Source organism: Perissodus microlepis, chromosome 3, assembly GCF_051167445.1.
Source record: "Perissodus microlepis isolate ML-2025 ecotype Zambia chromosome 3, ASM5116744v1, whole genome shotgun sequence".
NCBI classification, from domain to species: Eukaryota; Metazoa; Chordata; class Actinopteri; order Cichliformes; family Cichlidae; genus Perissodus; species Perissodus microlepis.
Window position 1 is genome coordinate 6,160,811 of NC_140463.1, and position 60,948 is coordinate 6,221,758.

Here is a 60,948-nt window from a genome sequence, read left to right on the forward strand (position 1 = left end):
TAAAACCCCAGTCTACACCCCACTGATTACTTCATTACCAGGCTTCTGCAGAACTTCAAGACATCTTGAGGCGGTTATTTACCTTTAAATCAGCTGTGTTGTATCGAGGACACATCTAAAACCTGCAGGACACCGGCCCTCTAGGCCTAGAGTTCGACACCGGTGGTTTAAAACATAAAGACGAACAAATATCCAGGTTTTAGGTTTAGAAAAGAACCGGTTCTGTTCCCTGTGAAATAACATAACTTAACTGGAATGAATTTAAAACCTTTGCGGAATCCCACAAAACACACCTTCATTTCTTTTGCTTTAATGTCCCATGCGGACATCCGTAGGATATGAGCGCCCCACGTGACCGCTTACAGCAAACCTCAGCAGAGTAGCGACAGCGGGAAAAGAGTTGCGCGTGCGCAGACATGGCTGCCGTCCTATGAAGCAGACCGAGCTCACACACAAAGTAAAGTATCGCTCCTGTTCCTGTTGATCAAACACGAATAAAACAGCGTCGCTGTCGCTTCTATCGACCCGCAGCAGCTGAAGCAGCCATGTGTTCAGCTGAGTCTCTGAGAGAGTTCATACAGGAGAGGCTGACTGCTGTTTGTCAACAAATCTTCTGCGAGGTTCAGAAAACCATCGTCCAGTATGAGGAGGAGATCGAGCGTCAGCGCAGACTGCTGGATATCAGCCGGAGACCCGACACACACTCACACGGCTCAGGTACGGACATGTGTGCTGAGCTCAGGTTCCTCTCTGTTGATGAAAACATGAAAGCTCGTCAGCGTCTCCGGGATTTCTCTGACGTTAGCTGGGAGCAGAAAGCTGTTACCTTGGTGATTAATTTAATTTCAGAGTCTAATTTGTGTAAAATATCAGACACTGGGCATCAGCTAAAGACTGCAGTCAGTTGTGTCTAACTGAAACAATCAGTGCAGTTTGAATTCATCTGTGAGATTATTGTTTAGCAGGAGTAAAACCCTGAAAAGAAATAAAAGCCTTGATGCTGATAAAGCAGCGAGTTTAAGGCCAGCATGTAGTTCAGGTTTTTAAGTCTTGAGCTGCCCCTGATTTCCTCATATGTTGCTAAACATAAATAAAATATGTGACCTGAGGGAGGTACCTATTTCAATAGGATGGAGCTGCAGCGTATATGCAGCTGTAAGTATATAGTCAGTTCCCCCAACTGGGCAAAACACTATAAAAAGGAAAATCATCATTGCTGTCTCCACCCAAGCTCACCACCACGGTGCATGCAAAAGCGGCAAGAAAAAGATGAGTTTCCGTGCAGCGCCTTCGCTGTCTGCAACGATATATTAAAAAAATAAAAGTAAACCACTCTCAACTACAATCAGTACACACATTGGTGCTACTGATATAATGAAGAAAAACAACAAACAAATAAACAAAACAACATCGACAGCCACAGCTGTCACAATAATCTTCAGCTCTTTGCTGTCGAGTTAAACCAGTCTAAAACAAATTAAAACAAACACTGGTGTTTCGGGACCTCAGCCTGCAGCCAAAAATCCACCCAGGCAAAGGAAAGCTGCAGCTTGGCAATCTGTAAATGAAAACAGGACATCACTTACACTGAACAGTTTACCACAGCAGGAATATCCCTGTTCACAAGTTAGGGTCACACCCTAATAAGTATCGGCAAGTGGTGGCGGAGTCCACTACACATTTCTCTGCAGGAATAAAACAGTGTTTCCTTCTACAAGAGTAAAAATGACTTTAAGCCTCTGCCAAACTACAGAAACTCAAGTGGGACATGTTCTGTTGCCTAAAAGGGGAAAACCACCAACAAAGGTCAGGTCTCACCTGTCACATATAAAAAGAAGAATTTGAAGCAGCTATTCCAGAGAGTTTAGACGTTCAGTCATTTTTTTTCTTTATGCTTTTGTGGAATCAGATTAAGAATAATTAAAGAGACTAAAACACCAAATAATTTTTAATGATTTCATTATTACTATATTGTAATTTATATTTTTGATGGCACAGCAGGGTAAAATGCCTGTGAAACAAAATTGATAAATTCAGTCTACAGTGTTGTTAAAGTCTTTACCCCCCTTCCTGATTTCAGAGACTGCGTCTTCTTTTGGCGTTTACTGGGCGGCTGGCATCCTTGCAGATGCATTGCTGCATCTTCTATTTCAGTCCATTATTACACTCTTAAATCTTACTTCTCATTCCTTCGTCTTTCAGGATCTTGCAAAGCTTGAAACGACCCGTTAACGACCTATTAAATTAGTCATAGACGATTTTGATAGTCGACGTAATCGTGACTAGTCTCCTGGTGGCAGCCCTATTAGAAAGCAAAAATGAGTGAATGTGGCATGTTATTTGTTTTTATTAAGGAGTTTTTTCATGATCTTTTTCTCTATTTCTCTCTTCAGAATTCCAACAGCTTCATGTTTGTGGGAAAGAGGAGCCTCTGACAGAACAGCAGGTCTTTAACCAGGAGATGATCTCCAGTGTGGACCAGGAGGATCCAGAGCCTCCACAGATGAAAGAGAGACAGGAGGAGGAACCCTGCAGCAGTCAGGATGGAGAGCAGCTGGGAGTGAAGCAGGAGGCTGACAGCGTCAGAACTGATGATGAGTGGCTCAAACTGCTGGCGACCATCTGGAAACCCGAGATAAAGCTGCACAGAATAGGTCTGTAAAACTGGGATGATTCACAGGAAGAAATAAAGGTCAGAACTTTAATAAGCAGCAAGAATGAAAATTTGACACTGAACCTACATTGTCTAAGTCTAAGAAGATGATTAAGTCTGAAAACCAATCACGCTGCTTCAGTAACAGAGTTGATTGAGATATTAATTGTTCTTAAAAATCGTTGAAAGCACAGAGATATATTTCTTGGGAACAGAGATGGGAACAGGTAATCGTTTTGTAAGTCTCAAATCTTTATCCTCAACTCTGAAGTGAAGTCCCAAGTCTGAAACTGTTGCAAATGTTGCAAATATATGTTAGATTTAAATAACAGACCATGTGTTCTTTTAAAGATCTGTATTATTATTAGAGATTAGAGACGTTCAAGCCGAACAGCACTTCGATTCTGCTGCAGGACAATGATCCAAAACACACCAGCAAGTCCACCTTGAGAAAAATAAGATGCTGTGGCGTGACCATAAAAAGCTGGTTTGTCGAAAACCCTCTAATGTGGCTGAGTTATAACAATTCTACAAAGAAGGGTGTGCCACAGTTCCTTCACAGCTGTAACTGACTCATTGCCATTTAAATGCTTGACTGCAGTTGTTGCTGTTAAGGGTGGCCCAACCAGTTATTATGTTTAGGGGGCAATCACTTTTTCACACAGGGCTGTGAAGGTTTTGATTTTTCACCTTAAAAAGGCAGTTCATACTAAAAACCCAACCAGTCTGGTTGAATTGCAAGAATTCTGCAAAGATCAGTGGGTCAGATTCTCTCTATGTAGAGACCTGTTAATCAGTCAGATCAGAATATATTTTCTCAGGTGTTTGTTGTTTTATATAAAAACAAAAAAAAAATGTTTTCATTTTTCTCTTCAGACCTTCAACAACTAAATGTCTGTGAGGAAGAGGTGGAGAAGGAGGAGCCACTCACAAACCAGGAAAACTATAACGAGTTGTGGAGCTCCAGTGTGGACCAGGAGGACTCAGACCCTCCACAGATTAATGAGGAACAGGAGGATCTCTGCAGCAGTCAGAAGGGAGAGCAGCTGGGAGTGAGGCAGGAGGCTGATACCTTCACGGTGACTCCTGCTTATGAGGAAAGTGACCACAGTGAAGCAGAACCAAACAGTGAGCAAATCTCTCACAGCTCTGCTGAAGCAGAGAGCCGAGATCAGGAAGAAAGTCAGCATGTGGACTCAGGGTCACCTGAAAATGCAGAGGTGAAGAAGATCAGACGTCGCAAAAAGAAAAGTGACAGTAATAAAGTCGAAAATCCTGCTCTGTCAGAAAGTCAGGGTCAAAGTGGGGCAAGAAAAAAGACTGAACAATGTGACATCTGTGGGAAAAGTTTTCAGTTTAAATCACGCCTGATTGCACACGTGAGACGTCACACAGGTGAGAAACCATATTCTTGTAGCACCTGTGGAAAGGCATTTCTGTTTAAATCCCAACTGAATATACATATGAGACGTCACACAGGTGAGAAACCATATTCTTGTAGCACCTGTGATAAAACGTTTGTCCTTAGATCCCTGCTAAATGCTCACGTAAGAGTTCACACAGGTGAGAAGGCATTTTTGTGTAGCGCCTGTGGGAAAGTATTCGCTTCCAACTCACAATTGACCGCTCACACACGAGTTCACACAGGTGAGAAACCATATTCTTGTAGCACCTGTGGTAAAACCTTTAACTGTACAACCTACCTGAACAAACATGTCAGAGTTCACACAGGTGAGAAACCTTATCCTTGTAGCACCTGTGGGAAACAATTTAGTCAATGGATACACATGAATCGTCACATGAGGCGTCACACAGGTGAGAAGCCATATAGCTGCAGCACTTGTGGGAAAAGATTCCCTTACCAATCAGGATTGAAAGTTCACATGAATACACACAGGTGACACGGTTATGTGAAGGCTGCAGAATCTGTGGGAAAAGATTTTGTTAATGAGACACGTGATAATTTATGTTGCCTAAAAGTGTTATATTTAGAAAATGTGGGACAGAGTCATAGCAGTGTGTTGGTGGTAGAGCTCACACTGACCAGGAGTCAAATCACTGCAACACCTGAGTGAAAAGATGACCAATATTCAAATTAGCATTTTCTGTCCAGAGTATTAAAAACTCTCAGCATTCTTTATAAAGTTCATTACATTATTCTTATAATTGTATCAGAGAAACCCTGATGTTACATTTAATGATGGTTAAAATTCAGTGTGCTCCTTTTCTTTGAGATCATTGTTTTGATCTGTTCTGATCATCGTTCTTTGAGATCACAGTACTGTTGTTTATTAATGCATGTTAAATTTGAAATAGAGATTCCATTCATTACATTTTTTTGAAGTAATCAGTAACAAACAAAAGCAGCATAAGAGAGTGTTCTGTCTTTTTTCAGTTTTTCTTTGTTTTTGTTTTCTTATAGAAAAGTACATTTTTAAATTTAGAGAACATGCACCAGAAAAGTCATTCAATTTGTGTTTGTTCGTTTATTTGTGTGTTGTAACAATGCTTTTTGACAATAAATCATTGCAAAGTCTATTTATTTCTCTTTAAATGGAAGCACATTCATAAGGAAAATTTTATTCATGGGTTGAGCAGCAGAGTTGAGGATGTAGATTGCATCCACGACAAACAGCTTATTCTGCTATTGTGTCATAATTTTTAGCTTCCAGAAGACCAGGTGCTGACATCAGGTGCCTGATCGGCTCCTGACTAGCAGAATCTGTTATAGCAGTTAGACAGATCTAGCAACTTCAACCTGTTATTCCACAAAACCAAGTTTCAGCATTATTTGCAGTGAGACAAAGTACTTTTTGTGCTTAGTTGATTTATTTCAGCAAGAAATATAAATTAATCAATTTGTACAGATACAGCAAAATCACTGAACCTCACCGATTACCGGCTGATGGGCCACCGTAATGATATCCACGTCTATGACATGGAAGATGCAAGAATGACTGATGATGACGCTAAGAAAATACAGCAGTAATGTCTTGTGTATTCAGCAGGGGGAGCAGTGTTGACATTCATTTACAGGCTTGCAACATTATTTATTTATAATTGTTACATGTGTTCAGGAATCTCATTCTGACAGAATCATAACGTTCAGACTATTGAAACCTCACAACAACAGTCCCCTCGTAGCACTTTACATTGTAAGGCAAAGACCCTAAAATAAAACAGAGAAAGACCTTAATAATCAGATGAGCTGTTATGAAGAAGTGCTTTTGCAACAGTGGGAAGGAAAAACTCCCTTTTAACAGGAAGAAACATCGAGCAGAACCAGGCTCGGGGTGAGGCGGACATCCTCAATCATATCAGGATAAACACACTCCGTAGAAGAGAGCCAGAGATGAATAATAATAACTAATGATTAAATGCATAGAGATTCATAAACACATAGTGGGTAAATAGCACTCAGTGCATCATGGGAATCCCCCAGCAGCCTGCGCCTATTGAGGCATAACTAAAGGAGGGTTCAGGGTCAGGAGCAGTTATGTACAGCTACTTTTAATACTACTGATATTTATTTAGACTCTTTCTCTCTGATTCATCTTTCTGAGTTAACTTCAATAATTACTTCCTCCAAATCATCAATGTGTCTTTTAAGTCCCAAGGCTGCTTAAAGAAGTCCTAACATTAATGAATGATTCAGTTCTGCATATGATGAATCTGTCTCTGTTACTGGACTCACATGTCCTCAGCCAGAATCTCTGAACAGGTCTGCAGAACCAGCATCCCTACAGTTCACAGCACAGTGTGTGCCCTGCAGTGAGTTCGTATGTTTGAGTGTTTGGAACATCCTTTGTCCAGTCCCCAAACCTTTGATTCAGAAAACTGATCAGAGGTTCGCACAAACTTTATTCAACCCCCCCCATTGTGCTCCAGTCAAATTTGATTGATTTAAAGGTTTTATCTCTGAAATAACTCTCTTGATAACTGTTTTTGTCATGTAATTGGATTGCACTGTCAGGCCTCAACCCTGACCTGAACAACTTGAGTGTTTCACTTGAAGGCTAAGCTTCTGCTTGTCTAGCTCTTAGGGTCACTGAGGCACACAACTGACCACATAAAGCTGGAACTCTCTTAGGGGAAAAACTGAAAAATGAAACAACAAAAAGATAAAAATTAATTTTTGCTCATCAGATTATAACAGCTAAAAACATGAAATTTGCATTAATTGGATGACCTATATCAAATATATTCGAACCCAACAATAACACCTCTCACTGTTGCCAATATTAACAAAACTAAGAAGAGTAGGCCAACTTATGAAAAAGGCAATGTGGCAAAATGTTGTAATAAAACTATTACAACAACTAACATCTGAGTAGAAAAGGTTTTTTAACTGTAAAAAAAACATCCATCCATCCATTCACTTCCGCTTATCCTTTTCAGGGTCGCGGGGGGCGCTGGAGCCTATCCCAGCTGTCATAGGGCGAGAGGCGGGGTACACCCTGGACAGGTCGCCAGTCTGTCGCAGGGCCAACACACAGGGACAGACAACCATTCGCTCTCACATTCACTCGCACATTCACACCTAGTGACAATTTGGATTATCCAATTAACCTATCACCACAAGCTGCATGTCTTTGGACAGTGGGAGGAAGCCGGAGTACCCGGAGGGAACCCACGCAAACACGGGGAGAACATGCAAACTCCACACAGAAAGACCCCGGCCTGATGTTAGAATTGAACTCAGGACCTTCTTGCTGTGCAGCAACAGTGCTAACCACCGTGCTGCGTAAAAAAAACCAAACATATTTAACAAATTATTTTCATAACTTTTCTTAATGCACGCTCAATCACCCAGGTAAGTAAAAACCCAAAAGTCTTGATCAAAGACCACTGATCAATAGTTTTTGATTGATGGCTGTGACAATTTGAATATTAATGATCACAAAGCTGAGGTTACAATGGTAGGAAAAATGACTTGTTGCCATAGTTATCCCTACAATTTTATGAGATTCATAACGTGTTTCAAAATTAATCCTTTCTTGAATATTTCACAGCCCAAAATACAAGTTACATCTTAGTGATGGAGAGCCGCTCCTGGTCAGCGGCTCAGTCGTACTGCAGGACATACCACACAGACCTGACCAGTATAAGAAGCAAAGAGGAGAAATCCAACATCATGCTCACTTTGAATGGATCAGGGGTTAAATATCTGTAGATTGGCCTCTACAGGGATCCCTGGGCCTTCTGGTCTGACAACACAACCTCAACATTCACTAACTGGATCCCTGCTGGGCCAAATAATCTGAATTCAGTTGAATACTGTGGAACAATGAATTTAATGTCAGGGAAATTGAATGATGGCAACTGTGGTGTCAGAGTCTGTTTCTTCTGTTTCACAGGTGAGGTCCAGAATGCAAACACTGTAAGATCCTGTCATCATGTAAAACACTAATGTTTGTGTTTTTATATGCGATTCATTTTTAGCAGTGACAAAGCAAACAGTGGTGAAAATGAAGCTTCAGTCAGAGGCAGACATGCACAGCACAGAGATCCAGCAGCAGGTTTCACAGCAGGTCAGCAGTTCAGTCACCAACACAAACTTGACACAAGTTCAAACTATGCTTCATGTTTTTCATCATCTGCACATTTTGTCCAGCTGTCAGGCCTCATGCTGTCAGAAGGACTGACAGACTTCAGGATTCGTTGGAGGAAAGTCCAGAGTTACCGTGACGACCAGTTAAAGAAGCAGGATGTGGACGGTGGCTGCAAAACTGAAGTCTGACTTCATGTGTGAAGTTAATAACATGCTGTGCTGAGCTGCCTCATCCTTTAAATCTTTCAATATTTCAGAGTGTAAAGTTTCACCAACAGCTCATTTGTTCAGCTGCAGTTGTAGTTTGGTAGAAATTCTTTAATCAGAGGTCCACTCACTAGTTTTCCTGATAGGCTCTAGTCTCTTGTTTTGATTTGCAGCGTCTCTATCAACACTTTAGACACTGTTCTTCTGTGGACGTCACTGCACAGGCTTTGTCTGTGTGCAGTTTATTAGGATACATAGTTCTGTTTCATTGTGACAGCAACCTCTGCTGACTTACACAAATGATGGAGAAGAAAGTGAGGAGACTCAGAGATCTGCTTGAGGAGGTCAGGGTGGACAAGAAAACATTGTACTGTTTATGTCCTGTTTCTACTTCTACTGTTTAATAACTGTAACAGCCATGAATTCAGTTCAATTCATTTCAATTCAATTTTACTTATATAGCACCAAAATAAGTCACCTCAAGGTGCTTTATATTATAAGGTAGACCCTACAATAATAAATTCAGAGAAAAAAACCCCAACAATCATATGACCCCCTATGAGCAAGCACTTTGGCGACAGTGGGAAGGAAAAACTCCCTTTTAAGAGGAAGAAACCTCCGGCAGAACCAGGCTCAGGTAGGGGCGGGGCCATCTGCTGCGACCGGTTGGGGTGTGAGAAGGAAAACAGGATAAAGACATGCTGTGGAAGAGAGACAGAGATTAAACAACTGATTGAACAATTAGCAGCTATCAATGAGACCATAACAGTCCCAAACCTTACCTGATATAAATGTGGATCATCGTTTTCAATGGAGTGCAGCTGCAAAGCATGCTGGATGTCCTCGTATCTGACACTTTAATTTGACTGTCACTTTGGAGGCACAGACAAAGTCACAGTCACTCTAGTAAGAACTGCAGGTGGTGGGTAAAGTTTGTGCTGGTGTTGCCATAGTTACTGTTGTGGTCTTAGTTTTGACTTGTATTTTCGCCTGTGTTGACATGTTTGTCTACTTTTGTTTTTGTAGCTTTCAGCTTTCTTCATGATATATTTGAAAGGGTTTTAATGTGTTCTGTGGTTTCATTCATGTTTTTGTGTCTTACAAATAATACACAGCTATTTGGGTTGAAAACGATAAATCCATGTAGACAGGTATAGAAAAAGTAAATACAAAATGAGAGAGATAAATTAAAATAGTAAGTAAACAGAACGGTCGAACCATTATTTATTGCCTTTTATAGATTAATTTCTTATTTAATAATATAATTTGACTTCAACAAATTTATATTTTGCCAATATTGACATCTTTGTTTGTTTCATTAGCTTAGCTAGAGTGAACCCATGAAAATAATTTAATTTTATTCATTTGAACTTAATTTGTGGTGTAGGTAACTTGATTGTACTTTTCTGTTAATAAATGAATGAGTCATTTGTGTGTTTTGACACTGAGTGATAAATCAGGTGAAATTGCTACAGATCCATGAAAGTAAAGCTAGTTTGACACTGAAGCTTTTTTGTTTCTTTAGTTTTGTATCCGTCTGTGTAAGTTTGAGGTCCATGTCAAAATCACAGGCATTCAAATGTAAAGGGCCTTAAGTTATATGTTAGTTATGAGAATATTCATCAGTGTTGCACTTATGCTTTATAGTAGAGTTTTGTTTAATACAGGGGTGTCCAAACTTTTTGCAAAGAGGGCCAAATTTTATAAAGTGAAGATGCCTGGGGGCCAATGGTTCCTTTTGACTTTTTTTTCCATAACAAAGTTACATGAAAATATAATGAAGAACAATTTTAATAGTCACAATTACCTTTATTTTTAAAATAGAAATGTACCTAAATAAAAGACACTCAGGCAAGCATTTACAACTCTAAAGACACAATTCCGCCTTTCATTTATATCTGGAGAGTCAGACAACATTGAAACAAACTGTATAGAATACCCTAAATTTCCATGAGTCCATGAGCCCTTGACTTTTACAAGACCTTTCAGGAAGCCAAAGTTTTTCACATCTACTGGAAGATTGCACAACTGGAAGTTCACTTGCCGCAAGAAATAAACACATTTGTAAATTTACACAATATGTACACAACACACTCAACTATGAATTAAGAGCATAACATCAACAGTTAAAACCAAATCTTAAGAGTTTAACAAAATACGTTTCCTTTTGTGGATTGCATTAGTATGCTTTATGCTTTTTACTGTTCAGGAACACATGACTAATGCAGGGATGTCACTCCTGGAGGCCTGCTCTTCATTTGATTCAACTGTGCTAAACCAGAAAGAACTAAAACATGCACACTCTGCAGGAGGGGGAGATACAGGAGAGGTGGAGGAAGATCTCAGCCTGGGCGTCTATTGTCTTGTGTAGTCTGGAAGATGAGTGGATGACGGGGTGGGTGCAGTTTTCTCTGTGGTGGGGTCAGGTGGGCTGTCCCGGGCTCTGTGGGGCCGGGCGGCGCTGCTGTTCTGGGCCCCGGTCCGGATGGGCCTGGGCCCCCTTTCCCTGGCGGGCTGCCTACTGGGGTCAGCGGGGGAGCTGGCCCCAGGAAGGGGTGACTTGTCCCTCCCTTCCTTCCCTCCCCATCTCCAGCTGCCTCCCTCTTCCCACTCCACCACAATCACCCACACATACAAGGCCTTGGGGTAAAGGTGTGTCACCAGGGTGCAGGGGAGGCATCCCCCCCTCTGTCCCCTTCTGGCTTCTTGTGCCTCAATTTTATCTCACAACTTAGACATTCACATTACTCACACTCTCATAACACATACATACAGGATCTTGGGGGTGGGCACGCTACACGGACTCCAAAAGACCATCAGGGTGTACACCTCACCCTTGGCGTCGTTGCCTACCTATCAATTTTAAATACACGTAGACATTGAGGGCTATCAGGAGGGGCTATGCGCTTACCTGCTGCTCTCTGGCAGGTAGCTCCATGCCCTCCTGGGTTTTAAATGCACCTTAGAACACACATGCATCAACACTACATATGAGCGGGTGGAGGGAGTAAGTAAGTAAGTAAGTAAGTAAGTAAGTTTATTTATTAAGCGCTTTTCATAGACAGGTAGTCACAAAGCGCTGCACACAGAGATTAAAATAAACAGTACGATAAATAGCAAAATGCACAATATACACAATATAGAGTTTAAATGTAAATTAAAAATATAAAAATGTAAAAAGCACTGGTCAACAGAAAGCTTGTTTAAACAGTAAAGTTTTTAACTGTTTTTTAAAGGATTCCACAGAGTCAACCAAACGTAGTTGTAGAGGTAGACTGTTCCACAGCCTTGGTGCCACAGACTGAAAGGCTCTGTCCCCTTTCGTCTTCAGACGTGTTCTGGGAGCAACCAACAAACTCTGAGTCTGTGAGCGGAGACAGCGAGCAGTAGTGTATTTTGTGAGAAGCTTGGATAAATAATCTGGAGCTTGGCCATTTAGTGCTCTGTACGTTAAAACAATAATTTTAAAACGAATTCTAAAATCTATTGGGAGCCAATGTAAAGAACATAAAATAGGAGTGATGTGAGCTCGCTTGCTAGAGCGAGTTAGTAGTCTGGCTGCTGCGTTTTGTATAGCTTGGAGGCGAGAAAGAGATGATTTATCCAAGCTGGTAAACAGGGAATTACAATAATCTAAACGCGATGACACAAATGCATGGACAATTTTTTCCAGTTCAGCTAAGGAGACCATATGTTGCAATTTAGAAATATTCCTTAAATGAAAGAAACAGGAACGAGACAGAGATTTTACGTGTGAGTCAAGGCCCAGAGAAGAGTCAAGTATTACTCCAAGATTTCGAATATTTGGCTTAGCAGAAGAACAGAAAGGGACAAGAACCTGACTGATTTTAGAATATAGATCAGGAGGAGCTATGATCATGGTCTCTGTCTTGTTCATGTTTAAAACAAGGTAATTGTTAGAAAGCCAGTCAGAAACCTGAGTTAAGCACTGGACTAGGGTGGACAGCCTATCCAGCTGATGAGGCTTAAAGGACATATACAGCTGAATGTCATCGGCATAGAAATGATAACACAGGTCACTAAAAGACTGAATAATGCCAGCTAGAGGAAGCATATAAAAAGAAAATAATAATGGACCCAATACTGAACCCTGTGGAACCCCGCAGGTTAGGGCAGCAGTGTTAGAGGAGAACCTATCAGTCCTAACAGAAAAAGTCCTGTCTGATAAGTAGGAAGAAAACCAGTCTAAGGCAGTTCCAGATACACCAGCCAGAACCTTCAGCCTGTTTGGAGGTTTGGAGTCTTCTCACACCCCCGTTCTCTGCAACCTGCTGGAGCGGGGGGCCGGGAGGAGGAGTTGGCCGTCCGACTGGGGTTTGGATTCTGGATTCCCTGCTGCTGCGGAGTCGGGGCGGTCTGCTTCTCCCCACCACAGGGAAAAAGGGTAACACCACCTGGGTCTGGGTGCAGTTTCCCCCTCCAGGGGCAAAGGTACCTAGACCCGGTTCTTAGAGTACGCTTGGGGAGTGTGATTGTGTGTACAGTGTCTCTCTATGTCTGTCTCCACGTTGGTTGAGTGTTGAGTAATTGCATATGAGAGCATGAGGGTGGGAATGGATGTTTGTATCTGTGTGTGCCTGTATGTCTGTGTCCACATGTCAGGTTGGGTATCAGACGCCACCTCTCTGGGGACATCTCAGGCCCTCCAAGGTTTGGAGGCCTATCTTCCCCCACCACTTCCCCTGCCGGTGGCCGACGCCCTCAGACATCGGTGCGTTGGTGGTTCTTTGTGTCCGGGGATGGGCGTCCAGGTACACACCGGCTCACTCCTTGGTGGCTGCTTATCGGGGCCTGGAGCCTGGGGCTCGCTCGGGCCACTTCGGGGGTGGGGTGCCCTCGGCCTCTCGGTGTGGGGCTCGGTCACTCTGGCGCAGCTGGCTGCCGGCGGAGCTCACGGGCACGTCACTGCAACCCCCCCTGGCTTCTGCTCCGCGGCTGCTGAGTGACCCCTCATCTGGGACTCTCCTCAGCTCTTTCTGGGACAGTGGCGCGGCTGCCTCTCTGTTGGTCTTCCTTGGTCTCTTGTGTTCTGGGGGCCTCTGGATGTCTGGAGTTTTGATCTCCTCCATAACTGCTTCATGCCCTGGAGAACGGGGCAGTGGCTCCCCCACACCCTCTAGCAGATCATTACATGAAGGAACCTTTTAAAATCAAGCGCGTCCATGCTCACAGGTGTACACACGGGTGCTCACACACACAAACTACACCCTTTTTGGCTCCTACCTCAAAGCACACTGTGCGCTGTCGATATTACGTGCTGCACAATAATGTTTAATATTTAGTATTTACTGTTATATTCCCATAGATCATCGTGATGTTGTTCATTGTATTGCTCCCGTTTTCTTCTGCTTGTTTTCTTTTTTCTTTCTCAACAGGTGATCCAGGTGATTGATATATGTATTTTTTTGTCTCCTTATTTAGTTGGTTTTTGGTTTTTTTGCCCTTTATCCCCATCCCTCTTCTCCGCTGTTTTTCCCCCCTCTTCCTTTCTCCCTTTTCTTTTCCTCATTCAAGTCTGTCCCGTATCTAGCAAGTGAAAATAAAAATAAATAAATAATATAAACAATAAAAGATGAATCAAATAGACCATTACGGCAAGGCTGGGATGGTCAATTTGGTAAAGTAAATCCGTTGGGCATCTTTCTTTGCCTTTAGACAATAATTCTGATGGCAAAAGAACCAAACGGGACAGGCAGAAAAAAAAAGAAAAGAAAAAAGAAAAAGAAGAACTAAAACATGCATAGCAGCTCTCCAGTACAGAATTTGGACATCCCTGGACTAATGAGAGGGGTGATACTGAGATCTAGATTTTAGTAAAGCAATTAGGTCTGGTTTGAGGGCAGTGGTTGAGATGCGTAAAATATCACGCAAGTGGGAGTCACTCATCCTTGATCTCAATCGGTTCTTGTTTAAGTTCATGACAGAGAATGTTTGCTCACACAAATATGTGGAACCAAATAAGCTCAGCATTTTCTTAGCAAGAGATCGCACATCAGTAAACCTGTCTTTGTCTAGCTGCCGATAAAAGTCAACAAGAGAACACTGCCGGTGTTTTCCGCGGCACTCATCGTCACACTGCAGCTCAATGAGCTCCAGCTGAAGCTGCGGAGGAGCATCATCAGGGTCCACGGAGAAGGGAGATGAGAAAAGCAGCATGTCTTTTTCAATAGCTGCAAAGTCCTGAAAGCGTTTATTAAATTCTCCAGAAAGAGACGCGATAGCTGTTGCGTACCTCTTCATTTGGACATTAATGTCCTCTGGGAAACTGTCAATAACCTCTTTCAAAGCTGGGAAGTGTGCGGTACAGGGCTCTGTTAGGGACAAGTGTCTTTGGAAAAGTTGCAGTTTGGTTCCAAAGGCCTTGATGTGAGCGTATAGTTGGCTCACCACTGCGTCTTTTCCTTGAAGATTAACATTCAGCGCATTCAGATGCTTCGTAATGTCAACCAAAAAAGCCAGATTTGCCAGCCATACAGGATCAGACAGTTCTTCCATTGGTTGTCCCTTCTCATCTAAAAACTGTCTGATTTCCTCTCTGAGATAGAAAAATCGCTGTAGTGCAGACCCCCGACTTAGCCACCTCACATCATTGTAATAAATTACATCACCATATTCAGCCTGGATGTCATGTAGAAACTGCTGAAACTGTCAGTGGTACAGAGCTTTAGAGCGAATACCGTTGATTGTCTTTGCTACTGGTTTCATAACATCATCAAATTTGAGATGTTTGGCACAGAGAGCCTGTTGATGAATGATACAGTGAAGTTTAACACCGTTACCTGCTTCTTCGCTGACTTTATTGCAGATCAGTGTGGACAATCCGCTTCGCTCACCAGCCATGGCAGGTGCACCATCAGTAATGATCGCAGAAACTTTACTCCATGGTAGCTTCATATCATCAACAGCTTGATGACAGAAATGAACAGAAATGAATAAATCCATTCCTCTGGTTTGACCCTTAAGGCTTTTGAGATCCAGCAGCTCCTCTGTCACGTTCATCTTGTCGTCGACTCCTCGTAAATAAATCAGCAGTTGCGCGGTGTCAGATGCATCGGTGCTTTCATCGCAGGCTAATGAGAAATAATCAAAATCCACTCCTCTGTCCCCCAGCTGTCTGTGAATGTCTGACGATATATCCTCAACTCTTCGTGCCACAGTGCTGCGTGCCAAGCAAGCATTCAGAAATTCTTGCTTCTTCTCGGGGCAAATGTTCTCCACCATTTTCATGACACAGTCTTTGACAAACGTACCTTCAGTGAAAGGTTTGCCATGTTTAGCTATTAACATAGCCACTTCGTAGCTGGCTTTCGTGATATTTTCATGTGTCTCACAGGCCCGCGTGAAAAATAGCTGTTGCGAAGCCAGAGCAGCTTGGAGTTGCTTCACTTTTTCAGCGCGCTCACTCCCTGTTAGCTTGTTATATGTTGCAGCATGTTTAGTCTTGTAGTGTCTCCTAATGTTAAAATCCTTAAACAAGTCTCTTTACAAATCAGGCAAACACAATTGCCTCGAATTTCAGTAAAAAAAAATACTGCAATTCCCACCGCTCCTGAAAGCGGCGGCCCTCACCATCAACCTTTCTCTTTTTTTGTACAGTCGCCATGGCAGAAATGAGCAGAGAAGGGCAGGCTCGCAGCACAGGTGCAAGTAGCAGAAAAAATGTGCAGCCACCATGTGGTGAAAAAAGGAATTACACCTCTAAAGCCAGGATTTATTTATTCAGACTTAGAAAGTGAGCCATAAATTATACATAATTAGACTGAAGCTGTGGGCCACATGAAATCTGAAATTATGAAATCCGGACTTTGGACATGCCTGGTTTAATAGATCACTTTTCACCAATGGTAGTAAAAGTTCCAATCTCAGCGTCCCTGCTCAGACATGAATTATGTATTTACAGCCAGGAAAAAAACCTGGGTGTAATTAGCTAACCTATACTACATGTTTTAGATAACACCGTGTGTCAACACACTTCAATCAAATGATTAGTTCATTACCAGGCTTCTGAAAAACTCCATGACATCTTGAGGCGGTTATTTACCTTTAAATCAGCTGTGTTGTATCAAGGACACATCTAAAACCTGCAGGACACCGGCCCTCAAAGTCTAGAGTTCGACACCGGTGGATTAAAACATAAATATGAACAACCATTCACACCTATGGGCAATTTAGAATGACCAATTAACCTAACACCAGGTTTTAGGTTTAGAAAAGAACCGGTTCTGTTCCCTGTGAAATAACATAACGAAACTGGAATTATTTTCAAACGTTTGCGGAATCCCACAAAACACACCTTCATTTCTTTTGCTTTAATGTCCCATGCGGACATCCGTAGGGTATGAGCGCCCCACGTGACCGCTTACAGCAAACCTCAGCAGAGTAGCGACGGCGGGAGAAGAGTTGCGCGTGCGCAGACGTGGCTGCCGTCCTATGAAGCAGACCGAGCTCACACACAAAGTAAAGTATCGCTCCTGTTCCTGTCGATCAAACACCAATAACACAGCGTCGCTGTCGCTTGTATCGACCCGCAGCAGCTGAAGCAGCCATGTGTTCAGCTGAGTCTCTGAGAGAGTTCATACAGGAGAGGCTGACTGCTGTTTGTCAACAAATCTTCTGCGAGGTTCAGAAAACCATCGTCCAGTATGAGGAGGAGATCGAGCGTCAGCGCAGACTGCTGGATATCAGCCGGAGACCCGACACACACTCACACGGCTCAGGTACGGACATGTGTGCTGAGCTCAGGTTCCTCTCTGTTGATGAAAACATGAAAGCTCGTCAGCGTCTCCGGGATTTCTCTGACGTTAGATGGGAGCAGAAAGCTGTTACCTTGGTGATTAATTTAATTTCAGAGTCTAATTTGTGTAAAATATCAGACACTGGGCATCAGCTAAAGACTGCAGTCAGTTGTGTCTAACTGAAACAATCAGTGCAGTTTGAATTCATCTGTGAGATTATTGTTTAGCAGGAGTAAAACCCTGAAAAGAAATAAAAGCCTTGATGCTGATAAAGCAGCGAGTTTAAGGCCAGCATGTAGTTCAGGTTTTTAAGTCTTGAGCTGCCCCTGATTTCCTCATATGTTGCTAAACATAAATAAAATATGTGACCTGAGGGAGGTACCTATTTCAATAGGATGGAGCTGCAGCGTATATGCAGCTGTAAGTATATAGTCAGTTCCCCCAACTGGGCAAAACACTATAAAAAGGAAAATCATCATTGCTGTCTCCACCCAAGCTCACCACCACGGTGCATGCAAAAGCGGCAAGAAAAAGATGAGTTTCCGTGCAGCGCCTTCGCTGTCTGCAACGATATATTAAAAAAATAAAAGTAAACCACTCTCAACTACAATCAGTACACACATTGGTGCTACTGATATAATGAAGAAAAACAACAAACAAATAAACAAAACAACATCAACAGCCACAGCTGTCACAATAATCTTCAGCTCTTTGCTGTCGAGTTAAACCAGTCTAAAACAAATTAAAACAAACACTGGTGTTTCGGGACCTCAGCCTGCAGCCAAAAATCCACCCAGGCAAAGCAAAGCTGCAGCTTGGCAATCTGTAAATGAAAACACAGTTTACCACAGCAGGAATATCCCTGTTCACAAGTTAGGGTCACACCCTAATAAGTATCAGCAAGTGGTGGCGGAGTCCACTACACATTTCTCCGCAGGAATAAAACAGTGTTTCCTTCTACAAGAGTAAAAATGACTTTAAGCCTCTGCCAAACTACAGAAACTCAAGTGGGACATGTTCTGTTGCCTAAAAGGGGAAAACCACCAACAAAGGTCAGGTCTCACCTGTCACATATAAAAAGAAGAATTTGAAGCAGCTATTCCAGAGAGTTTAGACGTTCAGTCATTTTTTTTCTTTATGCTTTTGTGGAATCAGATTAAGAATAATTAAAGAGACTATTTCTCTATTTCAGTCCATTATTACACTCTTAAATCTTACTTCTCATTCCTTCGTCTTTCAGGATCTTGCAAAGCTTGAAACGACCCGTTAACGACCTATTAAATTAGTCATAGACGATTTTGATAATCGACGTAATCGTGACTAGTCTACTGGTGGCAGCCCTATTAGTTAGAAAGCAAAAATGAGTGAATGTGGCATGTTATTTGTTTTTATTAAGGAGTTTTTTCATGATCTTTTTCTCTATTTCTCTCTTCAGAATTCCAACAGCTTCATGTTTGTGGGAAAGAGGAGCCTCTGACAGAACAGCAGGTCTTTAACCAGGAGATGATCTCCAGTGTGGACCAGGAGGATCCAGAGCCTCCACAGATGAAAGAGAGACAGGAGGAGGAACCCTGCAGCAGTCAGGATGGAGAGCAGCTGGGAGTGAAGCAGGAGGCTGACAGCGTCAGAACTGATGATGAGTGGCTCAAACTGCTGGCGACCACCTGGAAACCCGAGATAAAGCTGCACAGAATAGGTCTGTAAAACTGGGATGATTCACAGGAAGAAATAAAGGTCAGGACTTTAATAAGCAGCAAGAATGAAAATTTGACACTGAACCTACATTGTCTAAGTCTAAGAAGATGATTAAGTCTGAAAACCAATCACGCTGCTTCAGTAACAGAGTTGATTGAGATATTAATTGTTCTTAAAAATCGTTGAAAGCACAGAGATATATTTCTTGGGAACAGAGATGGGAACAGGTAATCGTTTTGTAAGTCTCAAATCTTTATCCTCAACTCTGAAGTGAAGTTCCAAGTCTGAAACTGTTGCAAATATTGCAAATATATGTTAGATTCAAATAACAGACCATGTGTTCTTTTAAAGATCTGTATTATTATTAGAGATTAGAGACGTTCAAGCCGAACAGCACTTCGATTCTGCTGCAGGACAATGATCCAAAACACACCAGCAAGTCCACCTTAAGAAAAATAAGATGCTGTGGCGTGACCATAAAAAGCTGGTTTGCCGAAAACCCTCTAATGTGGCTGAGTTATAACAATTCTGCAAAGAAGGGTGTGCCACAGTTCCTTCACAGCTGTAACTGACTCATTGCCATTTAAATACTTGACTGCAGTTGTTGCTGTTAAGGGTGGCCCTACCAGTTATTATGTTTAGGGGGCAATCACTTTTTCACACAGGGCTGTGAAGGTTTTGATTTTTCACCTTAAAAAGGCAGTTCATACTAAAAACCCAACCAGTCTGGTTGAATTGCAAGAATTCTGCAAAGATCAGTGGGTCAGATTCTCACCATGTAGAGACCTGTTAATCAGTCAGATCAGAATATATTTTCTCAGGTGTTTGTTGTTTTATATATAAAAAATTTTTTTCATTTCTCTTCAGACCTTCAACAACTAAATGTCTGTGAGGAAGAGGTGGAGAAGGAGGAGCCACTCACAAACCAGCCAATCTATAGCGAGGAGAGGAGCTCCAGTGTGGACCAGGAGGACCCAGACCCTCCACAGATTAATGAGGAACAGGAGGATCTCTGCAGCAGTCAGAAGGGAGAGCAGCTGGGAGTGAAGCAGGAGGCTGATACCTTCACGGTGACTCCTGCTTATGAGGAAAGTGACCACAGTGAAGCAGAACCAAACAGTGAGCAAATCTCTCACAGCTCTGCTGAAGCAGAGAGCCGAGATCAGGAAGAAAGTCAGCATGTGGACTCAGGGTCACCTGAAAATGCAGAGGTGAAGACAATCATACGTCGCAAAAAGAAAAGTGACAGTAATAAAGTAGAAAATCCTGCTCTGTCAGAGAGTCAGGGTCAAAGTGGCGCAAGAAAAAAGACTGAACAATGTGACATCTGTGGGAAAAGTTTTCAGTTTAAATCACGCCTGATTGCACACTTGAGATGTCACACAGGTGAGAAACCGTATTCATGTAGCACCTGTGGAAAGGCATTTCTGGTTAAATCCAAACTGAATATACATATGAGACGTCACACAGGTGAGAAACCATATTCTTGTAGCACCTGTGGTAAAACCTTTAACTGTTCAACGTACCTGAACAAACATGTAAGAGTTCACACAGGTGAGAAACCATATTCTTGTAGCACCTGTGGTAAAACGTTTCTCCTTAGATGCCTGCTAAATGCTCATGTAAGAGTTCACACAGGTGAGAAGCCATTTTTGTGTAGCACATGTGGGAAAGCGTTCACTTCCAACTCACAATTGACCGCTCACACAAGAGTTCACACAGGTGAGAAGCCATATTCCTGTAGCACCTGTGGTAAAACCTTTAACTGTACAACCTACCTGAACAAACATGTTAGAGTTCACACAGGTGAGAAACCCTATCCTTGTAGCACCTGTGGGAAACAATTTAGTCAATGGATACACATGAATCGTCACATGAGGCGTCACACAGGTGAGAAGCCATATAGCTGCAGCACTTGTGGGAAAAGATTCCCTTACCAATCAGGATTGAAAGTTCACATGAATACACACAGGTGACACGGTTATGTGAAGGCTGCAGAATCTGTGGGAAAAGATTTTGTTAGTGAGACACGTGATAATTTATGTTGCCTAAAAGTGTTATATTTAGAAAATGTGGGACAGAGTCATAGCAGTGTGTTGGTGGTAGAGCTCACACTGACCAGGAGTCAAATCACTGCAACACCTGAGTGAAAAGACGACCAATATTCAAATTAGCATTTTCTGTCCAGAGTATTAAAAACTCTCAGCATTCTTTATAAAGTTCATTACATTATTCTTCTAATTGTATCAGAGAAACCCTGATGTTACATTTAATGATGGTTAAAATTCAGTGTGCTCCTTTTCTTCGAGATCATTGTTCTGATCTGTTCTGATCATTGTTCTTTGAGATCACAGTACTGTTGTTTATTAATGCAGGTTAAATTTGAAATTTAATTATTTCATTCATTACATTTTTTTTTTTAAAATAATCAGTAACATATGAAAGCAGCATAAGAGAGCGTTAGTCTTTTTTCAGTTTTTCTTTGTACATTTCTATAAGAAAACAAAAACATTTTTACATTTAGAGAACATGCACCAGAAAAGTCATTCAATTTGTGTTTGGTCATTTATTTGTGTGTTGTAACAATGCTTTTTGACAATAAATCCTATACCATTGCAAAGCCTATTTATTTCTCTTTAAATGGAAGCACATTTATAAGGAAAATTTTATTCATTGGTTGAGCAGCACAGTTGAGGATGTAGATTGCATCCACGACAAACAGCTTATTCTGCTATTGTGTCATAATTTTTAGCTTCCAGAAGACCAGGTGCTGACATCAGGTGCCTGATCGGCTCCTGACTAGCAGAATCTGTTATAGCAGTTAGACAGATCTAGCAACTTCAACCTGTTATTCCACAAAACCAAGTTTCAGCATTATTTGCAGTGAGACAAAGTACTTTTTGTGCTTAGTTGATTTATTTCAGCAAGAAACATAAATTAATCAATTTGTACAGATACAGCAAAATCACTGTGAAGGAGTCTTCACTGATTATCGGCTGATGGGCCACCGTAATGATATCCACGTCTTTGACACGGAAGATGTAAGAATGACTAATGATGACGCTAAGAAAAAACAGTGGTAAAGTCTTGTGTATTCAGCAGGGGGAGCAGTGTTGACATTCATTTACAGGCTTGCAACATTATTTATTTATAATTGTTACATTTGTTCAGGAATCTCTAATTCTGACAGAATCATAACGTTCAGACTATTGAAACCTCACAACAACAGTCCCCTCATAGCACTTTACATTGTAAGGCAAAGACCCTAAAATAAAACAGAAAGACCTTAAGAATCAGATGAGCTGTTATGAAGAAGTGCTTTTGCAACAGTGGGAAGGAAAAACTCCCTTTTAACAGGAAGAAACATCGAGCAGAACCAGGCTCGGGGCAAGGCAGCCATCCTCGATCGTATCAGGATAAACACACGCCATAGAAGAGAGCCAGAGATGAATAATAACTAATGATTAAATACATAGAGATTCATAAACGTATAGTGGGTGAATAGCGCTCAGCGCATCATGGAAATCCCCCACCAGCCTGCGCCTATTGAGGCATAACTAAAGGAGGATTCAGGGTGAGGAGCAGTTATGTACAGCTACTTTTAATACTACTGATATTTATTTAGACTCTTTCTCTCTGATTGATCTTTCTGAGTTAACTTCAATAATAACTTCCTCCAAATCATCAACGTGTCTTTTAAGTCCCAAGGCTGTTTAAAGAAGTCCTAACATTAATGAAAGATTCAGTTCTACATATGATGAATCTGTCCCTGTTACTGGACTCACATGTCCTCAGCCAGGATCTCTGAACAGGTCTGCAGAACCAGATGGCATCCCTACAGTTCACAGCACAGTGTGTGCCCTGCAGTGAGTTTGTATGTTTGAGTGTTTGGAACATCCTTTGTCCAGTCCCCAAACCTTTGACTCAGAAAAGAGGTTCAGAGGTTCGCACAAACTTTATTCAACCCCCCCCCCCCCCCATTGTGCTCCAGTTAAATTTGATTGATTTAAAGGTTTCATCTCTGAAATAACTCTCTGGATAACTGTTTTTGTCATGTAATTGGATTGCACTGTCAGGCCTCAACCCTGACCTGACCAACTTGAGTGTTTCACCTGAATGCTAAGCTTCTGCTTGTCTAGCTCTTAGGGTCACTGAGGCACACAACTGACCACATAAAGCTGGAACTCTCTTAGGGGAAAAATTGAAAAATGAAACAACAAAAAAATAAAATTAAATATTGCTCATCAGATTATAACAGCTAAAAACATGAAATTTGCATTATTTGGATGACCTATATCAAATATATTCGAAGACAACAATAACACCTCTCACTATTTTGTCATGAAAGAGGCAATGTGGCAAAATGTTGTAATAAAACTATTACAACAACTAACATCTGAGTAGAAGAGTTTGTTTTTTTAACTGTAAAAAACATATTTAACAAATTATTTTCATAACTTTTCTTAATGCATGCTCAATCACCCAGGTAAGTAAAACCCCAAAAGTCTTGATCAAAGACCACTGATCAATAGTTTTTGATTGATGGCTGTGACAATTTGAATTTTAATGATCACAAAGCTGAGGTTACAGCCTATTGTTAGTCTGTGGGCTGGTTTTAGTTATTGTGCAAATGTATGTACTGTTTATAAGATTTGGGGAAACCTCCAGTCACTTGATACTGAAGAAGTCACTTGGATGAGTGACGAAACATTTCTCTGACTGAAACGCTACATCCAGATGAACAGATCCAACCTTTTTGTAGTTTTCTGAACTGAATGACTGAGTGTATATCGAGGTATTCTTCTGTTTTAATTGCATGTGATTCACGATGAAATGCTTTGCTTACTTTGCAACAAAAACAACACTATCAAAGCTGCCCAAAGAGGCCATTCATACAATGAATTATATAAATGTAGTTTGTTCATGCCTCTATATTGCAAATTATCCACCAAAGCAGAAAAAAGCAACATCATGTTTTCATGCTCCTGCAGCACATTGATGCTAAACGTTCTCAAACACCTGATTTCATGCACTGACCTGTGCAAGTGAAATGAGATAAACGCTGTTAATCAATAACTTTTGCAGCTTCTGGCAGTCTGAACTTTGGAATGAAGCACACTCCGAGTTGTAAGGGCTGTAACAACAACACTGGAATCACACTCACTTTTGGTCCAAACTAGCAACTTCCTCTGAGTGAGTCCAGCTACAGGAGAGAAAAGTGGAAAACTCCAACACTGCTGCTTCAAGCTGCTGACGCTCCACACACACTGAATGTGAGTTTGAGCAAAAACACGACTCAAAGGAAGTTTCAGTGAAGGTGGTAGAGGAGGGAGGGGAGCCAGGACTGACTGTACTTCCTGTCTGCTGTTTTCAGCTTCACTCACAGACTCAATGGCTTCCAGATCAGAGGAGGATCTCTGCTGTCCAGTCTGTCAGGAGGTCTTCAGAGAGCAGAGCACAGTGCCAGTGTGTCACATCTGCAGAGGCTCAGAAAAACACACCAATCACAGATTCAGACCCATCGATGAAGCTGCACAACAACACAAGAAGGAACTTCAGGAAACTCTGGAGCCCTTAAAGAAGAAGTTAAAGGTTTGCAAACGAGTTCGAGTGAAGTTTGATCAAACAGCAGAACACATTAAGGTCCAGGCCCGACACACAGAGAGGCAGATTAAGGAGCAGTTTAAGAAGCTTCACCAGTTTCTAGCAGAGGAAGAGGAGGCCAGGCTGGCTGCACTGAGGGAGGAAGAGGAGCAGAAGAGTGGGATGATGAAGGAGAAGATGGAGGCTCTGAGCAGAGAGATAGCAGCTCTTTCAGACACAGTCAGAGCCACAGAGGAGGAGCTGAGAGCTGAAGACGTCTCATTCCTGCACAACTACAAGGCTGCAGTGGAAAGAGTCCAGCGCTGCCCCCTGCTGGATGATCCACAGCTGCCCTCAGGAGCTCTGATAGACCAGGCCAAACACCTGGGCAACCTGACCTTCAACATCTGGAACAACATGAAGGACATGGTCTCCTACACTCCTCTCATTCTGGACCCAAACACTGCTCATTCAAAACTCATCCTGTCTGAAGATCTGACCAGTGTGAGACAAGGAGGAGAGAGGCAGCAGCTTCCTGATAATCCAGAGAGATTTGATTATTACAGCTCTGTCCTGGGCTCTGAGGGCTTTAACTCAGGGATTCACAGCTGGGATGTTGAAGTTGGAGACAGTACATGGTGGGGACTGGGTGTGTTAGCAGAGTCTGTGCAGAGGAAGGGAAGCATACTGTCTGGATTATGGATAATATGGTTTGAGGAAGATAAATACTCAGCATGGTCTCCATTAGCAGGATCCACTGCTCTCGCAGCACAGATGATCCAGAGGATCAGAGTGAATCTGGACTGGAACAGAGGAAAGCTGTCGTTTTCCGATCCTGATACTAACACACACATACACACCTTCACACACACTTTCACTCACAGGATGTTCCCATTCATTAGCACTGATGATGAAGTGAAAGTGTTGCCGTTGAAGGTGTCAGTGTCAGTGGAGCAGATGAGTTGAGGATGATGATATTTCTGTTTTTCCTTTTTTTTCCTTTTAAAAATCCAGTTCTGTCTGGCAGCCTTTGCAATCAGAATTATGATCTGAATGCATTGTTGTGCCAAACACATTTTGCTTTTCCAAATCAGCTCTGTATATTCTCTATGGGCTCCCCTTGTTTAAGGTTTAACTGTTTATTTCGTCTATGCATGCTATTTTGGTTATTACAATATATGTTGTATAGAGTATGATCCTGTCTACGGCAGGGCAAGAAGGAAAAAGGGAAGAGGCCCTAGATGGGCACCTATGGCCAAAGGGTGACAGCCCCAGAGGGCCAGAGTCGATGAGCAGCAGATCCCACTATAGGTGAGAGCCGAGACCAGGGTCCCAGTGCTCCATGTGCCGAAGAACTGCCCAGTACACAAGACAGTTACCTCCTGACATGGAAGAGCTCAAAGCCACCCCTGGCCACCAAGGGAGCCGGTGAACTACCACACCACAATGTCCAACCACCGGCCCTGGAACCAACAAATAAAAATGCCCAAGGTGAAGCGGTCAAAAGTCTGGCTGTACTTCACAGCAAAAGATGCAAACTCAGCAGCCTGTAACAAGGGCTTTAAGGTGATACTGTGCAAAGGAGGTAACACCTTGAATCTGATGACGAACCTGGCGATGTATAGTGTCTTTTTTTTTTAAAGCCGAGAAATGCACGATATTTGATAGCTTGCTGCGAGACCTCACACCGTGCACATCTACTGCGGGTGTGGTGCCTGTTATCGGACCCGGAGTTAGCAACATCCCCCAAAAACCCAAAGAGTAGAGTCCTGGCCCCTAGCCCTGCCAGTGTAGCAGAAATGATGATGGATGATGATGGCAGCAGCAGCCGTTCTTCTCTGGGCGAGTAGCTTAATGTTGTTCGTGTGTAATTTACTTTGAGTAGGCTAACCACGTTATTACATTAATGCATGTAAGGGGAACTAGCAAACACCGTTGTAGTTACATGCGGCTGTCTTCTTGTTTGATGGCAGATACTCCCTTCACTCTGGCCAAAAAGGCTAAAATGACCAAAGAAAAAGTGGAAAACAGCTAAACATGAGACATTTTTGGACAAAGTTTGTTTTTTCCATTGTTTAAGCACTGCTTCCAGCCAAGAGTGATACCATATATGCCCTATAGCTGCAGAAAAGGCTAACATTGTTTCTTTTTACAAAAAAACAGCTGAACAGGAGAGGTTTTAGGACAAAGTTTGTGTTCTCCATTCTTTAAGCACCGGTTCGAGCACCGTTTAAGCACCGGCACCGTTTCAAAAGTACTGGTTTGGCACCGTTATCGGATAAAACCTAAACGATACCCATCCCTACCCAGAAGTGGAGAGCCAGGAAATAACTCCTCCCACCACAGAGAGTAGACTATAGTGTGTAGATGAGTCCCACATCTTGGGGCTGTGACTGTGTCACAACACCAGAAAGGAAGAAGACACACTAGTCTAGGTCTGGGACAAGCTGCACTCAGCACTGGTTACTCCCTCACATGGACACCCCATCCCATCTCACACAATGGGCCTGCAGGCACCTAGAAGAGGTCAGCCACCCAACTAGAGACAAGGACCCACCACCACAACCACTCCAGGCCCCACACACCAAGATCGCTAGGCAGCACCCACCCCAGTCCCCCACCACCACGAACTGAGGCAGAAACCCAGACACTCCAAAACTACAACCACAGCTCTTTAGGGCCCAGGAAGCCGCCAGACCTCTAAGTTTCAGAGAATGCCTTCATTCACTATTAAGGAACCAAGCAAATGAGACCACCCCTATTAAATAATGGGATGAATCAGTGGGGACCAGAGAGAAACTAATAAACGCAGTTCATCTTTTGAGGGGGAAAACACTATCTACAGACTGCTGTGATCTAGAAATAAATGTCAGTATTGATTGATACACAAACTGTTTTTTTTTTTTATTTCACAGTTTTCTTAGTGATGCATAAGAAAGTAAGGAGTATATGTGATGTATTTACTTGTGTAGCTACTGATGTCACCTAAGATGCACACTTTGGGTGAGGTTGGGATACTGCAACTAAACCATGTGGAGAAGTCTTCAGACATCCTCTGCCAGAACATCTAGAAAGGCGTGCAGGACCATATTGCTTGCATATAGTTCTCAGCAGAGTTGTCTTTGAAATGGGTGCATATGTTTGAGTGTGTGAGGCCCATTTGGGACAGCATTTGTCCTGTAAGTTTGGGCTTTCACTCATTTTGAAGGTATTGAGCACATACAGACGTTTTATTCTGGATTAATGAAAAGATCTTGCTCCCACTTTACGGTTGGGACAGAAATTGATGAATCAATTTTAAATGAAAGCTTTTGATATTTTGATAGCCATTTGAGGGAACAGATATTTACACATCTTTAGGTATAGATATTTCTAGATTCAATTGATTGGGATTAAAATTTTCCAGTATGTCTCATATCAGTTGCTGATATTTAAGAAATGTGTTTGTTGATGATTCCATATCTGGATACAACTTCTTGAAATGAAATAAACTTTCCATTTTGTATAACATGTTCAAGATTTTGTATCTCTCTTGTATCTTTCTCAATGAACAATGATGATATTTCTAATGTTGTTTCCTGTCAGTGAGTTGAAGCTGTTAAACTGCAGCTGTCCTCCTGCTGCCTCGTTGTTCCAAAGCTCTTTGTTTCTCTTTTAGTTCTCACTGTTTCTTTCTGTTTCTGCTGTCCACCTTTTCACATGGAAAATCATTTCACTGTTTCTCACTGAATGACTCCCCAAACTAGATTTGAAATTCTATCAAGTTTCTAATCATTACAAGTGATTCATGTTTCTATTTGATGTGTAAATGGAGATGATTTAGTTTGCTGGGATATGGACTGACATGTGTTGAATGGGAGGAGCAGTTTGTTGTTGTCTTCTTGTCTGTTTATGACAACAATAAATATATTGTTGAAACAATGATTCATGTTTAACTCCATATATGAAATGTTTCTGATATTTGAATTCTGTTTGATTAAAGACTTTCTTCATGACACAAATGAGATTTCAGTGTATTAATAGAACTAAATAAGCTCAGAGTTGAAAGGCTGGAGTATTATGTACGTGCTTCACTGTCAGTATCTTCAGGGGGATTCAAAGGGAAACATCAAACTGCTGTAATGAGATAAACTAGTTGGGCTGAACACACTTATCTGTAGTTTATCTCCATCCAGGATCATCAGAATATAATGAACATGTGTGAAGAGCCAAAAAATGCTGCTGCCCTCTCAGCATGATGAGCTCCAGCCTTTGTTAACAGAAAAACAGGAAACATGAGACAACTTTCAGAGACAGTAACCAACTGTGGCCACAAGATGGCAGCAGCTGATCTGAGATCCTTTATGTTAGCACAGAAATATTAGCTTCTGTCATGACTGATTAAGTTACTAGTTAATAAAGTTCCAGTAAAGTGATTAATCGCAGCCACAGATTGACAGCAAATATCTCGATTAGCTTCAGTGCATCTATAATAAATATGTGCAAGTTTCAGTGCTTTGTTTAAACTGTATGATACTTATACTGACCCAGGGTCAGTGTAAAATACAATCCTAGCTGTGTGAACAAAGCCTGACTCCTTTAATCCTGCATGACAAACCTCAGGATGCAGGTTATTATTACTCTTTCCTGCTGGCACACCTGTCACACCTGAGAGTCAGCTAGAAACTTACAGTGACGTGGACATCATGCAAAGACTGCCAGACTCTGTAATACTGTAAATGATCAGTGACTCAGGTTAACACTAAACTTTAAACGGTACCTCTGTGTCTCTGTGTGTGTGCTGAACATTTAGAATCGGCATTTCAGTCAGACTGCATCAGCTGAAATATGTAAATAATAATATTTTTTATTCAGGTGTGGGGAAAATACATAAGACTGCAGTGAAGTGATGTACCAGATTAATACCTGGAAATCCTGTTTGGCCTTTTTCATTTTAATTCTCTTTTCTGTTTTCCAGAACAGTTCTCCACAGTCACTGTCCACATGGGTCAGTGGGACCAAGAAGCACTGTGCTAATGTGGGACTCTGACCAACAACATCCAGCAGGACCCAGACAGCGTTTTCTATCTCCCAGCTGGAGTTTTTTGTTTGTCTGTGACTGGAGAGTCAGATTTTTGTTGAGCTTCACACTTGCAGAGGTAAGTCAGTTTGCAGAGATCCCTCCCACCCTGGCTTTTATGTGCTAGATTTCTTATCTGAAACAGTAATATTTCAGTGACTGCTGCTTATACCACAGGTTAATTCACGCTACTGATCCCTGATGGGAGAATCATCACCTGTGCCAACAAAGAAGCCTGGTGGATATTTGTTTACAGTCTGATAATGGGACATCATGCTCTGCATCTTCAAAGTTTGTCTCTTGATTATCATTCATACACAGTAATTTGAAGTATGCTTATATATAGTAGAGCAGCACTCCAGGGCAAAGAAATATATTTAAAAATATTTATCACGATATATATTTGAGAATTTGCGATAACGATATAACTGACAACATAATTGACACTAGACAAAATACTTTACAACTCCACAACTTTATTAGTGCAAAAAAAATCCCATCAATGTATTTTCACTTAAACAAGCAGCTGTTTTTTTATGTGCATTAAAGTTATATAAAAATTTAACAGTGCAAATGCAAATTCCTTGCCGACAGTTTAACCAAAAGGCATTTCCAGTGGAAACTGGCCAACATATCCTCAGCATAACCATGTATAATATGCACAAAACTTAAAGTGAGGTTAAACACACACAATGCAATAATATTACGTTGAAGTACAGTATCACTCCGCGAGGCTCCCGACTATGGTAGCCGTAATGCTCCAACAATCCATCAAGCAGTGCGGTTGCGTAGCTTAGCAAAGTCATACTAAAACATTTTTGACAGATTTTTGAGCACCCTGTGCCACCTAAAATCTGTTCGGAAAGGAAGGTTACCCATATTCTACCGCGATATTTCATTTTTTTTTTTATCATTGCCTAACATTATACCGGTATTACCGTGAACGGTATGATATGGCCCAGCCCTAATATCTAACATAACTGGGCCAACCTGGTAATCTTCCTTTATGGAGGCTGTTTGAGTGTTGTGTGGTGAAAAAAGTGGACTAGTCGGCAGGATGCGAGTACAGATGCAGGAGAACTCTATCAGTGAGTTAACAGCATATCACTGCATCACACACCAGAAAACACTGTGTGGTAAAGTCCTAAAAACGCCTTAACACCCACTCACATCCTGGGCCATCTGACCTCAGGAAATCACATGATAAGGTGGGGCCAGGTTTCACAATGAGCTCACCCGAAACCCTGGCTGATCGTGACACACACACATTTTCACACCTTGGCTCATGTGATTAGGTGGAGAATCATCAGGGGGTCCATTGTCCCTGTTTGTGGGGGAAACTCTTTTAAATCTGAGACTCTCCACTATTTGACACTAGAACTGAAGAAGCTTCTCGGAAGAGAGGTGAAACCTCTTCAAACAACTTAAAGAAGTCCAGACGCTTTTCTTTCCGAGCTCCTTAGATTAAACAAGAAGATGTGTCCAAACTTTTGACTGGTAGTGTTGATTTGCAGCTAATAAAATACAGGTTATGCAAACCAAACAAGCCAGACAGAAAGTGATGCTTGCAATATATGATTATTACTTACTTGTGTTTGTGAACATGAACATAACAAGCAGGATTCTCTGGTACTCAGTTTAAAACTGTGGGTAATTCTTACGCTTTCTGCTCTCCAAATAAATTAACAGTAATAGTGGTACCTTTGAGATTTATTTTAACACCCTGGTTCAAAAATATTGCGCTGTGAACGGGACACTCCAAATCCATCAACTGGGTGTGTACATAAGTGTATAGGGAATAAACCAGTAAAATTTACAGGAAAGAACTGAAATCATTAAAATCACATTTTTTTTTAAAGTATGCAGTCCAGAGTGTTGTTACTAAAACTGTTGTTAATGTGACATCATGTGGAATGTACAACATAGTGCAACCTAAAAATATGCAGAAGTAGTTTCTACCTGGTGGAATAATCTGAGAGAAGATGACTGTTTAGTTTATTTAGATTGCTCCCAGAGCTGCGTTCATGAAACTCCAACATCAGAACATTAGCCTTTTTCTAATCTTGAGGTAATTGAGAGAGCATGAACTCTCCTCCTTGAAGCAAATTGAAGTTTTCAGCAGAAACAAGAAAAACTAAATAGTAGGAATTTAAGTAGGAATACACTTCCCTCTAAGGTACGAGGACAGGACTTAAAAAGCAACATCCAAAGAATGTCTTTGAAACACCTTCATCAAGCCTGCAGAACACTTAAAAAAGAAAAACTAGGTCCAAGTCTGGCCCCTCTTATACAAAATATAGAGAAATTATATTAGAGTTTAAAGAAATTAAATAATTCAAACATTAAGTTGGAACCCAACAGAAGAAATGAAGGACGTGCTCATAAGGCAAAGACCCTAAAAAATACTGAGAAAATCATCTATAGCAGCCTGCTGGGGGATTCCCATGACACCTATTGCAGCGTAACTAAGGGAGGATTCAGGGTCAGGAGCAGTTACGTACAGCTACTTTTAATACTACTGATATTTATTTAGTCTCTTTCTCTCTGATTTATCTTTCTGAGTTAACTTCAATAATTACTTCCGCCAAATCATCAACGTGTCTTTTAGACCCAAGGCTGCTTAAAGAAGTCCTAACATTAAAAGAATGATTCAGTTCTGCATATGATGAATCTGTCCCTGTTACTGGGCTACTGTAACGATGCTTTCTCCTTTCAAACATCCATAAACACGTAAAATCTGCACAGATAATAATGGAAACATTAACTCACAGACACACACCTGTTAACAAACCTTTACGCACACATACACACACAATCACATTCCTACATACACTCACATACACATTTGCATGCATGGACAGAGGCAACATGTGTATTTGGGTTCTGCACACAGAGAAATGAATTCAGATATGGGAGAACCAGCTTCTATCCCACCAGTAGCTCAGACTTTATCAACTCTCTCCCATAGAGAATCATAACGTGCTGCTTGGGGATATGCCACTTAAACTAGTTGTCCATTATCAACTGTTTTAAAAACACACTTACAACATTTGTGACTACAGCTGCAGATATTATCCTGCAGGTTTCTGTCAGAAAAAGAGACAGTTTCTAGTATGCACTCTGTCTGCTAACTAGGTGTCCTTGGCATGAGTGGTTTAAAACTGGAAAAGGCCCCACAGTTGAACCTCACAGCATTTTCATTTGTTCAGAATTACAGATGGTTTGTTAGCAGTTTCTATCCTGTCATGATAAAGCTGTGCCTATAAGGCATCTGGATTTCTGCTGTGATGAGGCTGGGCTGCTGTGTTGCAAACTGTACCCCATCACAGCAGCCTCACATTTGACCATCCATACTGTATTAGACTTCATGTAAAGACGTTTTTACAGCTAAGAGTCTGATGGTGTCAACAATAAGAACATATTGAAATGTAGTTCTCTGATGGAGCGTGTTAGACCTTCTACTTTATTTTAAGAAGAAAGTCTTTAACTCCTTTTTCAAACACAGGTTAATTCATTGCAGGTACAAGTGGGTTTGTTTAAATAACAAAATGAGATTAATTTATTTTATAGTGTAAGGGACAGTAGGCAGGAGTATGCAGGTGTAGCCTCAGGGAGCAGTTTCCTATGAAGCTCACTATTAAAACCCCTGAAAGTCAATGTCAAAAAAATGCCCAACATACAGGTTTTTAGCACTTACAGTACTATTATTGAAGTCTGGTTAAACTTTTAATACCCAGCTGTACACAACAATATCGCAATAACAACATTTTCAACAATGTTATAAACTTCTTGTGACAATCACCTTTTCTAAGACGATGGTTTCAGTAACACCACAAATAACACAGGCATTAGAGGAGAATTATAAAATGTGACAGTGTGTCATTGTCATGGTAACGTGTGTGTATCAGTTTGATAATCCGTTTTTCTCTGTTGTCCCTCTCAGGACTCCGTAAGATCTGGGACGGTTTGCAGGGAGTCACGTGACCGCGCACGGCAAACCACAGCAGAGCAGGGATAGGAGCTGCGCTTGCGCAGACATTGGTCCCGGTTTGATTAAGCGGGCTGAGCTCAGAGACACAAAGTAAGTATCGCTCCTGTCCCTGTTGATCAAACACCAATAACACAGCGTCGCTGTCGCTTCTATCGACCCGCAGCAGCTGAAGCAGCCATGTGTTCAGCTGAGTCTCTGAGAGAGTTCATACAGGAGAGGCTGACTGCTGTTTGTCAACAAATCTTCTGCGAGGTTCAGAAAACCATCGTCCAGTATGAGGAGGAGATCGAGCGTCAGCGCAGACTGCTGGATATCAGCCGGAGACCCGACACACACTCACACGGCTCAGGTACGGACATGTGTGCTGAGCTCAGGTTCCTCTCTGTTGATGAAAACATGAAAGCTCGTCAGCGTCTCCGGGATTTCTCTGATGTTAGCTGGGAGCAGAAAGCTGTTACCTTGGTGATTAATTTAATTTCAGAGTCAAACTTGTATAAAGTGTCAGACACTGGGCATCAGCTAAAGACTGCAGTCAGGTGTGTTTGGCTGTCTTTCACAGCCAAACACACCTGAGTTCATCTGTGAGATTATTGTTTAGCAGGAGTAAAACCCTGAAAAGAAATAAACGCCTTGATGCTGATAAAGCAGCGAGTTTAAGGCCAGCATGTAGTTCAAGTTATCGAGTCTTGAGCTGCCCCTGATTTCCTCATATTTTGGTAAACATAGTAAGTATAGTATAAAAAGCAAAACATAGAGTCTTGTCCCGTGAAGAAGAAGAGCCACCTCCACAGGACAAGACTCAGCAGTCCATCTGCATCTAAAGGATAAAGGTCACTCTTTCAAGGATGCCAATGTTCACATTTTGGACAGAGAGGACAGATGGTTTGAAAGAGGAGTGAAAGAAGCCATTTACGTCCACTGTGAGCGACCATCTTTGAACAGAGGCGGTGGTTTACAACACCAGCTGTCTGCCATCTATAATCCAGTTTTGAGTTCCCTTCCCAGACGCTTTAACGCCCACTCACATCCTGGGCCGTCTGACCTCACAAAATCACATTATAGGGTGGGGCCAGGTTTCACAATGAGCTCACACAAAACCTTGGCTGATTGTGACACACACACACACATTTTCACACCTTGACTCATGTGATTAGGTAGAGGATCATTAGGGGGTCCTTTGTCCCTGTTTGTTTAAATCTGAGACTCTCCACTATTTGACACTAGAACTGAAGAAGCATCTCGGATGAGAGGTGAAACCTCTTCAAACAACTTAAAGAAGTCCAGACGCTTTTCTTTCCGAGCTCCTTAGACTAAACAAGAAGATGTGTCCAAACTTAGCCTTTTTTTTTATCTTGAGCTAATTGAGAGGGCATGAATTTCTACATGAACATTTACGTCCACTGTGAGTGACCATCTTTGAACAGAGGCGGTGGTTTACGACACCAACTGTCTGCCATCTATAATCCAGTTTTGAGTTCCCTCCCCAGACGCCTTAACACCCACTCACATCCTGGGCCATCTGACCTCAGGAATTCGCATGATAAGGTGGGGCCAGGTTTCACAATGAGCTCACCCGAAACCCTGGCTGATTGGGACCCACACCCGTTTTCATGCCTTGACTCATGTGATTAGGTGGAGGATCATCGGTCCTTTGTTCCTCTCGGTGGGATACTCCCACTGGGTTTAAATCTGGGACTCTCCACCATTTAACACTAGAACTGAAGAAGCTTCTCAGATGAGAGGTGAAACGTCTTCAAGCAACCTAAAGAACTCCAGACGCTTTTCTTTCCGAGCTCCTTAGACTTTCACGGAAAATGTATTTTTTTTTCTTATAGGGCATTTACAAAGATCTGCTGATGTTCTTAAAGTTCATGTTTGAGTTTGTCTTTCTGTATAGTTTCTGGGATGATTAGAATTTAAATTACATTGTTGGAAATAGTTTATTTTGATGCAAAATTTGTGCAAATTTGCATTATAATTTTTTTTCCTACAGTGTATATAAAAATTGCATCTCAAACATAAAAAAAAAGAAGACACTAAAATTTCCTGTGGTTGGAAACTGTTTAGTAGAGATGGCAAAAATCTGTAAATGTTGTTTTTATACAGCTCTTTGAGTGATCCTGGAGAGTAGAAAAGCGCTATATAAGAATCAGCCCATTTACCGTTTATCAGGCATCACAACAAGATAGGGTGGGTGTCGTGGTATCTCCTCGGCTTGCTGCCTGTATGCATCAAAAAACAAACTAAATGAGGCTTCAACCTTGGTGGTTTCAGAATTTCATCTCTGCTTTTTGAAGATGATGTGAAGTTCTTGGCTTCATCGGGTGATGGCCTCCAGCTCACAATGGAGTAGTAAACAGCTGAGTGTGTATATACACATATATTTATATTTGTGTGTGTGTTTGTGTGTATTTTATTTCTTTTAGGGTTTTTTTTTTCATCATTTTATTTCCTCTATTTCTCTCTTCAGAATTCCAGGAGGATCCAGAGCCTCCACAGATGAAAGAGAGACAGGAGGAGGAACCCTGCAGCAGTCAGGACGGAGAGCAGCTGGGAGTGAAGCTGGAGGCTGACGGCGTCAGAACTGATGATGAGTGGCTCAAACTGCTGGCGATCACCTGGAAACCCGATATAAAGCTGCACAGAATAGGTTTGTAAAACTGGGATGATTCACAGGAAGAAATAAAGGTCAGAACTTTAATAAGCAGCAAGAATGCATCACGTTTCTGTTAAAACCAATTAAGATGCTTCAGTAACAGAGTTGATTGAGATGTTCATTGTCCTTCAAAATCATTGAAAGCACGTGGATATGATATTTCTTTGGAACAGAGATGGGAACAAGTCATTATTTTGCAAGTCTCAAATCTTTATCCTCAACTCTGAAACTTTGAATTTCAAGACCCATTTAGTCTTTTTTAAACAGTGTTGCAAATATATGTTAAATGTAAATAACATATGTTCTTTTAAAAATCTGTATTTATCTTGACACGCAATGAAACAAGTGTAACTGAACTTACAAAATAGACACAGAGTAATGATAAAATATAAATAATAAATAAAAATAAAATATAATATAATTTAATGAATAATAAATCGTTGGCAACTCTATTACTTAGGTTGTTTAATATTTCCGCTAAGTACTCTTTAAAATACCAGAATAGGAAGGATGGTGTAGGTTTAAAAGGGAGCCCCGGCTATTAAGACATGATTGCGCTAAAATATGTACTGTGCTTTCAATAACACATTTGGCGTATTTTAATACCACATATGATTTCCTTTTAAGCACATTTTATATCAAACCGATTTACCAATAGGCCACCATTGTTATTTACTTCTCAATGCACTCTGGGTAGTGACGTCATACGGTTGCACCGCATCGAGTTCACAGTTAGCAGCGCATTGGAAATGGCTTCTGTTCAACCTTTGCAGTTTGGACCAGTGCAACCGAGAGAGAGGAAGAAAATAGTTAACCAGCACTTAGTTTTGATGAAGATGAAAACAATCCGTCACATGAGGACGAGAGAGTGAGGGAAAACTACTGGTGTGTATGCGGCTACTGCTTTTCAATGGCAACCGTGACTAAGCGTTTGTTGTAAAGCACCTAAACTTTTTGAAGCCGTATGTTAATCCAGATGTTCTTTGGGCAGCCCTTGTTAGCCTCCATGACCGGTATTCGGTCTTTAAGTAATAACGTGATGAATCGTGCTTCCGGGCCCAAAGTATTCTGCATTTAATAAGACTGTTGTGTTTTTAACATGTTTTAATGCTTTGTATCTTGTTCTGTTTAATCTCAACAAGCCCCTAAAAACAGTCGGTGATCACTGTCGGCTTCTCGGTTTTTATTACCGCTAAAGTGTTTTTAAACACTTACGATGTAACTACAGCCAAGCCCATGCAGCAGTATATTGATGACTAACTTTGTATTGTGGATGGATTATCTCAGCTGTTCTCCTGACTGACGTTTGGTCCGTTTATAGCATCCTGTCATGCGATTGCACTTGTCCCTATAACCATTGGGAACCCTCAAATTAATTTTTATCGAATGGAAAAAAGTCCATTTGTTAGTGTTCACCCTCCAGCTTTACTGTCAGTGCGCCCCAGGGTGGCTGTGGCTACAATGTAGCTGCCATCACCAGTGTGTGACTGTGTGTGTGAATGTGTGGATGACTGGATGTGTAAAGTGCTTTGGGGTCCTTAGGGACTAGTAAAGCGCTATACAAATACAGGCAATTTACCATCTCTAGTATTGATGTAAAACCCCCCTTGGTTACAAAGACAAGGCACTATGTATGTGTATGTGTAAGAACGTGTGTGTGTGTGTGTGTGATGCGGGTGCGTTTGTGTGACCTCCTGCTCACCAAAAGGATCATAAAAGCAGGAAGCAACATCAAACAGAATCTTTACAAGGAATGTGTCTGTGATAAAACACTACAGCCTCCTCCCAGAACCTCGAGAGGCTGGGGAGGGGGACAAAGGAATGTCTTGATCCTATAGTTTGAACTAAGACTTTACAAATTTAAGAACTACGATTACAACATTCAACAATTAGACTTAACAAAGTTACAAGTCGTAGAACATTTTTTCAAGTCTAAAGTCAAAATATTATTGACTTTTTGTCGCACTTGAATGTTTCAGATCATCAAATAAATTTAAATGTTAGACAAAGATAACCTGAGTAAATGCAAAATGCAGTTCGTAAACGATGAGTTCATTTATTAAGGGAGAAAGGTTATCCAAGCCTGCCTGGTGCTGTGTGAAATTGCCCCCTTGTTAAATAATGAATTAACGGATTAATCACACCTTTTTGCAGGCTGAGTCAGGAAATCACTTTAATAGAACCTTTCTGACAAAGCGAAGCCGGCTAAGAGATCCCAAAAACCAACACATCATTCCACAATGTAAAGAAAAACATGAGAAACAAAGTCATTGACATCTATCAGTCTTGAAAGGGTTACAAAGCCACATCTAAGGCTTTGGGACTCCACTGAAACACAGTGAGAGCCAAATGATGCACAAATGGAGAAAACTTGGAACAATGGTGAACCTTCCCAGGAGTGACCGAATGACCAAAATTACTCCCGAGAGCACAGTGATGACTCATCCAGGAGGTCACAAAATACTCTAGAACAACATCCAAAGAACTCCAGGCCTCACTTGCCTCAATTAAGGTCAAAGTTCATGACTCCACTATAAGAGACTAGGCAAAAATGGCATCCATGGCAGAGTTACGAGGTGAAAACCACTGCTGAGTAAAAGTAACATAAAATCTTGTCTCAGTTTTGCCAAAGGAAAGTCTCAATGATCTCCAAGACATTGGGAAAATATTCCGTGGACTGACAAGGCAAAAGGGAAACTTTTTGGAGGCATGTGTCTCTTTACATTTGGTGTAAAAGTAACAACAGTTCTGAACAGGAACATCATTTTCACAGTAAAATATGGTGAGGGCAGTGTTGGTGGTCTGGGGCTGTTGTGCTGCCTCACACCTGCAAGGCTCGTTGTGGTAAATTGAATAATGAATACTGCTGTCTACAAAAACATCCTGAAGGAGAATATCCGACTAGAGCAGGGAGATATGGCCAAAAATATTTATCACAATATATATTTGAAAATTTGTGATAACGATATAACTGACGATATAATTTCTTCAAGACAAAATACAACTTCACAACTTTACTAGTGCTGAAAGTTTAACCAAAGGCATTTCCAGTCGAAATGGGCTGACATATCCTGAGCATAACCATGTATAATATCCACTGAAGTTAAAAAGAGGTGCTTTGCTACATTAAACTGCAGTGTGCCAAATAAAAAAGTCAAATACGTATTTTTTGGACCGTAAGGTGCATGGGGTTATAAGGCACATTAAGCGAAATAAAGCAGTCAGATAAATAAAACTTTATTCAACTCATTCTTCTTGCTTCCTCCACTTCTGTACCATTGATTCATTAATGCTGTATTCTATCACAGCTGCTCTATTCCCATGTTGTTGCAGTATATTAATGACTAACCTCGTATTGTGGATGGATTAGCTCAGTTGTTCTCCTGACTGAAGTTTGGTCCGTTTACAGCATCCTGCCATGTGATTGTATTTGTCTCTAACCATCAGGAACCTTCACGTTAACTTTTATTGAGTGGAAAAGTGTTAGCGTTGATTCCTCCAGCTTCATTGTTTATGTTATGCAAACATAGCTGTGTCGCTAGCGATCACGTAGCACATCATTATAAACCAGCTAGCCCAACTTCAGTAACCTTACAAACGTCACTGCTGTTTAGTTACCGGTCTTCATTTATGTTAGAAGTGATAGCAGAGCTGTACGTTTGAATTTTTTCAGAAATCTCTCAGTCAGAACACGGTATATCATGCTTGGGTAACTAGCGAGCTAACTTCCGCTAACTTCCTGCTAGCTTCTAACTCCGTTAAGTGTAATAAATTCTGTTTTCATGGATGCCTGGATGTTAAACTTCATAGTTACACCTGGTAAAGCAGCAATGCTGATGATTTTATTAAAGAAGAAAGAATTTAGACAGTTTTGAACTCTCAGTGATGCTGCAGTGTTCGTTTGACTTTGGGACCTGAAGTGGACGGAGTTTAAGACCCAGATTTACGGGTGCCTTATACGGCAATAACGACGGCCCGCTTGCATGTTCTACAGAAAAAAAAGTGCTTTGTTGTGTATCTGACGGACAAACACCAAACCAGTTCCACATCACTGAAGTGGCACCATTTTTACAAACTAATACTGGTTCATCCATTTCACTCAACGATCCGCTTTTTCCCTTCTCATTCTCTGTTGCCTCCATGCTTTTTCGGCCATGTGCATATGAAAACAAAGGCACTGCGCATGCGCGTTTCACCCATATTGTATCGCGATATTTCATTTTCTTATCGTTGCTTAACCTTGTACCGGTATTACCGTGAACGGTATAATATGGCCCGGCCCTATATCCGACCATTTATTAGAGACTGAAGGGCAGTAGGATTCTGCAGCAGAATAATAATCCAAAACATACCAGCAAGTTCACCTTAAGAAAAACAAAATGAAGACTTCGCTGTGGCGTGACCGTAAAAAGACGGTTTTTCGAAAACCCTCTAATTAATGAATTACAACAGTTCTGCAAAGTTCAGTGGGCCAAATTCTCACTATGTAGAGACCTGTTTATGGTTCAGATCAAAATATATTTTCTCTGGTGATTGTTGTTTTAGAAAAAAAATTTTTTTCCATTTCTCTTTTCAGACGTCCAACAACTACATGTCTGTGAGGAGGCGGCGGAGGAGGAGGAGCCACTCGCAAACCAGCCAATCTATAGCGAGGTGAGGAGCTCCAGTGTAGACCAGGAGGACCCAGACCCTCCACAGATTAATGAGGAACAGGAGGATCTCTGCAGCAGTCAGAAGGGAGAGCAGCTGGGAGTGAAGCTGGAGCCTGATACCTTCATGGTAACTCCTGCTTATGAAGAAAGTGACCACAGTGAAGCAGAACCAAACAGTGAACAAATCTCTCACAGCTCTGCTGAGAGCCAAGATCAGGAAGAAAGCCACCATGTGGACTTGGGGTCACCTGAAAATGCAGAGGTGAAGAAGAGGAGACATTGCAGAAAGAAAAGTGACAGTAAGAGAGTAAAAAAGGCTCCTGTGTCAGAGAGTCAGGGTCAAAGTGGGACAAGAAAAAAGACTGAACAATGTGACATATGTGGAAAAGCTTTTCTGTTTAAATCACGCCTGATTGCACATGTTAGAGTTCACACAGGTGAGAAGCCTTATTTGTGTAGCACCTGTGGGAAAGTATTCAATTACAAGTCAAAATTAGTTGTTCACACAAGGGTTCACACAGGTGAGAAACCATATTCTTGTAGCATCTGTGGTAAAACGTTTCTCCTTAGATCCCTTCTGACTACACATTTTAGAGTTCACACAGGTGAGAAGCCATATTCCTGTAGCACCTGTGGGAAAGTGTTCGCTTCCAACTCAAAAATGAATGCTCACAGAAGGGTTCATACAAGTGAGAAACCATATCCTTGTATGACATGCGGAAAAACTTTTAAGAGTACAAGCAACCTGAAAATACATGTCAGAATTCACACGGGTGAGAAACCTTATCCTTGTATCACCTGTGGGAAAGAATTTAGTCAATGGATTAACATGAATCGTCACATGAGGTGTCACACAGGTGAGAAGCCATATAGTTGCAGCACTTGTGGGAAAAGTTTCCCTCATCAATCAGGATTGAAAGCTCACACAAATTCACACAAGGGAATGAAGGCTGTAGAATCTGTGGAAAAGGATTTTGTTAATGAGATACGATAATTGATATTGCTTAAAAGTGTTATATTTAGAAAATGTGGGACAGAGTCATAGCAGTGTGTTGGTAGTAGTGCTCACACTGACCAGGAGTCAAATCATTACAACACCTGAGTGAAAAGATGACCAATATTCAAATCAGCATTTTCTGTCCAGAGCAGTAAAAACTCTCAGCATTCTTTATTCAGTTCATTACATTATTCTTAGAATTGTATCAGGGAAGCCCTGATCTTACATTTAATGATGGTTAAAGTTCAGTGTGCTCCTTTTCTTCGAGATCATTGTTTAGTTCTTTTGTTTATCAACATGTGTTAAATTTTAAATAAATATTTAATTCATTAAATTAAATTATTTTTGAAGGGCAATCGCTAACATATGTAAGCAGCATAAAAGACAGTTCTGTCTCATTTCAGAGTTTTTCTTTGTTTTGTTGTTTTTTTAAAGAGATGTACAAACAGATGTTGTTGTTTTATTTTTGTTTTTTTAACATTTAGAGAACATGCAGCACAAAAGTGATTCAATTGGTGTTTGTTTATTTGTGTGTTGTAACAATGCTTTTTGATAATAAATCCTATACTATTGCAAAGCCTGTTTCTTTCCCTTTAAATGGAGCCACATTTATAAGGAAAATTTTGTTCATGGGTTGAGCAGCAGAGTTGAGTATGTAGATTGCATCCATGACAAACCGCTTGTTCTGCTATTGTTTCTTGATGTGAGCTTCCAGTAAACCAGGTGCTGAAAATCAGGTGGCTGATTGGCTCCTGATTAGCATGACCCTGATACAGCAGTCCGTGGGTATCTGCTCTAAGCATGCCATATTTAAAAGATTTAGATAGGGTCCATGCTATAGGGCTGTTTCAACTTGGTATTCCACAAAACCAAGATTCAGCATTATTTGGAGTGAGACAAAGTACCATCTCCAAACTGAAGACCAAGTTACATAGAATGGGAATGTCATAGATAATTTGCAACGTGCATGTCACAGGAAGACCGTTTCCTCACCTCATCAGCACTGAGGATCTGTAGGAAGTCTTCTTCAGATTTGCAGTCAAGCGTTTCAGGATGATATGGCTGATAGCCCTCTAACAAATTTGGAACAGACTGGACACAGTCACTCTTTCGTCGTTTTACTAGTCCCCCCTAGGGACCCCAAAGCGCTTTACACACCCAGTCATCCACCCATTCACACACACATTCACACACTGGTGGAGGCAAGCTACAGTTGTAGCCACAGCTGCCCTGGGACAGACTGACAGAAGCGAGGCTGCCATATCGCGCCATCGGCCCTTCTGGCCAACACCAGTAGGCGGTAGGGGAAGTGTCTTGCCCAAGGACACAACGACCGAGACTGTCCCAGCTGGGGATCGAACCGGCAACCTTCCGATTACAAGGCGAGCCACGATCGCCCTAATAGTTGCAGATTTCTGTCAGAATCTGCAGATTATACAGTACAAATAAAATGTTCACGTTTCTCCAACATTGTCTTCCCAACAGTTTCACTGACATCTACACTGGATGGCCAGGAAGCGTTCGCGATGTCTTCTCCGGCGCTGATAATTGGCGTCTGTCTTGTGTCAGTGACGTAAAAGACGGATTTAATGCGACATGACCGCAGCGAGAACTGCCAGCATCTGAGCCAGCCAGACTCTGTCTCTCTCATCATGGTCACCTAAATGCACAGTAATGGCAGGTTTTGTAATAAGGCAGATCGCGCTAACATAATATACACTGGTAGTTGATTATTTACCTGCCGCATTAACGGGAAAGAACGTGAAAACGTTACCGCCGCTGCTGAGATTCACGAGTCCGGAGCGGAATTAAAAACACGAGGCTCCAGACATCCAGAGGCCCCAAGAGCATAGAAGACCAAGCAAGACTAACGGAGGGGCAACCGTGCCACTGTCCCGGCATGTGATGTGACGTGCCCGAGATAGGCCTCCTCCCTGGGGCCAGCTCCCCTGCTGTCCCCAGTAGGCACCCCCAGACTCTGCAACCCACCAGGGAAAGGGGGCCCAGGCCCATCCGGACCAGGGCCCAGTTCAGCAGCGCCGCACGGCCCCACAGAGCCCGGGGCAGCCCACCCGACCCTACCACAGACAAACTGCACCCACCCCGTCATCCACTTATCTTCCAGACTACACAAGACAATAGACACCCAGGCTGAGTTCTTCCTCGACCTCTCTTATATCTCTCCCCACCTGCAGAGTCTGTTCCTGGAGAGAGGAGAGCTCCTGCGAGATGTAACAGCCTCCCCCACCAGTTGAAGAGCCCCCCAGGTGGCTTGATGCACCGGCGGCACCCTGCGCCAGGGCTGAGCCCCCATACACCCACCCGCCCACAACCCCGGTGACACACCCCAAGGCCCAGCCAGGGCCCCAGCCCGGAGACGGAGCACCCCCAGAACCCCCTGCCTGCCCCGGACCAACCCAGGGACAGCCAGGCTACCAGGTCAGTAACTCACGTCCGTCAGCCCAGACCCTCCCCTAGCCCTGCTACACGCAGCCACGAGGAAACCTTCACCTAAGAGCCAACAGAGCCCTTAACAGGCCATGACCGCAACTTGGAGGGTTGAGCCCTCCAAGGAAGATGCTCCTGGGGAACCCCCTGACGCCCCAAGCCTGTCCCTACCCCCACACCAATCACAACAGCGAAGGTGGGACCAAACTATGACCCCCCACCCCCACTAGGTAATGGAGCTGATCAAAGGAGCCCAGAGCAATTGATCTGATCTGGTGGCAGAGGCTGTATCAAGACTAATGTAATTTAATAGATAATTTCTATATTGGTTAGAATTAAGATTATTTTTATTTTTCCAGTTCATGAGGACTGTTTTCTTGGCTATGCATAGGGCAGTGAAAACCATATGGGCTATATTCTTTTCTGTAGTGACATAATCTGAGCTGCCCAACAAACACACTAAAGGGGAAGTTGGAATGTTACATTTCAGACACTTTGATAAGTCTTCACATATCTCGTGCCAAAACTTCTGAACTGGTGGACAGAACCAAAGAGCGTGGATATAATTGTCCGGTGAATTGGTTTGGCAGTGTGAGCAGTTGTTGGTAGACGTAAAGCCCATCTTGAACATCCGATGACCTGTATAGTGCATTCTATGTAGTATTTTGTATTGAATTAATTGAAGACTTTCTAATTAAATGAAAGGTTTTTATCTGAGACCAGAAGTTTTGGTCTAAGTTAACTGATAAATCCGCTTCCCATTTTGCAATAGGAAGTGATATTGATTCATCTTTTTTAGAAAACATTCTGTATATTTTGGAAAGTAATTTTGGGGTTTTAAGAGTAAGAAATTGTACCACACTTGATGGTGTTTGTAGTTCAGCTTGACCGGGTTTAAATGTCTTTTTTACTATGGATTTAATTTGTTGATTAGAACTACCTAACTTTCAGCACTACTTCTGAGCCAACAGGCTTCAATTTATCTCAGGATGGCTAAGACATACCTTCTTAGACGAACCTTGGCTAGATGTAGAACAAGCACTTTGCAATAATCTAGAGATTTCAGACCTACCATTTATCAGCTCAAACATCCTTCAAAAGCTCTTCTCTGACAGCAGGGTGGGAGTTTCTAAAATTAACGGAGTCTTCATTAATCCCATGCAAACGTACACCTATCTGGAACAACCCTGACATATTACAAAACAATAATATGATAAACTTTCCAGACTGGAGTGGTAAAGGAATCAAATACTTAGAACATATATTAGAAGGAACAGAATTTATTCCATTTGACAGACTAGTTACACAATATGGGATCAACAAGAAAAGATTTTTAGAATATCAACAAAATCAACAAGTTAGAAATATCCTGTCTCAGAGTGACGCTGAAAAACTAGTTTCTGCATTTATTACTTCCAGGCTGGACTACTGTAATTCATTATTATCAGGATATCCAAAAAACTCACTGAAAAGCCTTCAGCTAATCCAAAATGCTGCAGCAAGAGTACTAACAGGGACTAGAAAGAGAGAGCAGATTTCTCCTGTTTTGGCTTCCCTTCATTGGCTTCCTGTTAAATCCAGAACTTAATTCAAAATCCTGCTCCTCACATACAAGGTCTTAAATAATCAGGCCCCATCTTATCTTAATGACCTTGTAGTACCATATCACCCTATTAGAGCACTTCACTCTCGCACTGCAGGCCTACTTGTTGTTCCTAGAGTATTTAAAAGTAAAATGGGAGGGAGAGCCTTCAGTTTTCAGGCCCCTCTTCTGTGGAACCAGCTTCCAGTTTGGATTCGGGAGACAGACACTATCTCTACTTTCAAGATTAGGTTAAAACTTTCCTTTTTGCTAAAGCATATAGTTAGGGCTGGACCAGGTGACCCTGAATCCTCCTGTAGTTATGCTGCAATAGGCGTAGGCTGCCGGGGATTCCCATGATGCATTGAGATTTTCCTTTCTAGTCACCTTTCTCACTCACTATGTGTTGATAGACCTCTCTGCATTGAATCATATCTGTTATTAATCTCTGTCTCTCTTCCACAGAATGTCTTTATCCTGTTTTCCTTCTCTCACCCCAACCGGTCGCAGCAGATGGCCCCGCCCCTCCCTGAGCCTGGTTCTGCCGGAGGTTTCTTCCTGTTAAAAGGGAGTTTTTCCTTCCCACTGTCGCCAAAGTGCTTGCTCATAGGGGGTCATATGATTGTTTAGATTTTCTCTGGATCTACTGTACAATATAAAGTGCCTTGCGCTATATAAATAAAATTGAATTGAACTGAATTGAATTGAGTTACCTTTGATAGAACTAGTAATGTAACTAAGTTACTAATGTAAAGTAACTTACACGACACTGCTCTTCACACATGTTCATTATATTCTGATGATCCTGGATGGAGACAAACTACAGATAAGTGTGTTCAGCCCAACTAGTTTATCTCATTACAGCAGTTTGATGTTTCCCTTTGAATCCCCCTGAAGATACTGACAGTGAAGCACGTACATAATACTCCAGCCTTTCAACTCTGAGCTTATTTAGTTCTATTAATACACTGAAATCTCATTTGTGTCATGAAGAAAGTCTTTAATCAAACAGAATTCAAAGATCAGAAACATTTCATATATGGAGTTAAACATGAATCATTGTTTCAACAATATATTTATTGTTGTCATAAACAGACAAGAAGACAACAACAAACTGCTCCTCCCATTCAACACATGTCAGTCCATATCCCAGCAAACTAAATCATCTCCATTTACACATCAAATAGAAACATGAATCACTTGTGATGATTAGAAACTTGATAGAATTTCAAATCTAGTTTGGGGAGTCATTCAGTGAGAAACAGTGAAATGATTTTCCATGTGAAAAGGTGGACAGCAGAAACAGAAAGAAACAGTGAGAACTAAAAGAGAAACAAAGAGCTTTGGAACAACGAGGCAGCAGGAGGACAGCTGCAGTTTAACAGCTTCAATTCACTGACAGGAAACAACATTAGAAATATCATCATCCTCAACTCATCTGCTGCACTGACACTGACACCTTCAACGGACACACGTTCAATTTATCAACAGTGCTAATGTATGGAAACATCCTGTGAGTGAAAGTGTGTGTGAAGGTGTGTATGTGTGTGTTAGTATCAGGATCAGAGAACGACAGCTTTCCTCTGTTCCAGTCCAGATTCACTCTGATCCTCTGGAGCTTCTGCTGGAATGAGAGATCAGTGAGAGGACCTGGTGGTGACCATGCTGAGTATTCACCTTCATCAAACCATATTATCCATAATCCAGACCATATGTCTCCCTTCCTCTGCACAGACTCTGCTAACACACCCAGTCCCCACGGTGTACTGTCTCCTACATCAACATCCCAGCTGTGAGTCCCTGAGTTAAAGCCCTCAGAGCCCAGGACAGAGCAGGAATGATCAAACCTCTCTGGATTATCAGGAAGCTGCTGCTTCTCTCCTCCTCTCACACTGGTCAGATCTTCAGACAGGATGAGGTCTGGATCAGCAGTGTTTAGGTCCAGAATGAGAGGAGTGTAGGAGACCATGTCCTTCATGTTGTTCCAGATGTTGAAGGTCAGGTTGCCCAGGTGTTTGGCCTGGTCTATCAGAGCTCCTGAGGGCAGCTGTGGATCATCCAGCAGGGGGCAGCGCTGGACTCTTTCCACTGCAGCCTTGTAGATGTGCATGAATGAGACGTCTTCAGCTCTCAGCTCCTCCTCTGTGGCTCTGACTGTGTCTGAAAGAGCTGCTATCTCTCTGCTCAGAGCCTCCATCTTCTCCTTCATCATCCCACTCTTCTGCTCCTCTTCCTCCCTCAGTGCAGCCAGCCTGGCCTCCTCTTCCTCTGCTAGAAACTGGTGAAGCTTCTTAAACTGCTCCTTAATCTGCCTCTCTGTGTGTCGGGCCTGGACCTTAATGTGTTCTGCTGTTTGATCAAACTTCACTTGAACTTCTTCACAAACCTTTAACTTCTTCTTTAAGGGCTCCAGAGTTTCCTGAAGTTTCTTGTGTTGTTGTGCAACTTCATCGATGGGTCTGAATCTGTGATTGGTGTGTTTTTCTGAGTCCTTGCAGACGACACACACTGGCTGCTGATGGTCCAGACAGAAGAGTTTGAGTTTCTCAGAGTGCAGACTGCAGAGAGCCTCTGAAGCTCTCTGATCTCTCTCCTGTAAGAACGAATCACACAAGTTCTTTAAAGCCTTGTTTGAAGGTGGATGCTTCTTTGAAGATCTTCTCTTACAAAGTGGACACTCGTGTGTTGGTCTCTCTTTCCACCATCTCTTCAGACAGACTTTACAGAAGCTGTGGCTACATGACAGAATAACAGGATCTCTGAAGACCTCCATACAGACCGTACAGCAGAGATCCTCCTCTGATCTGGAAGCCATTGAGTCTGTGAGTGAAGCTGAAAACAGCAGACAGGAAGTACAGTCAGTCCTGGCTCCCCTCCCTCCTCTACCACCTTCACTGAAACTTCCTTTGAGTCGTGTTTTTGCTCAAACTCACATTCAGTGTGTGGAGCGTCAGCAGCTTGAAGCAGCAGTGTTGGAGTTTTCCACTTTTCTCTCCTGTAGCTGGACTCACTCAGAGGAAGCTGCTAGTTTGGTCTGAACTCAGTCTGATCGTCTGTGCGTCTCTCTGTGCGTTTTTCTTCCTCTCTACTAAGGAAGAAAAACATCATGTTTCCTGCTTTGTTGCATTTGAGTGACGTGAGGGGAGGAGTAAAATGTTGCTGTTTCACTTTAACCCTTTAAAGCCGGCCGGAATGGGCATGCTCCGTTTTGTGTATCTATTATTAAATCCCTGTAGAACCTGCGTGTCCTAAGCTGACTAATATGCTCCTAATGTCATGGTTTGCCAGGGCAAACCATGGGATGTGGGGAAGGAGGACCCGACAGACTCTTTAGTGAAAACAGTGTGTTTGTTTACAGTGAGGTAAATAACAGATGCACACAAAATCCCCTTTGCTCCCTAGACTCCCGTGTGTGTGCTCCCCGCCATCGTGTTCCTGCACACCCTGTGCGTGCTGGTCCCTCGTTCCACCCAGGTGCGGATCTAGAGAAATTTTCTTAGGGTGGCATGAGGGTGGCAAAATCGAAGCCCTTTTTTTCCCCCCAAACACATATGCAGGTGGTTACATATGGTTAAAATGATTCAAATGCAGTAAGTATACATGTTTTTCATATAAATATAGTCTACAACTTAATTATTTTCTGTAGCCCACATAATTAAACACTTTAGTTACATAAAACATGTGAGTTTTGATGCTATGTACTGTATAGCCTGTATGATAAATAAATATGTAGCCCAATAAGTATAAAATCCAGAATGCTACACAACATGGTGGTTCATTTACAAACACAGGTCTAACTTAAGTTTCACTGTTTTTTGTTAGAAAACAATCACATTGTTACAGCTTAAATTACACAAAATGTCAGAAATCTGCACTGTCATGAACAAAAATGTAAACCTAATTCTTCATGATTTGTTGGATGAACCCACTGAGGTCTGAAATACAACTGGACATTTGTGACTCCTTTTGAGTTTACGTTTGTATTTCACCCTCAGATTGTTTCATTTTATTTTTTTTCGCCTTGCCTTGTTTGGTATCGTTTCAGCTCAACTGAATTTAGTTGTTTTTTTCACTGACATACTGCATTAGTATTACTGATCTGAAATCACACAAAGAACTTAAAATCCTAGTAGTGTTTCTTTACTGTACAAAAAACCCCACAGACACATTGAGTAAATTTTTATAACTTGAAATGCAAATATAATATAATTGTACATTTTGTAAACATATACAACTATTTATCTAAAAATGCAACCAATACACCTGCCGTTTTTTTCATTTTGTATAAGAATTTAAAAATATTACTAAAACTAAAATGAGAAAACAATCAGGTGTCGCATTAAGATGCCCCAAAAATTATATGTGCCAGTAAAAAAAATGGTTTTCCACCAAAAGACAGAACAGCACAGGGTTAAACCTGCAGGCCTGACAACAGGAGGTGCATCACTCCGCTGGTTTTCTACTCAGTGTTTACGTTGTAAATGTGCCTTTGTGACATTCATTAGTGCCCTCACTGACACACAAAACAAAACAACGACTACACAACAGAACAACTACACAAGACCACACAACACACTAAGTATACACTCCACACTAAACGTCACAAATCTCCCACATCTAAAAACTCTTTCTCTCTCTCTCTCTCTCTCTCTCTCTCTCACTCATTCGCTCTGTCTCGCTGCCGTTACCGTCACTCCCAAAACTTTCCCTCTTCCTAAACAATCAAATCCCAGTGTTGACTTATTTTTTTTAATTGGTCGACATGGTACATTTTTCCACCAATAAGAAATAGGTGCCTTTTTTTCTTTCTTTACTGTTTTCGCACTGTCCTTACAAAACGCTTAAAAAACACACACACACAAAAACGTGACGACAGTATTTAGAAAAAAGCGTGGCTTATTTATATTATCATAACTCTGGATTTGCTGGCCTGTAATTAAAATTAAAAAAACTTTGAAGTCCAAACTTTAAATGTGAGCTGAAATAGAGACTCAGCTTGGCTGCAGCTTATGTCAGCTTACATCAGTCATGTGATTTGGAGGTGCAGCGTGTCCGTGGACCACAGATGGTTAATAACACTCACCTTCGTTCCATTTCCAGAGTGTAACATCCAACCACCTGTGTAAAAAGCGAAATTCCCATGGTGTTGTTCAAAATGTGCTCTGGCACAATCATAAACATCGCTTGGTCCTGCTATGGGCTGAACCATTTGTTAATGGTGGAGGGGGGGGGGACACTATGCAATATGTTCAGTTTTAGCATTTATATTCAGTATTGACTGTAACTATGCTCAAACTGTTAATGCTATCTTATTTTAATAAACAACACTGTCATATGCAAAACTGGGGTGGCACTTGAGGTGGCAAGGGATCATTTTAGGGTGGCACTTGCCACCCCATGCCACCCTTCTAGATCCGCCCCTGGTTCCACCTGCAGGACAATAACAGAAGCAGCCGTCAACACTGACCCCTGCGGGCATACACGATCAGTCGTGATGTGATGTGTCCTGTGTGTTGAAGCTTCGAAGCGTGTGTCGGGTAATGTCGGGGCGTTTTTGTGAAGCGCATATCGAGGCTTGCTTTGATTACGTATGCAGTGACGTTCGAGGCCTCGCGGGCAGTCCGTACCATGTGACTGATTCAGGAACTGTCTCGCCGGTTCGCGCCAGATTCGAAATAAAATAAAATGGGCAGCAAAACACGGCTGATTTCCTCAATCACACTGTGTTGTGGAATTGGATTACGTGCGTGCTACATAGTTACTTGAGCGTTTCTTCTTCGATGGAAGAGGAAGAGATTTTTTATCTCATCTCTTCTAATAAAGTATGTACACAGTAATAAATACCACAAATGATAAGTACAATAATATAAATAAACAACACTACAGATCCTATAATCTGATTTCTGTCTTTTAGTTTATTAAAAAGTGAAGCGCCACACACTAGTTTGTGTCATTATCCAGATGTACATAAGCATGATTACACTAGGGGTTGGTTTTGATTATTGATTTATCGATTAAAATCGATTCTAGCTTGGATAACGTGATATTGATTCATTAAAATACTGAATCGATTTTTGCCATTTGATTCACCTTTTATTGTTTATTTTATTTTCACTTGCTGAATACGGGACAGACTTGACTGGGGGAAAGAAAGGGGAGAAACAAAGAGGGAAAGAAAAACAGCTGAGAAGAGAGAGGGGGAGAAGGGCAAAAAACAAAAACCAACAGAATAAGCAGAGAAAAAAAACGCATATATCGATCACCTGGATCACCTGTTGAGAAAGAAAAAAGAAAACAAGCAGAAGAAAACGAGAGTAATAGAATAAACAACATCACGATGATATATGGGAATATGACAGTAAATACTAAATATTAAACATTATTGTGCAGCACGTAAGATCGACAGCGCACAGTGTGCTTTGAGGTAGGAGCCAAAAAGGGTGTAGTTTGTGTGTGTGATCACCCGTGTGTACACCTGTGAGCATGGAAGCGCTTGTTTTTTAAAAGGTTCCTTCATGTAATGATCTGCTAGCGGGTGTGGGGGGCCACTGCCCCGTCCTCCAGGGCATGAAGCAGGTATGGAGGAGATCAAAACTCCAGACATCCAGAGGCCCCCAGAACACAAGAGACCAAGGAAGACCAACAGAGGGGCAGCCGCGCCACTGTCCCAGAAAGAGCTGAGGAGAGTCCCAGATGAGGGGTCACTCAGCAGCTGTGGAGCAGAAGCAAGGGGGGGTTGCAGTGACGTGCCCGTGAGCTCCGCCGGCAGCCAGCTGTGCCTGAGTGACCGAGCCCCAGGCCGAGAGGCCGGGGGCACCCCACCTCCGAAGTGGCCCGAGCAAAACCCAGGCTCCAGGCCCCGATAAGCAGCCACCAAGGAGTGAGCCGGTGTGTACCTGGACGCCCATCCCCGGGCACAAAGAACCACCAACGCACCGATGTCTGAGGGCGTCTGCCACCGGCAGGGGAAGTGGTGGGGGGAGATAGGCCTCCAAACCTTGGAGGGCCTGAGATGTCCCCAGAGAGGTGGCGTCTGATACCCAACCTGACATATAGACACAGACATACAGGCGCACACAGATACAAACATCCATTCCCACCCTCATAGGCAATTACTCCACACTCAACCAACGTGGAGACAGACATAAAGAGATGCTGTACACACAATCACACTCCCCAAGCGTACTCTACGAACCGGGTCTAGGTACCCTTGCCCCTGGAGGGGGGAACTGCACCCAGACCCAGGTGGTGTTACCCTTTTCCCTGCGGTGGGGAGAAGCAGACCGCCCCGACTCCGCAGCAGCAGGGAGGCCCCACACTCCAGACCCCAGTCGGACGGCCAACTCCTCCTCCTAGCCCCCCCGCTCCAGCAGGCCGCAGAGAACGGGGGTGTGAGAAGACTCCAAACCTCCCTCCACCCGCTCATATGTAGTGTTGATGCATGTGTGTTCTAAGGTACATTTAAAACCCAGGAGGGCATGTAGCTACCTGCCAGAGAGCAGCAGGTAAGCGCATAGCCCCTCCTGATAGCCCTCAATGTCTACGTGTATTTAAAATTGAGAGGTGGGCAACGACGCCAGGGGTGAGGCGTACACCCTGATGGTGATTTGGATTCGGTGTAGCGTGCCCACCCCCAAGATCCTATATGTATGTTTAATGAGAGTGTGAGTAATGTGAATGTCTACGTTGTGAGATAAAATTGAGGCACAGGCAGCCAGAAGGGGACAGAGGGGGGAGGATGCCTCCCCTGCACCCTGGTGACACACCCCTACTCCAAGGCCTTGCATGTGTGGGTGGTTGTGGTGGAGCGGGAAGAGGGAGGCAGCTGGAGATGGGGAGGGAAGGAAGGGAGGGGCAAGTGACCTCTTCCTGGGGCCAGCTCCCCCGCTGACCCCAGTAGGCACCCCCATACTCCGCGACCAACCAGGGAAAGGGGGCCCAGGCCCATCCGGACCGGGGCCCAGTGCAGCAGCGCCGCCCGGCCCCACAGAGCCCGGGACAATCCACCCGACCCCACCACAGAGAAAACTGCACCCACCCCATCATCCACTCATCTTCCAGACTACACAAGACAATAGAGGCCCAGGCTGAGATCTTCCTCCACCTCTCCTGTATCTCCCCCTCCTGCAGAGAGAGTTCCTGAAGAGAGGAAAGCTCCTGCAAGATGTGACAACCTTCCCCACCAGTTGAAGAGCCCCCCAGGTCGCTCGATTCACCGGCGGCACCCTGCGCTAGGGCTGGGCCCCCATACACCCACCCGCCCACAACCCCAGCAACATACCAACCAGGACCCAAGCCCCCGAGGCCCAGCCAGGGCCCCAGCCCGGAGACGAAGCGCCCCCAGAACGTCACGCCCGTCCCGGACCCACCCAGGGGCAGCCAGGCTACCAGGTCAGTAACCCACGTCCGTCAGCACAGACCCTCCCCTAGCCCCGCTGCACGCAGCCACGAGGAAACCGTCACCTAAGAGCCAACAGAGCCCCTAATTGGCCATGACCGCTACCCCGGGTTCAGCTCCCCAAGGAAGATGCTCCTTGGGAACCCCCCGAGGCCCTAAGTCTGTCCCTACCCCCACACCAATCACAACAGTGAAGGCGGGACCAAACTATGACCCCCCACCCCCACTAGGTGATGGAGCTGATCAAAGGAGCCCAGAGCAATTGATCTGATGTGGAGGCAGAGGCTGTATCAAGACTAATGTAATCTAATAGATAATTTCTATATTGGTTAGAATTAAGATTATTTTTATTTTTCCAGTTCATGAGGACTGTTTTCTTGGCTATGCATAGGGCAGTGAAAACCACATGGGCTATATTCTTATCTGTAGTGACATTATCTAAGCTGCCCAACAAACACACTAAGGGGGAAGTTGGAATGTTACATTTCAGACACTTTGATAAGTCTTCACATATCTCGCGCCAAAACTTCTGAACTGGTGGACAGAACCAAAGAGCGTGGATATAATTGTCCGGTGAATTGGTTTGGCAGTGTGAGCAGTTGTTGGTAGACGTAAAGCCCATCTTGAACATCCGATGACCTGTATAGTGCACTCTATGTAGTATTTTGTATTGAATTAATTGAAGACTGGGATTTCTAATTAGATGAAAGGTTTTTAAGCAAATCTGAGACCAGAAGTTTTGGTCTAAGTTAACTGATAAATCCGCTTCCCATTTTGCAATAGGAAGTGATATTGATTCATCTGTTTTAGAAAGCATTCTGTATATTTTGGATAGTAATTTGGGGGTTTTAAGAGTAAGAAATTCAACCACACTTGGTGGTGTTTGTAGTTCAACTTGACCCGGTTTAAATTTCTTTTTTACTATGGATTTAATTTGTTGATATTCTAAAAATCCATTCTTGTTGATCCCATATTGTGTAACTAGTCTGTCAAATGAAATAAATTCTGTTCCTTCTAATATATGTTCTAAATATTTGATTCCTTTACCACTCCAATCTGAAAAGTTTATTATATTATTGTTTTGTAATATGTCAGGGTTGTTCCAGACAGGTGTACGTTTGCATGGGTGTTGGGTCTGTCTAGCACAGGCCCACCGCTGGAACGAGACAATTTAAAAACACAGCAAAAGCATTGAACACCAAGTAGGCAAAGTTCTTCGTGTTACTCATGCATGAGGGAGACCTGCCTGGAGCCAAGTGTCGTTCCACCACTTGACCTCCGTCAGACTCTCGTCCGCTCCCCCATAACGCTGCTCTTTTATTGAGGTTACATGAATATACATAGGTTCATTAACATATGACGTCTACATACAAAGAAAGAGTACCTTGCCTGTGTGTGTGTGTGTGTGTGTGTGTGTGTGTGGGGGGGGGGGGGGGGGGGGGTCAGAGTGTGACCCCATAAAGACTTCCCTAAACATGCTGGTCTGGAAGTCCAGCAGTTCATCTAAACCAGGGGTGCCCAATCCTAGTCCTCGAGAGCTACTGTCCTGCAGTTTTTAGATGCATCCCTAATGGTTTGATTACCTCTTCAGCATGCCATCAAGTTTGGCAAAGGCCTGATAACAAGCCATTCATTTGATTCAGGTGTGTCAAAACAAGGATGCATCTAAAACCTGCAGGACGGTAGCTCTCGAGGACTGGGATTGGACACCCCTGATCTAAACAAAAGGCACTTAGCCTAAAACAGATATAGCTACGTTTATCCTACCATAAAACAATAAGACAAGGTACGACCTCTCCCATGCTCCCAGAGTGCTCTGGAATACACACAAAGTTTGCAGACTATTAAGGATCAAACCTCTACCAATCTAAAACTAATTATAAAACTCTAAGCATATATAAGTAGATATTTCTAAGCATAAATGACAATCAACAATACAAAACATAACAATGGGATTAATGAAGACTCTGTCAACTTCAGAAACTCCCACCATGCTGTCAGAGAAGAGCTGATGTTGACGCTTTTGAAGCATTCATGTCGTTGGATGTTTGAGCTGATAAATGGTAGATCTGAAATCTCTAGATTATTGCAAAGTGCTTGTTCTACATCTTTCTCAACAGGTGATCCAGGTGATTGATATATGTATTTTTTGTCTTTTTGTTTTGTTGGTTTTTGGTTTTCCTCTTCCCCGCTCTTTTTCTTTCCCTCTTTCTTTCTCCCCTTTCTTTTCCCCAGTCAAGTCTGTCCCGTGTTCAGCAAATGAAAATGAAATAAACAATAAAAGCTTGTAGCATGCGTGATAATCTGGTATCTTCTGGTATTCCAGAAGCCGCTGGAGAGGACGCGGAGACTACAGTAAAAAGCTTCATCAAAACCCACCTGAAGCTGCCGGAGGACACGGTGAAGAACATCGTCTTCGATAGGGTACATCGCCTTGGCCCCATACGGGCTGTGGCCGGGAGACCACGTCCTATTGTGGCCAAATTCGGCCACTTCAAACAAAAGGAACATGTGAAAAGCCGCGGCAGGGAATTAAAAGGAACGGACTTCAGCGTGAATGACCAGTTCCCCAAAGAGATCTTGGAACGACACAGGGTCCTCTTCCCAATCCGACGCGGCTTCATCCAGAAGGGCTCCCGTGCTGTCATCGCTGTGGACCGGCTGTATGTGGACGGACAGCTTCACCGCAACCCCAACATCACTCCGTGGCTGTATTAACCTCACACCAGATAAGAATCCGCTACACCCTTTCCCTATCCACTCACACTAACTTGCATTAACATCTGTTTAACTTACCGGTATCAAATCGCATCTTAAGTGTGATTTCATAGCAGAATTAACACCGTCACTCTCCGTCAGTGATTTAATTGGAATGTTTCCAGTTTTTTTGTTCTCGTTTTTTTTCTCTCTTTTCCCCCATCTTGTTTTTATGCTGCTCACCCTTGTCCTTGGTTTCTTTCTTTATTTCTCTAACTGCTTCGATCACCTGCTTCCACACTCATCCACAAACAACATCCTTTATTTCGACACATATGCACCATGCGCTCAACGGCAGCACATTTACATCAGTCGTATAGGATACACACACTTAAGCCAAGACTACTCATATTAGTAAATATGCACACACATAGTCAGACTCAGGGAGCATCTCGCCACACATTTTTTCTCTCTCTCCTTCTCTTTATTTATGAACAAGTGATGTATTCTCTCCACCTGTCTAAGCGACGCACACAGCATACATCCCTAGTTATACACAGACATCTATGGTTCGTTACATGGAATGTAAATGGAGCTGGCTCCAGAGAAAAGAGGTTAAAAATATTTAACCAACTCAAAAAACTACAGGCAGATGTTGTCCTTTTACAAGAGACCCACAGACCTCTTAGAGGTTTGAATGAACTTAAAACACCTGAGTTTCCTAATGTGTTCTCAGCTTGTTATAATTCTAGACAAAGGGGAGTAGCAATTTTAATACATAAAAATATTAATTTCACAGTACTCGATACAGTTATAGATCCAGAGGGTGGATTCTTAATTATTAAACTATCTATAAAAAAAAAAGTTATGTATTGTAAGTGTATATGGTCCAAATGTTGATGATCCCTCATTCTTTCACGGTTTTTTCAGTGCACTCTCTGAACACTTAGATGGCACACTTGTTCTTGGAGGCGACCTCAACCTTGGACTAAATGAAGAAATGGATAGGCTCAATACAGCGGGAACTCAGCGTAATTGGCAATCCACAAATATAATCAAACAGTATATGAGCGACTTTGGTCTTTGCGATGCATGGCGCTCCCTTCACCTCACCAGTAAGGAATATACTTTTTTCTCACATGTCCATCACTCCTACTCTCGTCTGGATTATTTTTTGGTCAGCAGCTCACTGCTGAGCGACATTTCAGACATTGAGATTCACCCTATAGCTGTCAGCGATCATGGTCCTGTATCTTTAACACTAATGCACAAGAATAATACTACGCCAAGTAAAAACTGGAGATTTAATACATCACTACTTAAAGATGAAGACTTTATTAAATATTTTAAAAAAGAGTGGACTTCATATTTAGACTTTAATGACACTCCTGGAACATCAGCTTCTGTTCTATGGGAAGCAGGGAAAGCTGTGATGAGAGGTAAAATAATTTCTTTCTCATCACATAAAAAGAAAAAAGAAAACAAAAATATTCAGGAATTAGAAAAAAACATCAAATCACTAGAAGAAGCCTACGCGTCCCACCAAGATCAGGAAACATTGAACAAAATACACAAAACAAAACTAGAATTAAATGAGATAATTGATAAAAAAACAAAATTCTTAGTACAAAGACTACGCTTACAAAATTATGAACATGGGAATAAATCCGGTCAATTTCTAACAAACCAGCTAAAAATAAATAAAGAAAAAACAACTATATGTGCTGTTCAAGATTCATCTGGGAACACAATATATGAACTGATACAAATAAACAACATTTTCAGGGATTTCTATAAAATGTTGTATTCACCACCTAAAAAGGAAATTGATCAGTTTTTGGACAACATTACTCTTCCAAAATTATTAGACTCTCAAGCAATGGCACTGGATTCACCACTGACGCCAGTTGAACTCCAGGAAGCCCTGATAAGTATGCCCAATAATAAGGCTCTAGGTCCAGATGGCTTTCCTGCAGAATTCTACAAAGAATTCTGGACGATTCTAGCACCAGTTTTCTACAGAACGTTGTTGGAAATCAAAGAAAAGGGCAGACTTCCATCAAATATGAATTCTGCAAACATGAATCTCCTGCTAAAACCAGGCAAAGACCCTGTATATCCCTCAAGCTATCGTCCAATATCCCTTATAAATGTAGACCTTAAAATAATCTGCAAAGCTCTCTCAAAGAGACTGGAGAAAATAACCCCCCTCTTAATTCATCCTGACCAAACTGGCTTCATAAAAGGTCTGCACTCATCAACAAATACACGTAGATTACTTAATTTGATAGACTACTCATACAGTAAAAACCTAGAAACTACAATATTTTCTTTAGATGCAGAAAAAGCATTTGACAGAGCTAACTGGAAATTTCTATTTGCAACTTTACAAAAATTTGGTTTTGGATCCTCTTTCATTAACTGGTTAAAAATATTATATAATTCCCCAACAGCTTGTGTCAGAACAAATGACCAGACATCCTCCAGCTTCTGTCTCCTGAGGGGCACCAGGCAGGGATGCCCACTCTCCCCTTCACTGTTTGCAATTTTTATTGAACCACTAGCAGCAGCAATTAGACAGAATTCAGTAATTAAGGGCATAAAATGCAAGAACGTGGAACATAAAATCAGCCTTTATGCGGATGATGTGTTACTCTTTCTCCAAAATTCACAAACCAATATCTCTGGGGTGATTGAATTGATAAACTCTTTTGCAAGAATATCAGATTACTCAATTAACTGGTCAAAATCTACAGTCCTTCCGATTAATTGCTCCTTCCATAATTCCTCTTCTACACCACTGCAATTGGGAAATGTAAAATATTTAGGTATTAATGTTTCTCCCAAGCTTGCAGATCTAACTAAATTAAACCATATCCCACTTTTAAAGAAAGTAGAAGGTGATCTGGCTAGGTGGAAATGTCTACCCATATCACTCATGGGAAGGGTTGCCGCTATAAAAATGATGGTCTTACCAAAAATAAATTATTTATTCTCAATGATCCCAACTAAACCGCCACAAGATTGGTTCAGATCTCTAGATTCATGTATGTCCAAATTCCTTTGGAAAAATAAACCCCCACGTATAAGCTTAAAAACACTACAGAAGACCAAGGATAAAGGAGGATTAGAACTACCTAACTTTCAGCACTACTTCTTAGCCAACAGGCTTCAGTTTATCTCAGGATGGCTAAAACATACCCTCTTAGATGAACCTTGGCTAGATGTAGAACAAGCACTTTGCAATAATCTACAGATTTCAGATCTACCAGTTATCAGCTCAAACATCCAACGACATGAATGCTTCAAAAGCATCAGCATCAGCTCTTCTCTGACAGCATGGTGGGAGTTTCTAAAATTGACGGAGTTTTCATTAATCCCATGCAAATGTACACCTATCTGGAACAACCCTGACATATTACAAAACAATAATATAATAAACTTTTCAGATTGGAGTGGTAAAGGAATCAAATATTTAGAACATATACTAGAAGGAACAGAATTTATTTCATTTGACAGACTAGTTACACAATATGGGATCAACAAGAATGGATTTTTAGAATATCAACAAATTAAATCCATAGTAAAAAAGAAATTTAAACCGGGTCAAGTTGAACTACAAACACCACCAAGTGTGGTTGAATTTCTTACTCTTAAAACCCCCAAATTACTATCCAAAATATACAGAATGCTTTCTAAAACAGATGAATCAATATCACTTCCTATTGCAAAATGGGAAGCGGATTTATCAGTTAACTTAGACCAAAACTTCTGGTCTCAGATTTGCTTAAAAACCTTTCATCTAATTAGAAATCCCAGTCTTCAATTAATTCAATACAAAATACTACATAGAGTGCACTATACAGGTCATCGGATGTTCAAGATGGGCTTTACGTCTACCAACAACTGCTCACACTGCCAAACCAATTCACCGGACAATTATATCCACGCTCTTTGGTTCTGTCCACCAGTTCAGAAGTTTTGGCGCGAGATATGTGAAGACTTATCAAAGTGTCTGAAATG

The 60,948-nt window shown here is 42.1% G+C and overlaps 4 protein-coding genes and 1 long non-coding RNA gene across 6 annotated transcripts; 4 read left to right on the forward strand and 1 right to left on the reverse strand.

Moving 5' to 3' along the window:
* Positions 1–381: 381 nt before the first annotated feature.
* LOC146389594 (uncharacterized) lies at positions 382–5,191 on the forward strand. The gene is made up of 3 exons (XM_084922938.1): positions 382–717; positions 2,394–2,654; positions 3,530–5,191. The coding sequence occupies exons 1-3, from the start codon at positions 546–548 to the stop codon at positions 4,552–4,554; spliced, it is 1,458 nt and encodes a 485-aa protein (XP_084779064.1). The 5' UTR covers positions 382–545; the 3' UTR covers positions 4,555–5,191.
* A 1,339-nt stretch (positions 5,192–6,530) lies between these two features.
* On the forward strand, positions 6,531–10,063 carry LOC146389595 (uncharacterized). Its single transcript, XR_014799748.1, has 3 exons — positions 6,531–8,010; positions 8,096–8,184; positions 8,268–10,063. It is a non-coding gene; the product is annotated as an uncharacterized LOC146389595 (long non-coding RNA).
* Positions 10,064–16,821: 6,758 nt separating this feature from the next.
* LOC146389596 (uncharacterized) lies at positions 16,822–21,485 on the forward strand. Its single transcript, XM_084922936.1, has 3 exons — positions 16,822–17,149; positions 18,603–18,863; positions 19,730–21,485. The coding sequence occupies exons 1-3, from the start codon at positions 16,978–16,980 to the stop codon at positions 20,836–20,838; spliced, it is 1,542 nt and encodes a 513-aa protein (XP_084779062.1). The 5' UTR covers positions 16,822–16,977; the 3' UTR covers positions 20,839–21,485.
* Positions 21,486–33,512: 12,027 nt separating this feature from the next.
* On the forward strand, positions 33,513–42,368 carry LOC146389597 (uncharacterized). Of its 2 annotated transcripts, XM_084922940.1 has the most exons (4): positions 33,759–33,844; positions 35,770–35,859; positions 35,966–36,145; positions 40,728–42,368. In XM_084922940.1, exons 2-4 carry the CDS (start codon positions 35,823–35,825, stop codon positions 41,795–41,797), a joined length of 1,287 nt encoding a protein of 428 aa, XP_084779066.1. In that variant the 5' UTR covers positions 33,759–33,844; positions 35,770–35,822; the 3' UTR covers positions 41,798–42,368. The 2 variants fall into 2 exon arrangements, with proteins under 2 accessions (XP_084779065.1, XP_084779066.1); XM_084922939.1 differs by lacking the exon at positions 35,770–35,859 and having other exon boundaries at positions 33,513–33,844.
* Positions 42,369–46,605: 4,237 nt separating this feature from the next.
* Positions 46,606–48,906, reverse strand: LOC146389598 (nuclear factor 7, brain-like). Its single transcript, XM_084922946.1, has 2 exons — positions 48,764–48,906; positions 46,606–48,662 (listed from the first exon to the last, which is right to left on the reverse strand). Exon 2 carries the CDS (start codon positions 48,643–48,645, stop codon positions 47,260–47,262), a length of 1,386 nt encoding a protein of 461 aa, XP_084779072.1. The 5' UTR covers positions 48,646–48,662; positions 48,764–48,906; the 3' UTR covers positions 46,606–47,259.
* Positions 48,907–60,948: the final 12,042 nt, after the last annotated feature.

Excerpts from the sequence above, each read along its gene's own strand:
- LOC146389598 (XM_084922946.1), bottom strand. The coding sequence starts at position 48,645 with ATGGCTTCCAGATCAGAGGAGGATCTCTGCTGTACGGTCTGTATGGAG.
- LOC146389597 (XM_084922939.1), top strand. The coding sequence starts at position 33,673 with ATGTGTTCAGCTGAGTCTCTGAGAGAGTTCATACAGGAGAGGCTGACT. Across the intron at positions 33,845-35,965 it reads CACACACTCACACGGCTCAG|AATTCCAGGAGGATCCAGAG; the intron begins GTACGGACATGT and ends TTCTCTCTTCAG. Across the intron at positions 36,146-40,727 it reads TATAAAGCTGCACAGAATAG|ACGTCCAACAACTACATGTC; the intron begins GTTTGTAAAACT and ends TTCTCTTTTCAG.
- LOC146389594 (XM_084922938.1), top strand. The coding sequence starts at position 546 with ATGTGTTCAGCTGAGTCTCTGAGAGAGTTCATACAGGAGAGGCTGACT. Across the intron at positions 718-2,393 it reads CACACACTCACACGGCTCAG|AATTCCAACAGCTTCATGTT; the intron begins GTACGGACATGT and ends TTCTCTCTTCAG. Across the intron at positions 2,655-3,529 it reads GATAAAGCTGCACAGAATAG|ACCTTCAACAACTAAATGTC; the intron begins GTCTGTAAAACT and ends TTTTCTCTTCAG.
- LOC146389596 (XM_084922936.1), top strand. The coding sequence starts at position 16,978 with ATGTGTTCAGCTGAGTCTCTGAGAGAGTTCATACAGGAGAGGCTGACT. Across the intron at positions 17,150-18,602 it reads CACACACTCACACGGCTCAG|AATTCCAACAGCTTCATGTT; the intron begins GTACGGACATGT and ends TTCTCTCTTCAG. Across the intron at positions 18,864-19,729 it reads GATAAAGCTGCACAGAATAG|ACCTTCAACAACTAAATGTC; the intron begins GTCTGTAAAACT and ends ATTTCTCTTCAG.